This window comes from Chenopodium quinoa, unplaced genomic scaffold (assembly GCF_001683475.1).
Source record: "Chenopodium quinoa cultivar QQ74 unplaced genomic scaffold, ASM168347v1, whole genome shotgun sequence".
Taxonomy (NCBI): domain Eukaryota; kingdom Viridiplantae; phylum Streptophyta; class Magnoliopsida; order Caryophyllales; family Amaranthaceae; genus Chenopodium; species Chenopodium quinoa.
In genome coordinates, this window is record NW_018744100.1 from 1,488,469 (window position 1) to 1,557,531 (window position 69,063).

Here is a 69,063-nt window from a genome sequence, read left to right on the forward strand (position 1 = left end):
ATCAAGTAATATAATTGGTTTACCCTAATTCAAGACATAGCATACCAAGGGGCGGTTGCTATTTGTACATTACCATATGACATTGAAGATGATAGTTGGCCTGGCCTCGTTATTTAGAAGTAATCATACCCATTATTATAGTCCACCTACATGATTTTCTAATTGAGGTTTTTTTTTGTTCTTCGTAGATATGAAAGATACACAAAGCATGAACGACACTAATGTCGTCATAAGCACGTATTATGTACACAATTGAAGGTATAATTCATTTGTTTGAATAAATGTATAAGATATAATACTTTATGATATTGCTTGAATATGACAATAACAGCCACGTCTAAAGATTTGTTTGGTGGAGTACCTTATATGTTACAATATACAAAGTCTTTCTTTCATGTATAAGTCAACCAATAAAATTCCCCTTATAATGCAGAGGAAAGTCAAACTACCTAAGTACCTAACTAATTTCATAGCATTATATATCATGCTAGTTTCCGTTTGAATAAATGCATAATTTCTGCATGATTTATTGCATCGCAACACTCTGCTTTGGGAGAAAAATAAGCCAAATTCCTGATTTATGATCTTCGCAAGGCCTATGGTGTAGAAAAAAGCACAACCGATACTACATCGAACGTGCATTGCCTATGTCGTGTCACTAATCAGCGACATAGGTCATCAATGGTATACATACTTGGTAGTGCTGGTTAAAGGTTGGAGCAACAAAATCGAGCTAATATATTCCTACCTGAAGCTTTTTCAATTCGAAATCAATAATGTATGGAGTGCTGGTTAAAAGTTGCTAAAACATTATCGATCTAACATATTTCCACCAAACAACATCTTATTCGAGACCAATAATAATGTAGTGTTGGTTAAAGGTTGGAGAAACATTATTGAGCTAACATATTCTATTTTGGCGATTTTCTAATTGGAGATAAATAATTTACGCATTTGTATAATTGTCTATACTCAATTAGCAGATACATGTATGGGAAAAAATTAAGAAGAAAAAAAAAATATTGACTATAAATAAACCATATTTCATTGTAACATGTAAATATAATTAGATTTTTGTGTATAAGAATGAATGAATACAAAAGGAATTTTGAACCAACCATATGAATGAATAAAATAACAATCAAGCTACAAAGAATATGTATCTAAGCTACAAAGAACTATGCTCGGTCAGTCACTTGAAATTAAAAGAATACAAAACTTCTTATATGAACAAAAAAAACTTCATTTGATCCTTGTTCTCTGTACAAGTTTTGTTAATTAGATTACATATATAATTAATTAATCACCACCTGTGATCAATAAGAGAAAATATTTCCTCCATCAGCAACCCTCAATTCTTCCAAATCCGCCCATTTTGTAGACGAACAAAAACACAACCAAAGAATCAAAAAGAAAAATATTAATTTAAGCCTCACAACGAAAAATCATATGCTCAAACCAATAATTTACGACGTGGATCCGGAGTTTAATTATATTGGTTGTCACTGCGGATCGGAGGTGATGGGGAAGGAATTGTCGATCTTGTACGAGTTATGATAATCCTACAAGATTATGTCATGTTGATTATCGTCGTGACAAAGTTCCTTCCTTAGTTTTTGAGAGAATAGTCTACAAGCATCCATGCTAAGATCAATGGCAGCTGAAAGTGCTACAAATAGTGCAGCATCTGCCATGCATGTGACATGCTGCATGCCAACCTGGACCAATGGCTTGCTTACTTTACCTTCCCCTTGGACCGTGGACCCCATTACGAATCCTCGAACCGGTGACCTCATGACCCCCTCTCCTAAGTTGGAATCGCGCTTATCAATGCAAAATTGTCCCCCCTTCTTGATGCTCATTGTGGCCTCGGCAATAGGAATGCCAGTTTGAGTTGGTCCATTTTCAGTGACCAACTCAAACTTGTAGCCTAGCCCATCAACTGGGCCTCTCTCACGCCATACCTCAAGCCGGCCCCATGGCTTCCAGCTACTAACGTGGGAGCCGTGGGGTCGGAGGATGAGCCAGGCACCGGGGTTTGACCGAGAGACTCGGTCAGACCCTGGAGATGGGACGAAAGGAGTGATGACTGATGCTGCTGCAACCGGGGATCCAGAGAGGTCGTAGATCATAATCATCCACCCCTTTCGCTCCCTCACTGGCTTATCCTTCTCTCCGGACAAAGATCTCACCATCCATTTCTTATTGCTATTGTTATTGCTTATGGCAAAGTTTGCTGGAAGTGAGCTGCAAAATCATACACAAAAAAAGTCCCTTGGTCAGTTACATGGTTCGTTACAATGACAATTAATAAAGTAACTTAAATCAAATGTTAACAATGGCATACATATCCAAGTTATTTTATTATTAAGCTAATAGTCCAAATTTTACTTACGACCCAGTTAAAGATCAGATCTTAATTAACTAGTGATTAAAATCAGTTCACTGAATATTGGTTTGCTTTTTAATTAGAGACAATTTGCATGCTTATAATAAGAACATATTGTGCTTATTATACAGTAGAACAAAATCAGAACATAAGAGAATTATTGAATCAATTAAGCACAATATCTAAGCACATGGGAAAGTAGTTGTGTTAATTGCAGCATATCACACAGAAGGCTTTAATGATCCTTTATTTTGACCAGCCTGGTTCCTAATTAATCGTAGTCTCGGCTTAATTATTTTACTAATTAAGTACTAAACACGACGTTCAGGGAATCTAATCCTCGTCAGCAATGTGGTTAGTTGCCTGAAAACTTGATGCAAATCACCATTAAAGGGGTACGGGTATCTGAGTAATCTTTTGATTAGTGCAACATACTGTATATCACAACTTGCTAGTAAATTAATTCATACTCCTAGTTGCTAATTAACTTAATCATGTACGTAGTTAATACGAGCATTGCTGCATTAACTACGTCCAGATCATTGACACGTACGTTCTTAGTATGTATTTATGTTAAATTTAGCATCTAATTAATTAAGGAAGATGTAGTTCATCATCTGACAAACTTACAGGCTGAGCTAGCTGCAAGCTGCTTTTAGTGATATACAAGAAAACATAATCAAGCATCGACTTTAAGCATGGATTTGCAGATTTAGCACCCACTTCACATGTGATATTTACAAAGATTCTGATTGTTGAACTTGGCTTAGAAGGTTAAACTTTTAGTGCTAAATAAGAAACATAATCAAGCACTAATCTGTAATTTGTTAAATAATTATATTAGCGGCTGCTTGACATGTGATGCTACAAAGATTCATATCTGAAATATTTAGGTCGGTGGTCAGAATCTACTCTTAAATTCAATATCAAATGAAGATGAGTTTCGAACCTAAACTTCAGGAAAGCAATAAAAAGGAAGGTAATACAGTCGAGTTTAAAATTTCAATAGACACATGATATATACGGGTTTTGAACCTAATTTTAGGAAAAACCCCCTGAAAGCAAGACCTAACTAAGTACAGTAGTATATACACTTATTAGCTAGCTGGCCATTGATATATAATTTGACTTGAGAACTAATAAATTTGATAGCAAAAAAGCACTAAGCTAAGATAAGGGTCAAATAAAATGACATTGGACCAAGAATATGTAATCCACATATTTATTTTTGTTCAAAAGGACTAATATGAATTTACTAAATGGTATACTCAAACAATTTTGCCGGGAAGATAAGGTGGTACACAGCTGGATTTAGCAAATGGTACCACAATTATATGATGAGACTACCCACATCCACATGCCTATTGTTTTTCAAATCAAACATCTAACCCCACTTTAATCCAAACAACCAACCAAACTAATGTACACAAAAACAAATTATTATGGCCCACCCACCTTCCCTTTTCGACCCCACATTTTGTAACAACTCAATAATCTAATCTAATTTAAAATGCACACGTTAGCATGACGCCTTATCTTAGGCTAAACTACGCTGGTGTTACACTTCTGACTTGCTGAAATGACTTTATTTAACTCAAAAAAACTCTCACACAATTTTGTACGGAGTAAATAGAGTGATTCTACTAGAACGGAGGGAATATAAAGTGGTCCGACTCATCAAGTGAATTACGTAGGAGTATTATTGAAATAATACAATGAAGTGCATGTTAGCAAATGTCATAATGAGATGATAAAGTGCACCGTATGAGAAACAAAAAGGAATTAAAGTTTACCGAGAGCGGGAGTTTCGGTCTGCGCTAAATTTGCAGCTAAAAACCGGTTGGCTGATGTTTCCTTGGATCTGAAATACAACCGGGCTACACTCCGGTTCACCACCAAACTGGAAAACGAACCGAGGGTCCGGTTCAGACCGGACCATCAAATGTAGCTTAGCATGATCAACTCCTTTGTTTTTCTCAACCCTTTTCTCACTTCCAAGCCTCATCCAACCGGATTGGAAAACAATGGGTTTCGCCTCGGCCCCTTTAAGGTCAACACATAGGTTAACTCGACCTAAGAGCTTACCAGTGCTCATTCCGCAAGTCTGGCCCATTCGCCCCGAGTACACAGATACTCGAAGCGAAACAGGCCTACCTGACATACGCCTAAGAGCCGCAGGGTCTAAATGAAACCCTGAGGCGCTTGTGGCAGACTCCAACGGATTGGAGGAAAGAGGTAGAAGGGCAGTTTGCGAAGCAAACCCCTTCAATGTGATCTTACAAAAACATGGAGTCGTACTAGGATGGACTCCAGCTCCCGATGAGGATCTCGCCCCCATTGGGAGCTGGAGTGCTAACGACTCGATTATTAACCTTGCAAATGGACATGGATCCATTATAGCATGAACAAATTGTTTAGAAGTAGTATTGTTTTTGAATGAAAGAAGTTTAATTTGTTTATTTTATAAGATGAAGAAGTTGGGTATGTGGTTTAGTTGATAGAGTGTAGAATGAGAAGAAATGAAACGAGTGGAATAAAGAGTTGAGGGAGTACTAATAGTAGCACTAAAAATATTATTTTAATAATAAAATGGAACAAATCCGAGCTGGAATCGCCGTTGCTTAGGATGCGCTTACTGTGATTTATTTGTCTGCGTATGATACCCTTTTTACGTTTTTTAATCAAAAAGTCTTATCTACATGGCATTCAGCTTATGATTTTTTTTTTTTTTTTTTTTGGCAAAAAAAACTAAAAATAAAAATATTTACCAGGGCACTAATTAAATAAGGTGTGGATTTCACATGCCTACTTCATATCCGGGAATATCGTAGTCGAGAAATTTGATTAACGATACCATATTTTAATTCTTTGTCTTATTGTCTATCTTTCTCTAAATTGTTTGGGTATTTGATATACTACCTCCAATTCTGAAAGTTAGACTCACTTAGTATTTATATGGTCAAAATAAATAACTTTGACCAAATTTTAAGATTTATACAATCAAAATAAATTAACAAGTTTGGTGTTATTAAATTCCCCTACTAATAAATTTTTTAAATATCAACTTTTAAAAAAATTTACTTATACATAGCCGAAGTTATTGATGGTCAAAGATTTTATTGGAGACCGTATAAATGCAAAGTGAGTCGAACTTTTAGCAACAGAGGGAGTACTTCATTCATTCCTTAAAATTTTCTTTTCCATCTTTCTCTTAATTTTTTGCATATTTGATATTCTTGTGTTACCTATCTTTATAGTTGTCTATATTGTTTGTGATTTGTTTTTTTTTTTTTTTTTTTGACAACATATTCAGCAATTGTTTGTGTATTTGATATATTTATCTGTTCCTTAATTTTTTTTTTTTTTTTTTTTTTTACTTTTCATAACAAATTAAAGCTAGTTGTTAAAATAAAAAGGTAGGTATGAAATGCATCTTTATTGATTTTTTTGTGGGAAATATAATGTTGTCAATTAGTTATGAATCTTATGATAAAGTGAAGAGATTAAGGAAGGGAATGAATACATAGACTTGAGATATATGATCAATAGAAATGTTTCCAAATTGTTACTTAGAAGAATTTAAGCGGCATTTACCTATGCTCTCCCTTCAAATAATTCTTCAAAAAATTATGAATATAAGTTAAAAGTTATTTAAGTTCAATATAATAGGTTATGTTGAAAAATCGATAGTTTCAAAGAGCCATATATTTGTGAATCCGTAAGATAGGTATTAATTCATATATATTTCAAAAAAAAAAAAAATATTAATTCATATACACAAATTCTTATATGTGATTGGTCATACCAGGTGGCCAACCATTATTAAGGTTACGTGGTCAGTGTTACAGAGGTTACTTCGTTAGTGTTATAGGAGTTACTAGATCACTGTTTAAGAGATTATATTATTCTTTTATAAGCGGTCTTATGGTGTGGCCAGCCGCACACAAAACGAGCTGAATTATATATATATATTAAATTTAACAAATATAAGATAATGAAAAACGATAAGGCCTAAGACTCAAGATAAATGAGAAGTTATAGTTTACCGCAAATAGATTATCTCCTGAAAATGGTAAGGTTGGCTAAGACGAGAAATTAGGAGCCGATTCCATCGTCTGTGGGCGCAGCATAACGGGACCCACTCGCCCCCACCAAACAGCTGGGGTTTGTATTATAGCCGATTAACTGATTCAACTCATAATAACATACCGGAGTACTACTTCGTATCTCACTTTGTATCTCCTAAAGATATCACCTATTTAATTATGTTTTTCGAAGCATATAATAATTGACAAAATGTTAAATAAGTGCTTGTTTGATGGGTATAAAAAAAATTAAATAATAAATAGAAGTGTATAAAAAAAGGTATACTCCTACTTCTTAAGAAAATTTTCCTAGTTGCAATATTCTATTGTGTTACAAATACGGAATAATAAGTACAATTTGTTGGAAATGGTAATGCAATCGGATGAATTGCAAGCTATTACAATCCACACTCGTGCCTGGTCGGGCGAGCTGTGCCTGATCGAGCGGATTTAATCGTTTTTGTAGGTACTCTCGTGCCCAGTCGGGCGGGCATCATCACCCCGACCGGGCGAACTGACGGCCCAGAAATTCTTGTGTTCTCGCACCCGACCGGGCGGCGAAACGATGAGAGTTACGAGACCGGTGGGCGAGGTTCGGCCGGTGGCTTGCCCGAGATTTCGCGTCGAGTGGAAGGTTCTCACCCGACCGGGCGCGGTTGCTTGTGAGAGGGAGACTTCACTCGGGCCCGGCCGGGCGGCTGGATGCCCGACCGGGCACATCTTTTCCTGGGGAGGGTCTGTTTGTATATTGTTTTCTATTATTGGGACTCATATAAATACGAGTGGTATCTTCTTCTTTTAATTATTCATTCATTCATACAAAATCAAAACACAAACCTACCCTTTGAGATCTGAACAGTTATTCGGCAATTTTAACCTTCGAGTCCGGGTACACGGATTGCGGAGGTCGTTATGTAAAACTTGGGGGGCGTGCGTCACTGGGAGATCTGTACCGGTGGTGGCGTATTTCGCTTCTAAGGCAGTGGGTTCCAAACCACGGCACAACGGAAAGAGGACAGGTCTTTAATTCGAGTAGGTGATCGAATTTATTCCAGGGAAGTTCCTGATTTGGCTAATGTTTTTCCGACAGAGTTAATCATTTGCAAACCCAAGTCAAATTGTGAGGAGGGAAAAGGAAGTAACTCTCTACAACCAGCTAGTTTAAGACTCGAGTTGGGACCTTCAAGTGTAGCTCCGAACCTCTTGCCAACACTTGATCAAGCATTTCTTAGCTTGATTAATGAATTGACTTTTTATGTGGTTGTATAAATAATGTCCTTAGGCTAGAAAAAGTCACATATGGTAATGATATAGATGAGATTTGATCTAATTTTATGTCTTGAATATTACTCTCAGACTTTAACTAATAAAGCTAGTTGAAATATACTTGTGAAGGTGTGATAATGAGGCCCTTTAACTAATAATACTTACATTTTTATAATCAGTTTAATTCATAAATGAGTAAGATTTTCAATATAATTACTCGTACATAAGTAGAATAAGATAGAAAAAAAAAATATTAAAACTATATTTTTAAACAAAGTTGGATTACTTATAGAGTAGGCAACAATTGTAGAATAACATAATGATTTTTGAGATCATCAATTTATTTTTCCATATTAAAAAAAAAAAAAAATCAATTTTTTTTTTATCTAATATACTCAGCTTGCATGGCTGTAATTTGTCCGAAATGTGGAGTACAAGTGTGCACTTTGTTGTTGAGTAGTACGATGTCTAAGGAAGGACTAATCACACAAATAAAGAAATATAAGTAATAATGGAGTTCAACAAAAACAAAACACATAATCTTCTAAATCAAGTTAGAGACGCTTTACAAAAGTGACACCCATAATTGATTTATCGTATTATAAAATACTCTTTTTTTATTTCTTTTGTAATTAATTAGTACGTAGTACCTTGGATTATTTTAAGTTTAGTTTGGTAGGTTTGGTGGCTTATATTATAATTATCATAATTTAAAGATTTAACTTTTGTGCCAAATTCTGCTCTCATTGCATTTCTTCATATTATGCAATATAATTGGATTATCTGCATGGATTATTTATTGATAGTCAAGGCTGTCTTGGATCATACAACATGTTTGTTTTAATAGCGTCAATGTTGTAGAAATATCAAATTTATATGACAAATCAAATAACAAAGAGTTTGTTTGGTTGATTAATTTTGGTAGGTTGGAGACTTAAGATCAATTATTATTCTTGTCTAAATTCAGTTTGTAAAGTTGGATGAGAATTTCTCTGCCTTGGTTGTAATATTGCATATAAGTAATGATATATATATAATTATTGGTTTGTAAATTTTCTATTGGAATAAACGAAGTATAATCCTACGATAATCCTCCCAAAAAGTAATAATACAAATTTAAGTTCATACCACTAAGTAGTTTTGGACTTTTAATTTGTCACGGTGTTTACTTACTGTTATACTAATTCTAAAAATCACATATAAGTTCAATAGCGTTTCATTTTAAAACCAAAACATAGGTAACATGTGCAATTACCTATCATCTTAGTGAATCATCATGCATCCTCCATTCTTATTATAATATAATGTGGGATAGTTAGTCCTAACTCACATATGAATTAATTTTCCGACAAACACAAATTACTCACGTCAGCACTCAACACACATAAATCACGTCAGAAATACTCAACCGTATGTCTTCATTGGTATATAAGATGTGCACCAAGTCATGGGAGTTCATGACAAGCAATATGATAAGGTTATTCTATATAAAGCACCATATTTTTATGACAACTAACATATGTATTAATATGTATATGCCATAGTGATTCTCTCAATAAAACCATAATATTATGAACAATACTATTTGGAGCCACCAAAGAAGAGTAGATGACAAAGCTATGATGTTAACAAGTGCAACCACCCCATAAAAGTGCGGACCGGAGTATGGGGACCTTAATTTGCTTATGGTTAATGAGTATAAGAACCAAGCGTGCACCCTATCAATGCATGTTGTATGCTCTCTCTTTGTTTTAAGCCCTAAAATGAAAATTGATGTAGGAAACACATACATCAATTTTGGTTGCATTTTCACGCTACATACCTTTCGCTGGATTAGGCCTGTAGTGGCAGGATGTATGTAGGTGTATGAATGGTCTATCGATAGATACATACATTAAAGGGGAGAAAATCGTGAAAATTCCTTTATTATTCTTTTAAAAAATAGTAGATGGATCAATGGTTTAAATTTCAATTCCAATTGTAAATGAAAATCAATGTTGACACTAACTCCAACATTAAAGTTTTTTGAGTGACCCTGTCTTATCTCGGGATTTAATAAGAATAAAAATGTCACTACTTACGTACATAGCTACATCCCTCCAAACAACCCCACCTCGAGGGGTTGCTCAAACAATTCGAGTTATCCCCACACTTATTAACTGCAAGATAATACGTCGCGTAGTATATTTACGGAGTATTGTACATTGTCAAACAAACGAGTGATAGTACACAAGGATTAAATTTCAAACTTCTAACAATTTGCTTACAGATTATTTTTTATAAATTGTGTATACTGATTTGAAATAGTGAAAGAAGTAGTTGGTTGGATTTGGATAGCAAGAAGTAGTTGTTTCAATGTTAGTAAAGATGAAGAATATGATGGAAGCAATTTTTTTTTTTAAACATATCTTACAAAATTACAAATAATGCGGGGCCAAGACATGTCAGCGGGGATAGCTAATCTCTAAGTTAAGTGATACTGATAAGTTTTTTCTTGGTTAATCATGTGCGACATCCGCCATTTAACTTGTTGATATAAGGTATGATCATACATTAATGTCCCCTCGATTCGTATATACATGCATGCAAATATGCAACGTAGGGCCTATTTTTGGATTGTCTTCAGAGATTAGTATCACATTCACAATTTAATAGTGATAAATTGCTCTTAGCCTCTTACTCCCCTTGAAAGGAGGGATATAATGGATGAGATTTAAACCTTCGATTTTGTTATGCTGACTTTTTATACAATTTAGAATTGGTTTTAATTAGGTATGAGATAGATTTGTCATTATCAACACTTACTACTTATCAATATGAGTAAAGTTATCTACTTTTTTACCTATCTTGTAGAATTCTACAATATATTCAATGATATAATTCGTGTAAGTATATGATATACAGATAAGTATCTATATTGATTACATGGACAAAATTTAAATCCTATTTGTATAGCTAGTTACTTATCAATTCAATTATGAATTCAGCTACTTTTGTGAATCATAAAAATTGAGTTAGCTTAATTATGTGATTGAAAACGTTAAGATAAGAGATATAGTTAAGTCCTACAATCTTTGTAGCTGTCTAATTGCCTCCACCTCCATCACCATATACATAACCAATGCCACTTGAGACTTGACCACCTCAGCAAGGTTGTCGCATCATATAGCTGGATCATGGAATGTCAGCCTGGAGACTGAGACATTGGGCCTATTGGGCCCCATTTGTTTTCACCAAATTTTGTCCGGGCCCGGACTGTGGGCTCCATTTAGTTGGGCCCACCTTGGACCACCCAGAACAAAAAAAATAAAATAAAAAAAATAATTTCATGAAATTTAATCAAGCCTGGCACCGCTTTTTATGATAAAGCCAAACCAACAACTCAACAAGAGTGAATGAAGAAAACTACTGTAATTAAGCTAACCAAACCAACTTATTAACCTAATATTTTTTTTTTTTTTTTTTTTTTTTTTTTTGAAACAAACTTATTAACCTAATATTATATATCACAATTGTAACTTATGATTAACCTATTTACCACGCCTTTGTTATGATTGTCCTGATTTTTTCCTTTCTAAGTTTGTCAAATCAAATTAATTTGTTAGTATAATGGGATATAGTCTCATAAAATACTCTTTACAAAAGAAATATAATGTCTAACATCATTATTCTCTTCCTCGTATATTATTAACTATGATGAAATATTTTGTTGATTGTTATACATACCTTCGTGTAGTGTACTGATCAGTGATACTCAATTAGCAAATTTAAACCTACTTGTACATATTGTACATAATATGTAGTACAAAGTTATGGAATTACTCAAATTTAATTTATACAATAGTATCATGCTTTAATTGTGAAGATAATTCTGTTATTAACGAATAGGATACTTTTTCATATAGGGTTTCACATAATTGTAAAATTGTCAAAAGTTTATCATTTCAAAATTTCAATAATACTCTTGTATGCTTTCATAATTCTATCTTACAGTAATGATCTATAAATAATCTTTAAAAGGAAAATGATATTCACAACATTTAGACATGTGCATAAGGAAGCAAAAGTAAATGTACCAAGTAAAAGCAAATACTAAGTACTAATTATACTTCGTATTAATTAAAACATAATTTTAACATACATTTTAAAATTATTCCAGTTAAAATGTATTTACAAGATTTAGATTAAGGAACTCTATCTAATACAATTTGAATATTTATCATGATTGGATAAATTTTCAAAGTAATAATGCAAAAGTCTTGATGTTCCTCAAATCGAGGAAAGCATTACCACATACTTGTATATTGCTTTCTTCTTAGTCATCCAAGACTATGGGCTAATTATTTTGTGTTTGTGGGGGCATTTGACTTAAGGTGAACTATCATATATGATGTGTGGATGATATCATAGATGATGTAAAAACGTAGATCGAGTTGAAACCATGAAAATTATTTATGGAGAAACAATTGAAGTCAATGGTTGAGTAGATAGTAGACTACTCCACGAAAGTAAATTGTACGTCTTGACGTTCTGTATATTCATCATGCATGCCTTGGTCATCAACTCTTGTGAATATGCACTAGCTGCTACCAAAAATATAATACGGAGTATTTATTAAAAAAATAAGAGAGAGAAGAGTTGTATTTGTGACATGATATACTTAGATCTGTTTTTTAAGCTGTTCTGTCCTGTTCTGCTGAGCTCTGCTCTGCTGAAATCTGTTCTACTCTGCTTAAAAGTAATAATTAATAATAATAATAATAATGCGGTAATAATAATAGTAATAATAATAATCAGCATCCATCTTTTCTTTATCTCCTCGACAATCAGCATTATTATGGAAATCGCAGCAGGGAGATCATACCTCTTCTTGGCTTCGGACGGTCCCTATTTCGGGGTTGGGTCAGATGATGAACGCAAAGTCTTACCGATGTGTATTGTGTTACCGGCTGAGTGTTCCATTGTTCTCTGTCTTAACGCCTTGCTCTGCTTGTTCAAGGGTTTTTACAGGGTATATCTTCGATGATCATGCGGTGTCGTGTGCTGGGTATTGTGGGTATTAAACATCGACATAATGTTGTCGGGATACCCTTGTTGATGTTTGCTATCGATCTGGGATTTCAGCTAGAAAAGAAGTTGGCATTGGGTTGTCTGGAGGGAACGACAGAGCCCTCAGACCTGAAGATGTGTTACTTTATTTCTGGGATCGTGGTCGCGATGTTTGTGTTGACTTGATAAAGTCATCTCCTTTGACACAATCTGGGTTATCTGACTTTGTTGCTAGACGGGTTGTGGCTGATGCGGCTCATCGAAGGCGGGTCAAGTACGAATCTAGTTTTCGAGCAATTGGATATGGTTTCCTTCCTTTCTCTTTTTCTTCACTTGGGGAATTAGAGAAGGAGGTTGTTGCATTGCTCAAGCGGGTTCATAACTTCTCGGCGACTTTGAACATTGGGGCACGTGCTACTGCACATATCTTCACTAGAGTAGGCTTTGCTATAGCTAGAGGAGTGGAGGCCGAGATTGTATCTCGGCTTCCCACTAATTTTTTAAAGGTTGTATGACTTTGTCTGTTTTTGAGATAATAATAATAATAATAATAATAATAATAAACGTATCGTGTCGTGTTGACCCATTTAATTAATCGTGTCGAAAATCCTTAACACTAACCCACTTTTTCGTGTTCGGTTTGTGTCGTGTTGTCGTGTTAAATTGAAAAATATTGGTTTTGTTCAGTATACTTATCAAAAATTCCATAAATTATTGGGTTTTTATATTAGGCGGGTTGGATCGTGTTAATTTCGTGTTGAGAATCTCAACACTAACCCAACCTGTTTAATTAAATGTGTCGTGTCGTGTCAGTGTTTGTCAGCTCTACCATCGAGTCGAGGAGCAGTGGCTTCTTATTTTCTTAAGGAACCATTGTTACTTTGTTAGGCCCATTTGAAGCCCACAATATGAGGCTGTTAAACCTGAAAAGGCCCAATTTATTGACCCACAAAAATCGCAAATCCTGGCCCAATACAACGTGGTCAATACTCAATGCGTTAAGCCGTTAACAAACAAAATGCGTCAACAAAGTCTTTCTTTGCGAAGTTTCTGGGTTATGACATTAACGCAAACCCAAATTAAACCAAAATTTTGTATTTCCTGCATTCAATTTCTTCTTTGTTAAGCACAATTTCTTTCTGAACTTTCTTCAGATACAAATTAGAAGTTTTCCGAATCTGGGGTTTTGCTCAATTTGACAAATTTTCAACTCGTTTGGTGGGTCATCATCAATGTCTTCTCCTCAAGAGTACACCCTTTTTCTCTTTCTTCATTTTAATTCGTAATTTTATTTGGTATTGAATTGTGTTTTTGATTAATGGGGGTGTTTGTTGATTGATTTTGATTTCTGGGTTACCTTGATTTGGGCTAGAATGTTTGATTTGAGTAGAGTTTTGTGTTGAAATGTTGAATTTGGGGCATGAAATTGAATGCAAAGTTACATTTTAATGCGGTTGAATTGCAATTGATGTTATATTAAATGTGACTGAATCATGTTCTACTGAGAATTTTTAGGTACTTCTTTTGTTCGGGTTTAGTTGTCGCATTACTAGTTCATGGTTTGTTATTAACGATTTAATGTGACTATTAATTCCAAACAGGATATTTAATTATGATTCCGAGATATTGAAAGAAATTAGTTAAATCGGAAATAAGTTGGTGTTGAAGTGACTTCTATGAATGTGATCAGTTGTACCTTCTTTTCTTGATTAAATTCTTTGCGGAAGATTTCTGGAAATGCTTAAGTTATTGAGCTTTGAAAATCATACTGGCTTACTGGTGCTGCCAATATCGTAGTATGAGCATCAAGATTGCCTCAGAACGTTTTGTTGGTTTATACCCTTGAATAGAGGCTTTTGCACGATCTTAAATCATACAGGATGAAATAGTTAATTTCACGCGTACATTAGTTTGGATCGGAGAATTTTAGTCCATTCTAGTTACTCTAGACCACCATAAATAGAATCAACCTTTTATCAAAAACGTTCGTTTATGATTGTGCTCTCCATGATACCCTTACCACCAACTTAGTGTAAAGCTTTGATGATGGCTTATCGAATGCAAGTTGAAGATACTTATGAAAATTTATACACTTTTTGAGGTTCGACCTGCCGTATAAGTTTTCTTGAAGGTGTACAAAAAAGTCTTTAGAAAGTCTTGGATTTGATCAGCAATTAATTGGAGTGTTTGTCACTTATAGTTGCATTGCTGAGCCTAGTAGATGGAGCATTAGTCTGGTATTACTCTGGTTTTGTCTAAAATTAAAAACTAACCTCTAGGCTCTAGTAATGGATGTTTAAGAACTTTTATTCCAAGACACCCTTATCAATTCAATTATAAGCCCTCAAAATAATTTGGTTGTGGCGTTTTGTCTAAAATAAAAGACGATGGAAGCTGAAGCAAACACATAATTTTTTTTTATTATATACTCTGTAGTGGTTTGAGACAAAGTCAGAAAGCGGAATGTACTCTGTACACTGGTACTGCTTCTATTATATTTGATCCTTTAAGGTTTTCTGGCTAAAGTTTGAAGGGTCAAGTAGAAATTTGGGAGTATTTTATCCTTTATCTTCTTGAATTTTCTCTTGATGTGATTTTTGTTAGCTATATCATATTATCATGAGTTCATGACATAATTTGAGTACTTCACATCTGATAATTGTCAATTTGTCATACTTAAAGGTCAATCTATTGGGATTGGTCAAATAAGACTCCTAATGGCTTATTGGTTCATACAGTAAGTATTCATTTTAAAGAATCTTACTCTTAATACTTGGAAAAGTTTCAACTATTAATAACATGAACACCATCTACCATGAACATTGTAGGAAAGTTTTATTTGAATACTTGTCGCAGAGTCTTGGCAGTAACAGACTAAGAGTGGAGTGTGTTCAACAGTGGCAGTCACACTAAAAAGTAATGGTGGTGGTTGTGCTAGTCTTTATGTAAAACTGAAAGTAGTAGTCCCTGTCTTTTTTTTTCCCCCGTGTATGGTTCGTCCCCCTCCCCTCCCCCATAGTTAGTTTTGCACAACTTTTTCTTAAAGATTACAAGTATTTTGTTTAACACTTTTGAGCACAGTGATTTCTTTTAAGCTTAACTTTTCCTTAAAAAGTTGAAAATTAACCAGATTGACTAACTCTTGCTTCAGAAGCTTACTGAGCTTTTTGTTTGAACATAAGATTGCTTTGTGGTTATGTACAAATCTTTGCATGTATATATATTTGCAGAGCCTATCTTTTTTTTTTTTTTTTCTTCTTATAGTTGTAGACTTACTCCTAGCCAGCATTTTGTTTTGCCATCATTCTGCTGTTTGGCAAGTTTATAACCTGTTATAGTTATGTTTGTCCGCTAAACATAACTCTATGATGTTCATTTCAGGTGGTATAATTCACTCCCTCCAATAACCAAGGGCTACGGGACCCTCTGTCTTTTGTTTACCACTGCATATCAACTGGGTGTTCTCAATCATTACTATATTGCATTGCTGTATGGAAAGGTTTTCAAGAATTTTGAGGTAGATTTCACATTTCGTCAGTCGCCAGTATGGGTTAAGCACCCTTTGTTTTTTTGTAGCATGTGAATCTTTATTGATCACTAACATAGTACTCCCTCCGTTTCATATTGTTCTTCTCACTTAGAATCTTTTTGTGAGACAAAATTGGTCAAAGCGGTAAGAATAATATGAAGCGGAAGGTTTACCAGCTATTCAATTCTGCATCGTGTTTCACAAGTATTGAAAATTGCCTTGGCCACCCCCCCCCCAAACAAATTGTTGCTCCTGACTTATCATGTCTCTTTTAAATTTTAACCCCAACTTTAAAATTTTACAAACGTTCACAAGAAATTGGGGCACCTGTGGAAGGGGTTGAAGGTTTTGACTCTTTTGAGACTACATGTTGAATTACTGGGTTGATGTGGGGTTTCGTATCTAAATGGGGATGAGCGGGTCTTGGTAGGGTGGTCCTAGTTTCAGATGGCTGAAAGGGGGTTGTAGGTATGGACATTTTTAGATATTTTATAAGTGGGGCTTCAGCTACCATCAAGGCAGAGGAGCACATATGGAAAAAGGATATTGGAGATTGATGAAGCAGGTTGGGGGGAGGGGGGGGGTGTTGGAAATGGAGAATTTTATTAGATCTAAATTGTTGTTTGGGGAGTTTAAATACTACTTACTTCTGGTTAGCTTGTTACCAAGGCAAGTTTGATCTCTAGCATGTTGACATTATGTCAAGGTCAAAGTTAAAGCAGCTTTCCTCGAGTTCCTTTATTTTGTCATACAGATCCAGTGGTTTACTTCTCTTCTCTATTTTTCCTTAATTTATTATACTTATTCATAAGCATACTGGCTGTGATCAGCAGAAAATTTAATTTTTTTACAGTCATTGGCACCTTCATTCTTCATTTCTTGTTGGTCTTACCTGATTGTTAGCTATTGCTTTTTTAACGATCATACATTGTAACCAGGTGTGGCGGCTCTTTACAAACTTCTTTTTCCTTGGTGGGTTTTCTATCAACTTTGGAATTCGCTTGCTAATGATGTAAGTAGAATGGCTAGTTATTAATTGAAGCAGTGTTACTGTATTTTGCCCCCGTCTTTTTTTTCCCCCCATTTGGACCTTGTTTTGGGCTGGGGGTTTTTGTTAGTGATTAAATGTTACCACAAAGCATGGAAAAGGGAAACTCTGTTCAGTGCTAGTTTTGATTTTATATGCCATTTATCTGATCTGTTTTTTTTTTTTTTTTTTTTGTTTTTGTTTTTCTTTCATTAATTAAGATTTTTTTTCAATCATTGAGAGATTAATAGCAGAGGAAAAAATGTCCTGTAACTTATTGTCCTCTGCTATTAATTAAGACTTCATATTCACTTGTCTTTAACATTTAAAAAAGGCTTGGTTTTAATTTTTAAAAATTGTGTAACAGAGCAAGATATGGAGTTCAATTGGAGCAGGGACCATTTCAGAGGCGAACAGCAGACTTCTTGTGGATGATGATATTTGGAGCTTTAAGTTTGTTGGTAAAAGAGTACTTGCATGTTTCAATTTTCTGCTTTATTGGAATTTTCTTGTTTTCAAAAAGTTGGTGTACCAAGGGTTAATGATTTAATGTTGATAAATTACTCCCATATTTCATAGTGTTTCAGGAATTGCCCTTCTGAATCACAGAGAGGGCTTGTCCTTGTGAATTTTAGAGAACTATCTATCTAAAAAATAGAAAGTTGAGTTGCTGAAGTTGATGTATAATAAAATGAGCATAACACATCAATTAAAAAAAAAAAAAAAAAAAAAGGAATTAAGGTTTTTAGGCTAGTGCAATGGATAACCAACTATTAGATAGTACTCTGGAATCATGTGTTTGGGTTCTGGACTTCTGGTTCATGGAATTAACGACCTGAAGCCTCAAAATAAATATCATATACACTTAATAATCTAGTTTTTTGATTCTGCTATACTTTGTATACAAGGGGGAAAGCTTGAATTTGTTATTTTATGGCTGATGGATTTTTCATATAATTGATCGCGAATTGAGCTAGCTGATTTCTTTCTCTTCACCTCATAAGATGCGTTCCTTGCAACAATTGTCTTGAACTGTTGTTATGTTGATAACGGCAGATGTAACTGTTGTATAATTGATAAGAATTCGGTGTAACCATTTTTATACCCACATTAGATAGCTTTCTTGCAATTAATGTTGCTGGAGCTTGTTGATTCTGACCTTCCAGCTACTCTTGTCAGTACCCTTTCTCAATGCTATTACTTTTATAATTATGAGCTAAGAACTAATTTGACGATAAATGTTTGGCCTTTTTCGTCGTCTGTTTGTTTGGAGCAATTCATTATTTTACCTTCACTTTTAGTGTATTTTCATTCTGTTACGGTGTTACCTTAAAGTTTGAAGATCTCATTCTACCATTTGACATTTCCCACATCTGTTGTTCATCCATTAAGTCTAGTTGATTATCAGTCCATTTTAAATTTTTAACTGTTAATATAAGTATGAAGATGATTTTGTATTCTTTGGGGAGCCATTAATGCTGTTTTTGTCTTTGTGCTATTAGCAAGGCATAATTTGAACTAATAGTTAGCAGAACTTAATGCTTTTGTTGGGAGTGGATATTAAAGCTCAAAAATCAATGCGTTGGGATGACAAGTACTCTCTTTATAATAATATAATTTACGAACAAATCTAGCAACAAAATTCTTGTTTCTTGGTATTATTTTCCACCTGCTTGCTGGTTACTTTGTCTTTTTTGCTTATGTGTTGTTGTGGTTGCTAATTGTGTCCGTTTTTAGCTCTCATAGTTTCATTTCAGTCTTTCGTTTTTCACTGATTATCCCTTTGTTTCATCTCTATGATTCCCAGGCATTATATGCTATCCCCTTCTTTGAATTACACTTCGGTGGAATATCGCTTGTCTTCATGCTTCTTTATGTATGGAGTAGAGAATTTCCGACTGCCAATATCAACTTATACGGCCTTGTCACCCTAAAGGTAAGTAGAAAATTTACTGGTCTTGCGTCCTTATTCTCGTTTTCTTTATGCTCACTGCTTCACAGGTGTGCAAGTAAATTATTTGCATGTATTGATATTTGTTTTGCCCTGCAGGCATTTTACTTGCCTTGGGCGATGCTGGCATTAGATGTTATTTTTGGTTCTCCTATCTTGCCAGACCTTCTTGGAATTGTTGCTGGACATCTGTATTATTTCTTGACTGTACTTCATCCTCTTGCTGGTGGAAAGATGATTCTGAAGACGCCTGCTTGGGTGTATCCTTTCTCTATATTTTTTCTTGGTTATAGATAATATTTCATTTTGCATTCAGCTGAAATTTAGTGGCTAGCAAGCTATGAAGGAGCAACTAGTCACTCTTGATTTTTTCTTGCTTTGCATCCTGTTTGTGTAAATAGTTAGGTAGTTGATAACTTAGTGGTGTTAAGAGCAAATCCTTTGAGAATGTCCTTCCGCATAGATCTGTCTCCTTTGCTGATATTTGCACCTAGTTTCTCCAAGTTGACTTTCTAGCCACTTAAAATGTCTTATATACTAGTATACTTAGGAATAATTGATACCATACTGAGGCTTTTTAATGTTGCAGCCTATAAGCATGTTCTGTAACCATTACTCGTGCTTTTACACCAGTGTTTGCTTTGCTGGTTTTACCAGTTACATGCTTATTGTTTTATTCTTTTATGCTAGCACTTTTGTAAGACAGGCTCATCGTGTCTCTTAGCGGTACCTTTAGATTTAGAGATAGATAGGATCATCCGTCACTAAAATAGGCCACTTGTGTTTTGTGCAACTTTTAGGTTTTCTTGGCTACTATTTATAAATAGTTCAGGATTAACTCTTTTTTTTTAAATACATATTTTGGTTTATTTTATGCAGTTGTAGTGATGGATATAACATCTCTTGCATTATCATTGATTTCATGGTGAGATGGTCTCACAATATGATGGAAGACCTACTTTATCCACTTTATTCTTAAAGGAAATTTCCTTAACTGCCTTTTGTTACAGACGTAAGATAGTTGCAAGATGGAGAATTGGAGCTCCAGCACCCACCCGTCCAGTTGCAGGTGCTGGCAGTCGTGCTGCCCCAGCTCAGCCAGAGAGAGATACAGGTGTTTTCAGAGGGAGAGCTTATCGTCTCAGTGACTGAACACGGGCCTGCAGGTATAATACAATACAAAATGATCCCATTCGAAGCTTTTCCTTAGACGAGCAACAACGATTTCATTAGAAGTTTTTGGCGAATCTAAAGCAAAATGGTTAATGTATCACTTTTAACATTCCTCGGAGGGAAATGAACATCATACATCAACTGCCTTAATTTTTAGGAAATGAACATAATCTAGTTCAGTTGATCCAACCAGCTGTTGATGGATGTATTTCAAGTTTCGCTTGAAGTTGTAGTGGATGATGAAAATGTCAAAAGTTCCTGCTCTTTTTGTGGTTTTGATTTGTACTCCTATACTAATTATACAAGGTCGTGCTGATTCAAGCAAATCGATTATGTTTCAGGTGATTTGGGCGCTAGTTATTCTCTGAAAAAGTATTGAAACTCGGTCGATTTCAGGCTGAGATAATGATTGAAGCAGCAGTGACTTTGCATCTTAGTTGAAGATAGTAAGGTTATGTCGAGAGGTAACATGATAATAATAACTAATTAAATTTATATATAAATAAAACAGAATAAAGAAAAGTGGTAGAGACCAGCCGTGGTTGACCGGAACAGTACCAATCAGTACCTCCGAAGCCTCACACAGTGGGTTTTCAACAACAACAATTTAATAATTCAAGCTCAGAAAATTCAGATTAGCTATTTGTAATTAATTCGTAGTAGAATAATAAATGAGGATGACTGATTGTAATCAAAAGTAATAGCTTGAGGCTATCAATCTCACGAGTAGCTTGAGGCTACAACTATCCAATGTGTTTACACTCAAGTGTCTGGATGCCTCCTACAATTACCACCCTTACAATATATTACAATCTGATTTCCTCTAATGCTAAAATTAGATAACACAAAAGCTGGGGAAACATAAAACTGAAGTCATATTCCCAAAAGGTGAAAGTCCTGTGACTTTGTTTCTTTGCCGAAATTGGTTGTGCTTCAAAAGTACCCCTCCTTCCTATGCTTGGTCTGCTTTCGACTTCTCTGAACTCTCTTCTTCTTGCTGCTGCTGTCCGGATGCTTCTTGGAGCCTTGTGATTTGTTGTCTTGGTCTCCAGGTATATGCCTGAAACGGTTGACCCGTATTTGGGTCCATAACAAAAAGTATACGGTGATCCGGAACATATTAATTAGGACATTCAGGAGTATAGGATTACTTTGACTAGGTCATTAAAGATTAAACCCAATTACCTTGGGCAAAATTATTTTCATGACTTTAATATATCAAAATAAACTCCATTAAACGGCAAAAATATCGACCACTGTCTACTAAATAACAGCGTAAAATGTTAAAATATTTTTTTTTTGTTTTTTTTTTTTTTTTTTTTTTTTTTTTTTGTGAATTACCTTAGGCTTCCGGTTTGAGAATCGAAAACTTGATCCTGTCAAATTTGGGTTTTTTGTTTCTAAAGCTCCCTTCAGGACACAATTGTTATCAATAACGTTGGGCCTAAGATCTTGGTCGGTAGGGTTGACTTTACCCTCCAAATCCAAAGAATTGCCATCAACATTCTTTTCCATTTTGGTGTCGTCTTTCACTCTTTCATATCTATATACCTTCGAACATGACTATCACCACGACCATCTCCTTCCTTTCTTTTCCCTTTTTTTTTTCCTAACTTCCTACCATTATCTTCCTTCCCACAATGAACATAATCTCTAAACTTCTCATCCTCCCTTGTTACTGCAAGTGCCTCATCAACGAAATCCGGAGACCAACCCAATAAGGATATCAGCTTCTAGTTTTTGTTGGAACTCACTGTTGTTGGGATCTATTTTAAGGGCTTGTGCAAGATCCATGAAAGCTAAGGTAGTTTTATTGAGCTCTAACGCTGCAATCGCACTTTTGAAGTAAGCTTTCACATTAGTAGTATCAAAACATAAAACTGCTGAACATAATTGACCCACTCTATCATAGTCTTTCACCTTGATGAAACAAGCACCCAAGTTGAGATTAAGGGACACAGCTATGCCCGAAAACATCAATTTATCCTCATCACTACAAACTGAAGCAAATGACAACATCTTAAGAGCAAGAGAGTATTTTGCAATAGCAAACCCCATTTGATTCTGCTTGTAGAACATGTTTTCCTCATCTTTTAAACTCTAAACAAAATTGAGAATACCAAAAGGATTCTCCAACTGCCCAACTATAAACTCCAACCCATGAGAAGAGACATCATGCTCTTCAACATGTACTCCGCTTAGTTCCTCAACGCCAGCCATAAAAACTTTAAACAAATCAGATTAAAACACCAAAGACAAAGCTAAAACTAAACCACTAGGCTTTCCCTTAATTACACAAAAATGCTGACCATACCAAGAAGATGAGAAAGCCGGCAATGAAGGAAACCTGTACTCCGCTTCATCTTCACCGATGGGACAAAAGAGGTAACTGGTGGCTAAAAGAAGGCGCTGAACTAGTGCACCTTTGAACCTTGAAACAAGTCGCCTGAAGAGGCCGAAGAAGAATCCCCCAATTGAAACCCTAACCCTAACTATACTTCGAAAATTCGAAGCGTATGGATTAGTCTTAGGAGAAAACAGGGTCTAACCAAGCTTGGAACCTTCGAAGAATGCTCACCGGCGACCTTATAAGAGCAGCAAAAACATGGGGGTGGGGCTGTGGCTCTGTTTTGAAGAGAAAAGGCAGAGCTTTTTTTTTTTCTTCGTTAAGTCAGCAGAAGTTATGAATTGAAGTTGGATCATTGAAGAAATAACCGACTTTGAATTAGATTATCGGTGAATCATAGATGACTAATAATTTGGATTCTACCATACTTCAATCCCACTTTGTGTTATCACTTTGTTTTTGTTGATTAAATTTAACAGTACATATATTTATCATCATTCTAGCTTAGTCACCTTTAAAAGTATAGTATTAAATTCGCAGTACTATTTTTGTTTTAAATTATTTGTAACGATTTGACATAAAGTGTGAGTATAATATGTCTAATCGTTGCAAATAATTGAAATGAAGATAGTATAATAAATTGCACTTTTATTAGGGAGATGTTCATTAATGCAACATTAGAAGAATAATCAAGTTAAGCTGAAAGTGATAAAAAAAATTGCACTTTTACTAGGGAGATGTTGGATAGATGTACAAATCCTTTGACCATCACTCTTAGCTTTCCCCGCACCCTCAAAGTGACAAATCTATTAACACAATTATGTTGACTTGTGCAAGATTCTGACTTGTTATACAGTAATAATTCTCCTTAATTTTATTTTTATTTTTTATTTTTATTTTTACATATATAGAAAAGAAAGATAATCTAAGTAGTTTTAATCACATAATCATTTCTTAACGGAAAACAAAATGTTGAAATAATAATAAGTTTGGCAAACTTGACTTTTCAACTCATTCTTAGTTTCTTAGATATAGTAAGATAAATCTTGAATACTTATGTAAGAATAGTCAAAACCTTATCATATGGTCAACAATTCACACCATAATTTGAGTACAAGGACCACAAACATACACTTGCTATCACAAAGTTATAAATACTTCCTACTATTGATCTCAAAACATCATCAAGTATCAATGGCTTCACTTAAGAGTTTGATCATTTCCTACATTACCTTACTTTCTCTTTTCCATTTCGAGTTTTCGAATGCTGTTAAGGGTGGCTATTGGTCTCCTGATAATGGTCTTAAAGCCTCAGACATCGATTCCACTCTTTTCACCCATCTCTTTTGCGCCTTTGCCAATCTTAACTTACAAACATACCAACTCACAATTTCTCCGGGATGCCAAACCTTCCCTCGAACCATCCGACAAAAGAACTCGGGGGTCATGGCCCTCTTATCCATCGGTGGAGGGAGCGCAAAATCCTCTGATTACAACAACATGGCTAGCCAACCTAGTTCTCGAAAAGCCTTTATCGACTCCTCGATTAGCCTTGCTACGAGTAATGGTTACAACGGGCTAGACTTAGATTGGGAGCAACAGTCTAAGACGGAAGAGATGGACCACTTGGCAACCCTCCTAACCGAATGGAGGGCCGCAATAAAGGCTCAGGCTCCGAACTTGATCCTGACCGCGGCCCTTCATTTCAGACCTATGGCTAATTCAGTAGCTACATTCCCTGCCAAAGCCATTTCCGATAACCTAGACTGGGTGAATGTCATGGCTTACGACTTTTATGCACCCGGTTATGGTCCGCCGCCATATTTTACTCGACCTCATGCGGCCCTCAATGATCCAACCGGCGCCAAAGTGAGCGGAAGTGATGGGATTAATGCTTGGATCAAGGCGGGTGTGCCGGCTAATAAACTCGTGTTGGGTGTCCCCTTTTACGGTCACGCATGGACTCTGGCTAGCTCAAATAACAATGGTATAATGGCACCAGCAACTGGTAATCAAAACACTTATGTTCCGGAGGGTACACCTAGCTATACGCAAATCAAGAAGTTTATTAGTCAAAATGGTGCAAAGGTTGTGTATAATTCTTCTTATGTTGCTTATTATTGCTTCTCTGGGACGACTTGGATTGCTTACGATGATACACAGGCCATTGCTACTAAGGTTGCTTATGCCAAGAACACCGCCTCGTTGCTTGGATATTTCGCTTGGCAAATTAACCAAGACCTTAATTGGGCTCTTTCTACAAAAGGTTTGTTCAAAGTTTTTTTTTTTTTTTTTTTTTTTTTTTTTTTTTTTTTTTTAATTTTTTAAAAAATATGTTTATTTAAGTGTCTACTTAGGCTATATATATTGAGTCAATAACAATTGGAAGTTTAAATCAGTAAAATTCGGTAACCTTATTGGACAAGCATAACGTGATTAGTTAGTAAAACATAGTTTAATAATGGGAAATTCTCTTTGGTAGCAACTATTTTTTAATCTTTCTCTTTGGTAAAATGTTAAAAAAACTTATTATATATGGTAAGCTTGTATTATTAATTACCAAAGATAATAATTATTTTAACTAAAATATTTAACCATGGTTAGTTTAATTTATTTTTTTAACAATAAATTTTTTTAAAAAAAATCACCCCTTCCACCACCAGCAAGCCACCCCCTGCCAGAACCCAGCCATCGACGGCCCAGCCCCCCTCCCCTAGACAACCCCCTTCCTTTCCTCCCCTCCTTATTTCCCTCACCCATTCCCTTTCCTCTACCCAGAACCCACTCCCTGTTTCCCCCACTCCGAAACGACCACCCCTCTCCCACCCACCGCGAAACGCACCCCCAAACTCTAAACCCCCACTTGATTAATCCTATTATTTCTTATTTAATTGTGTAGATTAGGGTTCCGATTGCCTTAAAATTTGCAAAATGGTTCGAATTATATTGTTCGTATTTTTTTATGGTGGTGAGGTGAGACAAAGGAGAGAAGGGATGGAGGGGAAAGGTCGTTGGTGGGGGGGGGGGAAGCTCAGTGTCTGGCGGGGGGGGGTTAGCGCCGGTGAGGTACGGGGCTGGTTTGCTGGCGGGAGGAGGGTGGCTGGTGGGGTGGGGCTATAATTAATGGTTTAATATAAAAAATTATCATTAATGTTATAAGTAACTAAGCGTTAATAATTCATGATTTTTAAAGATGATATATATATATATATATATATATATATATATATATATATATATATATATATATATATATATATATATATATATATATATATATAGACGGGTACCCGTACCGTTAATACTATCGGTTCGGGTACCCGATAACCAATAACACTAAAAATGATATTCATTACCCGAACCAATAAGTTCGGGTACCCGAACTTCGGGTACCCGGATTTTCGGTTCGGTTATCGGGTACCCAATATGATATCCAATAATAAAAATTTAGACTGTATAATATAGTTATTATGATATCATTCAACACTAATTAGCAATAACACCACATGATCATGACCAAATTACTAATAATTACTAATCATTTAAATTATGAAGTGATTACGAAGTAAAATAATCGTTTAGATTTTGAATAAATAGATTTAAGTACGAAAAAAATAAAATTGCTTATCGGAACGGATCGGGTAACCGTTAATTTTAAAATGATACCCGATAACCGTACCCGATAACAAATTATCGGATCGGGTACCCGAACCGTTATGGTTATCGGAACGGGTACCCTAATTTTCGGTTCGGTTACGGTTCGGATTTTCGGGTTTTCGGATAATTTTGCTCACCCCTAATATATATATATATATATATATATATATATATATATATATATATATATATATATATATATATATATATATATATATATACATACATATATATATATATACATACATATATATATATATACATATATATATTTCAATTCACCAAAGATAAAAATAAAAAGTTAGGCGTTACATCAAAGAGAATTTCCCTTTGATAATTCGATTTATCTAAAGCAAATTAAGTTGAAGATAACATAATTTTACTTGACTCATATATACTTGTACATGTGCAACAAATTAAGTTGAAGAGAACATGATTTTACTTGACTCATATATACTTGTACATGTGCAACTGTGTAAGAGTTATGCTTATGCATAAATAAACATTGTATACATTTCGAAACCCACTACAAATTAACACCTCAAATAATGTAGTTGATGCTTATTATTGATTAGAATTAAGAAGGGCTAACTTCAAGTAAATTTATTTGAATGTTGCAGCTTCACAGACATGGGGATCATAGACGACGAGTGTCATAGCTAAAAGAGAACAAGTATGCATGGAAAGAAGTTTAAATAAAGTGTGCTGAACATTATATGTTATTTTTATTTTTATAATAATATAAACTAATTAAAAGTTTTACGTTTACTTGAGTTGTATGTATATCCACTATACTTTAGTAACTTTACTCTTTCTGTTGTACGGAGTATTTTCTTCTTCCTATTTTATTTTTTTTATTTTTTATTTTTTTTTTCTCTATCACACAAAAAGATTAAAGATCTCAAGAAAAATAAAAAAGGGCGGAGCTAGTCGTTAACTCAGTTAAGTATTGATGTTTACTATTTGAGGGCTATTTTTGTATTTTTATTATTAATAAATATGTAGTAGTTGTCATAAAAAATAATTTGGTCACACGTAGAAAGGTTAAAACTTCTAAAAAGTAACTACATCATACGGAGTAAGACCCTGTTCAATTCATTTTAAAAAAATAATTTTCAATAAAAATAATTTCAGTTCAGTAAAAATCAGTAACTATAAAGAAGAAATATGACTGAAAATCAGTAAAAATAATTTCAGTTCAGTAAAATTAATTTTATTTTAACAAAAATAATTTCATTTCAACAAAAATAATTTCAATTCAGTAAAAATAATTTCAATTCAGCAAAAATAAGGTGAAGTCAACAAATCCTAAGTCCAGAAGAAAAATTATTTTGACTTTCATTATTTTATTTAATCACATATAATTCTTCGTATTTATGGTTAAAAATATATATTGGATATCGTAACAATCAAAATGTAACAAATAAAAAGAAATAGGTATAGATAATACAATATTCTGGAAGATTGTATAATATGGTAATTAGGATTCTTTTGACTTGATCATTAAACCCAAGTTACCTTTGACTTGGGCCTTTTTCATGACTTTAATATCAAACAAAACTCAATAACATCCACCAAAATGTAATAAAGTCAGAATAAAAAGTTATGAAGATGGATTTGGATCAGTGAAGAAACAACCAACTTTGAATTAGATTATCAGTGACTAATAATAATTTGGATATACCACTTCAATCCAATCATTTATTTTTTTATTAATTAAATTTAACACTATGATCTATATATCATCATTCTAGCTTAGTCACCTTTAAAAGTATATTAGTATATACTCCCTCCGTATTTATTACTTGCTTCATTTTTCCATGCGCGAAATTTTAAAAGAAATAGTACAAAGTAATAAAATGCAGTATGATGGAAATAGGGTTAGTTGAAAAATAAAATTTAAAAGTGAGTAAAAGTGGAGAGGATAGAGAATATTAAAAAAATTAAAATATGATGTAAGGGAACCACTTAAAAGTTTCCAAAAAAGAAAATGAAGCAAATAATAAAATACGGCTGTAAAAGAAAAGTAGAGCAAGTAATATAAAACGGAGAGAGTACAAGCTTAATCACATAAAAGAGGGTTCTTTGGGTATGAAAAATCTTTAACGCATCTGTTTGGGGTAAAATTACCCTATGCCACGTGGCCCAATTGCAAGTTGACATGTGTCAGCCCCAGAGAGGCCCAATGGGATCCAATCAGATGCTGACACGTGGCACTGTAACCCTAATAGGGGAACAAATCCTCTTCTACTATAAATAGAGGAAAACTCCTCATTTATGATTCATTCAAAAAAAAACATTCATAAATACTAACACGAAAACCGAGCAATATTAATTGCAGAATTTTCTCTGAAGCAGAGAGAAAATCCATTTACTTTCCGCACTTTTATACATCCAGAAACGTTCTAACTTGATCGTCGGAGGCGGAACTCCATCCAACCGGAATATCGTGGTTTTGCAGGTACAGACGGTCGGCACGCATTCTCGGAATTGTAACTCTCCCCGAGGGACTCCAAAAACCCCGAAACAGCATCTGTGTTTGGTTGATTAGTATATTTCTAATGGTTGAATTTAATTTAGATGCATGGTCTAAAAAGGAAAGAAAGAAAAAATGGTGTCATATTCAATTTTGGGGGAAAATATTTTCATGAGAAACTAATACGTGTACAAAGATGACATAAACAATTCTTCACTTTAATTATATTTATAGATTCTTTTATATTTTACCATATATAGAAATGAAAGGTAATCTAATTACTCTTACTATTTGGTTTGATTTAAGTAAATGAGTAGTTTTGTGAAATTCAACATTCAAATTATCAAGATGAACATTCTCAAATTCTGTTTCTATCAGAATTTGATTCCAGGAAAAGATAAAATGAAGTATGGAGGCGTAAGATGGTTTCTTCAGGTTCATCGCCCTACATACTATACCTTGCATACTATATATACACTAACTCCTATCAACCTAACTGAACAAAAGTCAAAAGAAACAGTTGGAACAGTGCCAAAATTAAATGAACTAGTTAAACTACTCAACCATACATCTACTCCTATTAAAACAGAAACTTAAATACTTATCTCTAATTCTACAAGTTTATATCACACAATCATTTCTCAACGGAAAACAAAAATGTTGAAATAATAAAGTTTGGCAAACTTGACTTTTCAGATCAAATCATTCTTAGTTGATTTCTTAGATCTAGTTTGATAAATGTTGAATACTTATGTAAGAATTGTCAAAGCCTTATCATATGGTCAAGAATTCACACCATAACTTCAGTACAAAGGCCACAAACACTTGCTATTACAAAGTTATAAATACTTCTTACTATTGATCTCAAAACATTATCAAATATCAGTGGCTTCTCTTAAGAGTTTGGTCATTTCCCACATAACCTTACTTTCTCTTTTCCATTTCGAGTTCTCGAATGCTAATGTTAAGGGTGGCTATTGATCTCCAGACACGGAGTTTCTTAGATAGCAGAGGAAGATACGTAGTTTCTTAGATAACTACACTGTAAACTGAAATTACTAATGACATCATCATTCTTGTCACCTTTAAAGTGCATTTATATAAATTAATCATAAAAATAATTATTATACATATGATATACAACATTAAAATAATAAGTAAGCTAAGCTTGATTTAATCTAGCTACAAGGATTGTACTTTTGAATTTTGTGATTGATAAGATAGTTTATTAATCTCCACAAAGCACAATTTTAGAAGATACAAATCCATTTAACCTTTACGCCTAGCTTTTCTTTCATCCTTAAAGTGTGTAACCGTGACACGAGTCATATTTACCCTTTTAGAATCCCGGTTTGATAGAGTTGTACTCCCTAAATAACTTCAAACATTGTCATTTTGCATCAAAAAACAAAAATGTTGAAATAAATTTGGCACACCATACTTTTCAATTCATTGACACCGTAATTTCTGATATAGCTTTATAAAATCTTGAATACTTGTGTAAGAATTGTCAAAGCCGCCAAATCATGTGGTTGAAAATTCACACAAATTATAATTTGAGCACAAAAACATGCTGTTACAAAATTATAAATACCTCTTACTATTGATAGATTATTTTACTCCCAATTAAACCATTTGTTTGATCTCAAAACATTATCAAATATCAATGGCTTCTCTTAAGAGTTTGATCATTTCCTACATTACCTTACTTTCTCTTTTCCATTTCGAGTTCTCGAATGCTGTTAAGGGTGGCTATTGGTCTCCTGATGATGGTCTCGAAGCCTCAGACATCGATTCCACTCTTTTCACCCATCTCTTTTGCGCCTTTGCCAAACTTAACTTACAAACATACCAACTCACAATTCCTCCGGGATGCCAAACCTTCCCTCGAACCATCCGACAAAAGAACTCGGGGGTCATGGCCCTCTTATCCATCGGTGGAGGGAGCGCAAAATCCTCTGATTACAACAACATGGCTAGCCAACCTAGTTCTCGAAAAGCCTTTATCGACTCCTCGATTAGCCTTGCTACGAGTAATGGTTAAAACGGGCTAGACTTAGATTGGGAGCAACAGTCTACGAAGGAAGAGATGGACAACATGGCAACCCTCCTAACCGAATGGAGGGCCGCAATAAAGGCTCAGGCTCCGAACTTGATCTTGACCGCGGCCCTTCATTTCAGACCTATGGCTAATTCAGTAGCTACATTCCCTGCCAAAGCCATTTCCGATAACCTAGACTGGGTGAATGTCATGGCTTACGACTTTTATGCATCCAGTTGGGTTCGGCCTCCTTATGTTACTCGTCCTCATGCCGCCCTCAATGATCCAACCGGTGCCAAAGTGAGTGGAAGTAGTGGGATTGCTGCTTGGATCAATGCGGGTGTACCAGCTAATAAACTCGTGTTGGGTGTACCCTTTTATGGGCGCGCTTGGCAACTGGTTGACCCAAATAACCATGGTATATTGGCACCAGCAACTAATTTTAATGATACTTTGGTTAAGGGAGGTACACCTAGTTATAAGCAAATCAAGGATTTTATCAGTCAAAATGATGCAACAGTTGTGTACAATTCTAGTTACGTTACTAACTATTGTTGTTCCGGGACGACTTGGGTTGCTTATGATGATACACAGACCATTGCTACTAAGGTTGCTTATGCTAAGAGTAACGCCTTGAACGGGTATTTCGCTTGGAAAATTAACCAAGACCTTAATTGGGCTCTTTCTACAAAAGGTATGTTCGATGTTTCTAGTTTTTATTAGTATGTTTAAGTGTCTAGTTAGTCTATGTTAATATGTTATGTTGAATCAATAACAATCTGGAATTTTGAATCAGTAGAATCCGTAACATTATTAAACATACTATAGCATGATTAGTTAGTAAAACTACGTTTGTTTGGCATCACTATGGGTTTTTTTTTTCTTTTTTTTTTCAAAATCATATGATATATGTCATATAATGAATAAAAAATAAGTCAAACTTATGAAAATCATAATAATTTTGAAACTGACAACTGAAAAATGAAAACACTTTTTTCTTGTTTCCTATTTTTGATTTTTTTTTTAAAAAAAAAACTAAAAACTGAAAAAAAAAAAAAAAAAAAAAAAAAAAGAGGCCAAACAAGCCCTTAATTTAATAATTCGATTTATCTAAAAAAAAATTAAGTCGAAAAGAACATGATCATACTTGACTACATATATACGAGTAACTGTGTAAGAGTACATGCATAAATATTGTATACATTTCGAAATCCATAACAAATTAACACCTCAAACAATGTTTTTTTTTTTTTTTTTGGACAAACAACCAACAATGTTATATATTGATGCTTATATATTTATTAGAATTAAGGTCTAACTTCAAGTAAATTTATTTGAATATTGCAGCTTCACAGACATGGGGATCATAGACGTACGAGTGCCATAGCTAAAAGAGAACAAGCATGCATGGTAAAGAATTTTAATTAAAATGTGCTAAATATTATGTTTTTATTTTTATTATAATAAGTGTGGTATAATAATTTCAATAAAATAAAAGTTGATCTATCGAAATTTGTATTACGTTGTGATCTATGAGAAAATTATGTGACACATCATTAGCAAAACAATCTGCTGGATGGAGCATTTCAATTATGATGATCTTAACTATTATTACAATATTAATAAAGATAAGCTGCTATCTTATTAATGAATGGGTTAATTCAATAATAAAATAAGGAAACGTTTTGCGTAACAGATTTTTCCTTACCACAGTCATACCAACACCTGACAGCAATATTTTCTTACCTCCTAGGCAGAGGAAACCACCTTCCTGGATGTCTAACTATGTCTGTCATGCTGCAGTAACAGATTTTTCTAGTCACTGGTGTAATTTTGTAAGCTTTAACAAGACTACAAAATCTCACAAGGTTTTTGTTGCTAAGTGCAATGCTATGACTGAACCTAAGAGTTACAGTGAAGCTAAATCAGATCCAAACTGGGTTAATGCCATGAAAAAGGAGCTAGAGGCATTAATGGTTAATAATACTTGGGAAATTGTTGACTTACCTCCTGGAAAGAAGGAAATTAGGTGCAAATGGGTCTTTAAAATCAAGTAAAGGGCTGATGGCACCATTGAAAGGTTTAAGGCTAGGTTGGTGGCTAAAGAATATACTCAAAAATATGGGGTGGATTATGAAGAAACATTCTCTCCAGTTGTTAAAATGGCAACTACTAGAGCTGTGATTGCATTGCCTGCTTGTAAGAAATGGGATTTGTTTCAACTAGATGTGAACAATGCATTTTTGCATGATGATCTTCGTGAAGATGTATATATGAAGGTACCAGAAGGTTTTGAGGCTGGTATTGGCAAAGTGTGTAAGCTCACTAAGTCATAAAATGGCTTGAAGCAAGCTTCTAGGCAATGGTTTGCCAAGCTTCACAGTGAACTCAAGAATCAAGGCTTTGTACAATGCAAGAGTGATGCTTCTCTGTTCATAAAGAAAATCAACAACAACATCACTATTGCTGCTATATATGTAGATGATATCATTCTTACTGGGAATGATATTGATACTATCAAGAGCCTGAAGCACCATCTTCATGAAACTTTTAGTATAAAAGGCCTAGGGAAGCTGAATTACTTCCTTGGAATTGAAGTGGGTTATCAAGACAATGGAATAGTTCTCACACAGAAGAAGTTTACAAAGGAGCTGTTGTCTGAATGTGGTATTTCTTCCTTCAAACCTATTGTTACTCCCATGCCTTTAAATATGAAGCTGTAGGATAATGATGGTCACTTACTTCCTGATCCTTCTCAGTATAGAAGTCTGGTTAGCAAATTGAATTTTTTTACCAACACCAGACCTGATCTGGCTTATACAGTGAGGACTTTAAGCCAATTTATGCAGCATCCCAGAACTTCTCATTTGGCTGCTCTGCAACATACATTGCACTATGTTTCAGCAACTGCAGGATAAGGTATATTGATGAAAGCTGGGGACAAACCCTAGAAAGTGTATAAAATTCAATTAAATACACAACATCAAATACTTATAGTATTATCACAAACCAAGCACTAAATTAACAATATAATTCAGAAATTACAACAAAAATAACACTAATGTGAATGGTTCTTTACTTGCCTCTCTCCAAGCCGATATCCACCAAGAATCATGAGGAAAACAATGACCACGTGAGTCTTCTATACCGGATACTTGACTAAGGCGTGTATACACTTTCCTAAAGTGATAATTTCCCCCATGACGGTGCTTGGGTTGAAACTGGAAACTCACTTTGAGATACAATAGTCAACACCACACTCTAAGCACAAAGATGTGTGATAAGATGGATAAATTCTCAATCAATAAACTTAATGATGGAGAAATTAAAGAAGAGTTTGCAAGATTCTTCAATAAAATTGTCCAGAGAAGAGAGAGTTTTTCAGAGAGGAATATTATGTTCTGTATCTCAAAAACAAAACATCGAAAACGATATAAAGGAAATAACCGCAAAAACCGAAGACGAGCGAGCCACCACAGCAGCGTGGGCGCGCCACTTGCTCGCGCGGGCGCTCCTCCTCGTTCTTCCAAAATTCCAACTTTTCCAGAAACCTGACGCGATTTTGTCGCGGTTTAGGCGCGGGTCGCGCCAAACCATGGCGCGGGCGCGCCTCCTAAACTTTACAGATTTTCCAGAAACTCAGCGCGATTTTGTCGCGCTTTTGGAGCGGTCCACGCTTGTCTTTCACAAGCGCGCTAACAAGTGGAGCGATCTCTCCACTACAACACTCTAAATTATCCAACAATCCTCCCCCATTTAGAGTGTTCCTTTAAATCCTTTCTCTACTTCCATCAAATAAGCTTCATCTCATGCATCAATGTCAATGTCCCTACGGATTGAATTGACACTCAGTATAACACACTTAACGATGATCATATCCCACGATTTCCATATGGATTGAATCACACGGATATCTCTAATCATTCGAAGATGAAATACACACAAGATAACTCGAATTTAACATCACTTGACACTTTTTATACAGCCATGTGTCCGTATCTTTCATAAGTTCATCAAAGTCTATATGTCCAACTAGACTTCTTGAAGCGGCTAAACTTCGAACTTATATAGGTAGGTTCTCATATAAGTAAACATGTCCTTGTGACAAAACACTTTCATTTAGAGCTTCTCAACTCTAAATCTTTGAGAACTTTGAATTGACGCTACCTTACCGTCACAAGTAACATAGCAATATGGGTCATCATTATTGCTAACAAACAACAAAGTTATAATTCAACCACATTGAATCTATAACTTGATGTTTCTTCAAGCGTTAGATTGGGATTCACAACTTTGTGCTATAGGACATAAACCCATTCCAGTCAAAGCAAATATGATGGAATGTCTTGGCATTGCTTTAGTAAAACAATCCGCCAAATTCATTTTCGTAGGAACATAGTCAAGACTTATGACCCCATCATTGATAAGCTCTTTCACTAGGCTATGCCTTAGTGAAATATGCCGAGACTTACCATCATACACTTGACTATAAGCCTTTATTAAAGCTGAATTCGAATCACAATGAATAGCCACCAGTGAGATTGGCTTAGGCAATAAAGGCAGCTCTAACATGAGATTTCTCAACCACTCAGCTTCCTTACTAGCTGAGGCAAGAGCAATAAACTCTGCTGCCATAGTGGAATCGGCAATGCAAGTTTGTTTCTTGGAAGACCATGAAATGGCACCTCCCCCGAACAAAAACACCCAACCACTTACAAAAGAGTCATCCTCTTTGTAAGTGATCCAACTTGCATCCGAATATCCTTCTAAAATCGAAGGAAATCCACTATAAGACAAACCATAGTCCAATGTACCTTTAAGGTACCTCAAGACCCTCCGAACTGCAAACCAATGCTGTGCACCCGGGTTACTAGTAAATCTACTCAGTTTTCCCACAGCCAATGCAATATCTGGTCTTGTACTTGTCATGGCATACATCAAGGATCCAATTATCCTTGAATACTCCAATTGGGAAACCGTTTTCCCCGAATTCTTAACCAATTCTATATTAGGTTCCATGGGGGTATTCACGGGACACTTATCAAACATATTGAACCGTTTGATCATTTTCTCAATGTAATGAGATTGACTTAACATAAGCCTTCCATTGTCCCTAATTATCTTGATGCCTAAAATGACATCCGCCTCCCCCAAATCCTTCATCTGAAAAGACGAGGATAAGAATTCCTTGGTCAATTCTACTTGTTGTAGACTTGTACCAAAAATAAGCATATCATCAACATATAGAAAATTGATGACACCATGACCTTTGTCACCAAATTTGCTATATATACACTTATCAGCTTGATTCACTTTGAATCCAAAAGACAAAATTGTGTCATCAAACTTCCGATGCCACTGCTTTGGTGCTTGTTTAAGTCCATACAATGACTTAACCAATTTACACACCTTCTTTTCTTGTCCTTCCAAAACAAACCCTTCGGGTTGTTTCATATACACTTCTTCCTCTAGATCTCCATAAAGGAATGCCGTTTTGACATCCATTTGATGAATCACTAGATTATATACCGAAGCCATTGCAATTAATAACCTTATGGAGGTTATTCTTGCAACCGGTGCATATGTGTCAAAATAATCGACACCATGCTTTTGCCTAAAGCCTTGGATTACCAATCTGGCTTTAAATTTCACTATGGAGCCATCAGGCCTCCTTTTCCTAGTGAAAATCCACTTGCAACCAAGTGGCTTGCAACCGAGAGGTAAATCCTCTATGACCCAAGTGTCATTTCCCATGATGGAATCCATCTCATCGTTTATAGCTTCTTTCCAAAATGCACTATCTTGGGAAGATATGGCCTCGCTATAACTTTTTGGGTCACTATCCACATTAAAGCAATATGGAATAGTGGAACTAAGGACATCCCTAGATCCTTCAACCAAATAAATTATGATGTCATCTAGAGGATTCCTAATTTTCCTTTGTCTTTTACTTCTTCTAACATGAGGAGTCTCATCCTCATTATTAGATGAACCTTCATGAGAAACATGTTGATCATCATAATCAACAATTTCCTTTCCTTTGGTACTAACTTGTAGATCCTTTGGTCTACTCATTGATGAAAACCGATTCTCATCAAAAATTGCATCATGTGACTCAATAATCGAATGTTTCGAAATATAGTCACTTTGTTCTATCACATAGAACCTATAGGTTTTGCTATGCTCAGCATAACCTATAAAAATGCATTCCAAGCCCCTTTCACCAAGCTTTCTTTTCTTGTTGCCGGGCACTCTTACGACTGCCCTACAACCCCAAACCTTGAGATACTTCAAGTTTGGTTTCCTTTTGTACCAAAGTTCATAAGAAGTGGAATTCTTTCCCTTAGTGGGAACACGGTTAAGTATGTGATAAGCCGTCAACATAGCTTCACCCCAAAATCCCTCACTCAAACCTGAGTAAGATAGCATGGAATTAACCATTTCTTGAAGAGTTCTGTTCTTCCTTTCAACTACACCATTTGATTGTGTTGCATAACCAGCTGTAGTCTCATGAATAATACCCAAAGATTGGAAATAAGCAGGATCATAGTACTCTCCTCCCTTATCCGTTCTCAATTTCTTAATAAAAGACTCTACTTGCACTTCAACCTCTTTCTTATAAATATCAAATTTAACCAAGGCTTCATCTTTGGAATATAAAAGATACACATAGCAAAATCTTGAAAAATCATCAATAAACGTAACTATGTATCTTTTATTTTCCAAAGAGGGTGTACTATAAAAGTCACACAAATCACTATGAATCAATTCTAAGATCTTATAACATCTTTCAACTTTCTTGAAAGGAATTCTAGTGATCTTATTAAGCATGCAAGTAGTACATTTATCAAGAGCAATATCACAAGGAGGAATAAGATCTAATTTAGACATAAAAGACAACTTATTGTAGTTCACATGACCTAATCTAGAATGCCATAAAGAAAACAAATTCATACTATTGTCATTACCAACATTAAAACAAACATCATCCAACATTACAGACCTCTCTCTTAAAGAGAGTTTAAACAAACCATGAGACAAATAACAACGTCCAACAAAAGTGCTACCCTTAGTTATAATACATCTATCTGCTTCAAAAACTAGTCTAAATCCAAGTCTATTCAGGGTTGGGCCTGATACAAGATTTCTAGAAATACTAGGAGCATATAATACATCCCTAAGGATGATACTATTGCCCGAACTAAACATCAGCTCAACTTGTCCTCTTCCTTGGACCATGATGGTAGAGTTGTTTCCCATAAAGAGCTCTTCTCCATCACCAACCTTGTGAAAGGTTTTGAACCGATGCTTCACCTTGCATACATGCCTTGAAGCCCCCGAATCCATCCACCAAGAGTCATCATCCTGCACCATAAAAATGTTAGGATCTGTTGCATTTAAATCCATACCGGAATTAAATTCAACCTCATGTAATAAATTACCTTTGGTGGGTTGGTCATTGCTCTTAGAAGCTTGACCATCCTTGGATTTCTCCATTTTCTTCTTGAAAATGTAGCAGTCCTTCTTGCGGTGTCCAGTCTTACCGCATTCTCAACAAGAATTCTTGTTGTTGTCCTTTTGTTTCTTGGACTTGCCCTTAGAGGAATTAAACTTCTTCCTCTTACCACTAGTTGAAGCACTAGATTTGCCTTTCTCCACCACATTAATGGTGGAAGAGCTAGGATTTCCATCCTTATCCTTCTCCATGGCTCTTATCCCTTCTTCAATTTGAAGATGGGTAGCCAAATTGGACAAAGATATGTCCTCCTTTTTGTGTTTTAAGTCATGCTTAACATCTTTCCAACTATTGGGCAGCTTATCAATAATACTCGAAACAACAAACAATTCATCAACATTGATACCATGTTGTTTCAAGTTACTATAAATACATTGTATCTCATGAAACTGGTCCATAATCGATCTACCTTCAACAAACTTAAAGTCATTAAAATTACTTACTAGGAATTTCTTGTTAAAAGCATCCTCCGCCATATACTTGCTTTCTAATGATTCCCATAGCTCCTTAGCAGACTCAACATATTGATACACATCGAACAAATCATCCTCCATCCCATTGAGAATATGTCCCCGACATATAAAGTCATCATTATCCCACTTAGATTTCTCACGCACATCCTCCATTGTTTCATTCTCATGTTCAATCGGTCTAGGAGTGCTAATCACATAGGCAACCTTCAACGATGTAAGAAGAATACATCTTCTTCTTCCATCGTCGAAATTCCACACCGCCAAACTTCTTGAGTTTGACAAAGTTTGTGTTAAGTTCTTTCACACTAGACATGTTGTTCAAACAATTATCACTTTAGATTGTTAGGGTTTACTACTTCGATTCTACACAACTAGAATCAAAAACAATGGTGGACAAACCCTAGAAAGTGTATAAAATTCAATTAAATACACAACATCAAATACTTATAGTATTATCACAAACCAAGCACTAAATTAACAATATAATTCAGAAATTACAACAAAAATAACACTAATGTGAATGGTTCTTTACTTGCCTCTCTCCAAGCCGATATCCACCAAGAATCATGAGAAAAACAATGACCACGTGAGTCTTCTATACCGGATACTTGACTAAGGCGTGTATACACTTTCCTAAAGGGATAATTTCCCCCACGACGGTGCTTGGGTTGAAACCGGAAACTCACTTTGAGATACAATAGTCAACACCACACTCTAAGCACAAAGATGTGTGATAAGATGGATAAATTCTCAATCAATAAACTTAATGATGGAGAAATTAAAGAAGAGTTTGCAAGATTCTTCAATAAAATTGTCCAGAGAAGAGAGAGTTTTTCAGAGAGGAATATTATGTTCTGTATCTCAAAAACAAAACATCGAAAACGATATAAAGGAAATAACCGCAAAAACCGAAGACGAGCGAGGAGACGCGGGCGCGCCACCACAACAGCGCGGGCGCGCCACCCCTGCGCGCGGGCGCGCCACTTGCTCGCGCGGGCGCTCCTCCTCGTTCTTCCAAAATTCCAACTTTTCCAGAAACCTGACGCGATTTTGTCGCGGTTTAGGCGCGGGTCGCGCCAAACCATGGCGCGGGCGCGCCTCCTAAACTTTACAGATTTTCCAGAAACTCAGCGCGATTTTGTCGCGCTTTTGGAGCGGTCCGCGCTTGTCTTTCACAAGCGCGCTAACAAGTGGAGCGATCTCTCCACTACAACACTCTAAATTATCCAACACAACCAACTATCTCAAAATCCTTATTTGAATCTAAGTATAGAGCAATGGCAAGTGCTTCAGCTGAAGAAACTTGGATGGTTAGGCTACTTGCTGAACTTGGTGTGACTAATTTGCTTCCTGTCACTTTACATTGTGACAGTCAATTTGCAATACACATAGCCAAAAACCCTGTATTACATGAAAGGACCAAGCATATTGACATTGACTGTCATTTCACTAGAGAGAAGGTATTGGAAGGTCTTATTCAACTCACTTATCTGCCAACTTCTTCCCAGCTAGCTGATGTTCTCACAAAGATTTTGCCTTCCTCTCAGTTCAATGACTTACTGTCCGAACTTGGCATGATCAAGCCCCTGCCAAGTTTGAGGGGGGGGGGGGGGGGTGTGTTGAGAATACCCTCAGCACAAGTCAAGATTGACTTTGCCACGTCACCAAAAGTTTGTTACAGCATTAAGAAGTTTGTTACACTTCTTATGTTACAGCTCAACATTATTGTAATAAAGGCTAGCTGATATAAATAGTTATGCAACTTGTATTTTTCATTAATTAGTTTTTCTGCTTTCAGTTTATCTTTCTCTCTCTAGAAATTGTAAGAACTCATTTTCTTCTTTCCTCCATTAATGCAATTTAGTTTTAGGTCCTGAGCTGAACTTCTATGGATGCTACTGTGATGGCAAAAAAAATACTTGCTTGATTTCCTGCTGTTCGAGTTATTCTGGAATTCTTAATTGAGGAATTTAACCAGATCGGACCGTAAGTACTATATATTTGACATTAATAATCTAATATCTGATATGAGATATCTAATGTCTGACATTAATAATCTAGTAATATCTAACAATAATAATCTAATATCTGACAATAGTTATCTAATATATGACATAAATAATCTAATATCTGACATAAATAATTTAATATCTTACATTAATAATCTAATTTCTAACATGAGTATCAACAACGAGAGATTCATCGAAGATTCCTCAACGGCGGTCACCAGAAGAAGATGATGACGTCATCGCCGCCGTACCACCGCCGTCTTGCCGCTTTCACAATCGGAGGCAGAGGAGGAATCATTGTCGTAATCGATGGTGATGAAAATCTTAGGGAATTCAAGGTCTTGGACATTGTAATAAGCTTCCATTACTATCACAGAAAATTTGCAGAAAATCAAAGAGTTTTGATTTGAGAATTTATGATGAGATTAAATTCCAAAGTTCATCTGAATTTGAAATTTGCAAAGCTAATTTATTGATATTATTGTGATTATTTCAGAAAATTAGTTTCATGAAAGAAATATGAAATGGTCAGACATAATAAAAGAATGAAATAGTGGGGTTGTATTTATATAAGGAGGAGACTAGGAGAGAGAAAGGGAAAGAATTTACGTAACAGATGAACCGACTTGATGATAGGTAACTGCTTTCCAATCCGGTTGTATTTGTATTTCTAGTGGACTCATGATGAGTCCGTTCTAACTAAATTTTTACCATAAAAAAATAAGCTCGCGTGTATTGATAGAATATTGTTCTACCTTCTTGTGTATTTTTTTTTTCTTAAAAAAATTATTGAAGACCTACTTCATTCATTTTTCCTTTAACGAAATTTCCATAATTACCTTTTGTAACAGACGTAAGATAGTGGCAATGTGACATAATGGAAATTCGGAGCTCCAACACCCTCCCGTTTTAGCCGTTTAGTTGCAGGTGATTAGGCATTAACTTTTATAAATTACATTTATTTTCTACACTCTCCCGTTTTGGAGCTCCGAATTTCTGAAATTTTTTCTATCTTCAACTAATTTGATAGAAAGTATAGTTAGTGGGGTGTAGAAAATAAATGTAATTTTGAGCTTAATACTTTCTTATTTTTACAATTAATTTGGAGCTCCAACACTCTTCCGTTTAGTTGAAGATAGAAAGTACGTATAGTTAAAACTTAAAAGTAACTAAATCGAGAGGAATAAATTATTTTGATTTTTATAATCGAATTTAATTATTGTACTCACATACAATTGTATAGATTTATGGTCAAAAATATGTATGGAAAACCGTAACAATCAAAATATAACCAATAAAAAAAACAGAGTATAGATAAATTTAAAATAAGTATACAATGTTCTGGAAGCTCTTATAATCTTGTAATAAGGATTCTTTTGACTTGGTCATCAAACCCAAATTATCTTTGACTTGGACCATTTTCATGACATTTATATCAAAAGAAAACTCAAAAATATCTACCAAAAAATGTACAGAAGTCAGCATAAGAAAATATGAAGCTGGATCATTGAATGATAAGGATTGATCGTGATCTCCTACTAATTAGCTCTTTTATTCTATCCATGATTATTACGGTATAATCTCTATACACTACTATAAAATTGGCCAAAAGAATCACTAAAACGAAACCCCTTTTATCAAATAAGGGGTTTCTTAATAAAAGAAACTTGTTTTCTCAAATAAGGGGTCTCTTATACAAGTAAATAAGAAACCCCTTCTAAAGAAAAATGGTTCCTTTCTATAAGTTTACTTCTATTTAAGGAATCACTTTTACAAAAAGGGGTTTCTTAGATTAAGTTTTTTGTTTCTTACGAAGTAGTAAATTAGCTTTAATACTCCTCCTTTAGTAATAAAAAAAAATCCGAAAAAATTGGAAAAAAAAAAGAAAAACCCAAACCCTAAAAAAAACGGAACTACCCCTCCCCTTTCATTTCTCTTTTCTCTCTCCGCCTCTCTTCTCTTTATCTCTCCTCTCCTCTTACCTCTTCTCTTTCTCTCTGAACTCCTCTGCTCCCTCCTTCTCTCTCCTCCGCCCTTTCTTTCTCTCTCTTCTCCTTCTCCTTCCTTCATTTCTCTTCTCCTTCTCTTTCTCACACCAACAACAAAACCCACCGCCGCTGTGCAACCAACGACAACCACCACCACCACCACCAGATTCAACCAACAAAACCCATGGAGGTGCTGTCAGTCTTCCTTCTCGTCGGCGTCGCATGCGGTGTTCTCCAAAATGTAATGGTTACTCAGGTCAAATTCGACCATGAAACCTCTAGATCTAGAGGTTTCATGGTCGAATTTGACCATATTAAACCAAATTTGAGGTGACATTCAAAGCAAAATTCGATTATAAAGGTATGTTTTCTTTTTTTTTTTTTAATTTTTTTTACACATTGTTTCGTTGATTTGGTTGTGGTTGTGGGTGGTTTTTGGTGGGTCTGGTGGGTGGGTTCGGGTTAGGGGTTAGGGTTAAGTGGGTTAAGGTGGTGGGTGGATTAGGGTTAGGTTGTGTAAGGTGGTGGCACTACTACATTTTTAATCTAATACAACGGTACAAAATTAGCTAATACAACGGCTAATTTCATACCGTTGTATTAGATTAGGCTAATACAACAGTTTATACTAAAACAGGTCTAATACATCGATTTATACTAACCGTTGTATTAGATATAAGAATCCGTTGTATTAGAAAAAAATAAAAAAAAAATTAAGTCATATAAACAGGTCTAATACAACGGTTTATAGTAACCGTTGTATTAGACTATCAAAAAAAAAAAAATAAAAAATCGGGAGGGCTTATTATAATATGGGCCTAATCCCTCTCAACACTCATTATTGTCTCTTCTCACTCCTTCTCTCTCCTCACTCTCATCCTCTCCGTCTCTCTCCTCACAGCCTCACTCCCTCAATGCTCTCTCTCTCCTCACTTTCATTCTCTGCCTCTCTTCAAGCATCTTCACCGTTCATTCTTGGTATTTTCGTTTTCAGATCTTATTTTTTTTTCGTTTTTCAAATCTTGTTTTTCGTTTTCTTGGTTTTTTTCGTTTTTCTGGGTTGTTTTTCGTTTTTCTGGGTTTTTTTTTTTCGTTTTTGGGTTTTTCGGTTTTGGGTTTTTCGTTTCTGGGTTTTTCATTTCTGGGTTTTTCGAATTCTTGATTTTTTTGGTTTTTTTTTTCGTATTTCTGGTTTTTTTTTGCGTTTTTCTGGGTTTTTTAAAATATGGGTTTCATTCGTTTTATTGTTTTCGTTTTTTCGAATTTTTGATCTGGTATTTTCGTTTTCGTTTTTTGATTTCCAGATCTGCGTTTTTCGTTTTCGTTTTCAGATCTTTGCTTTTTCAATTTTGCAGATCTTCGTTGTTTTTTTTTATCTTCGTTTGATCTGGTATTATTTTTTAATCTTTGTTTTTTTTTGTGTCGTTTTCAAATCTTCGTTTGATCTGGTATTATCTTCATTTTTTAGATCTACCTTTTTTTTTCAAATTTTCAGATCTTTTATCAATTTTTCGATCGTTTTTCGTTTATCGATTTTTCAGATCTTTTTTCAGATTTTCTTATCTTAGAACATGTGATAGAAATATTGATCAGTTCTGAACTTGGACACTTTTGGACAATCTAGACATAATAATAATAATAATAATAATATTAATAATAATAATAATAATAAAAATAAAAATAAAAAGAAAAAAAAAACCTAATACAACGGATTGGGGAGTGATCCGTTGTATTACGTTCCTTTATTCCAAAAAAAAAAGAAAACAACCTAATACAACGGATTGAGCAATCCGTTGGATTAGGTAGATACATAATCCAACGTGTTGCTTAATCCGCTGTATTAGGTCCTTTTTACCGTTGTATTAGACCTAATCCAACCCTAGTAAATGGGACAGTTGCAAGTCGTTGTATTAGGTCTAATACAACGGTTTTTAACACCTAATACTGTTAGGTTTACAAGTAATTCTAGAACAAGAACTACTTTAACAATTGTGGGAACAAAACCTAACTATGTATAATTGATAATGAATTATGCAAAAAATCCAAATACAATTCAATGTATTACAACCAAACACCAAATTACTAAAGAATTACTGAAAATACAATGAAAAAACACTAGTTGTGAAAGATAATGTACTTGCCTCTACTTCAAGCTTTAACAATCAACATGAACATGAGAAATCGGTGACCACTTGAGTCTCAATCCTTGATACACTGACTTAGGCGTATGAATACATTCCTAAAGAGTTTAATTTCCCCCACAATGGTGCTTGGATTTGATCCGGAAATACTCTTTGAGATACAAAAGTCAGCCCAACGTTTTTTGCACTAAGAATCGATGAAAGATGATCAAAACACTAAGAAGGATTAATAGGAAGAGATTTCTCACAAAAGTTTGCAAGAAGTTTGTGAGGAATTGTGAAGAATACTTAGGGAGAGAAGAAGAATAATTCTGTTCATATCTCGAATCCAAAAAAAAAAACAAGCCTTTTATTAAAGACTTAACCGTCAGAATTTCGCGAAAAACTGGCAGGCGCGGGCACGCCACCAGGAGGCGCGGGCGCGCCTCAGAGTGGAGCGGGCGCTCCTAATTAGGAGCAGGCGCTCCTCTCCTGTACTTCCGAAATTCACTAAGGGAGGCTGAAGGGGGCTCGGTTTAGGCGCGACCCAAGCGCGGGCGCGCCAACTTTCTCCTTCCAAACCTTCAGATTCCAGTGAGGTCCGCAGTTTAGGCGCGACCTCAGCACGGGCGCTTCTCATGGTTCGCGAGCGCACAACCATCAACACTCTAAATCTTCCAACAATCCTCCCCCAGTTAGAGTGTTACTTAAAACATTCTCCACTTCTTATAATTAAACCACATCTCATGCATCAATGTCAATGTCCCTTCGAATTGAATTGACACCTAGTACAACACACTTAACGATGATCATATCCCATGATTTCCATACGGATTGAATCACACGGATATATCCAACCATTCGAAGTTGAAGTGCACACAAGACAAATCGAATTAATCATCACTTGACACCTTTAAACAACCATGTGTCCGTATCTTTCATAAGTTCATCAAAGTCTATATGTCCAACTAGACTTCTTGAAGCGGCTAAACTTCGAACTTATATAGGTAGGTTCTCATATACGTAAATGTGTCCTTGTGACAAGACACTTACATTTAGAGCTTCTCAACTCTAAACCTTTGAGAACTTTAAATGACGCTACCTTACACATCACAAGTACCATAGCAATATGGGTCATCAAATATTACTAACAAACAAAAAAAAAATGCAATTCAACCACATTGAATCTAAGACTTGATGTTTCTTCAAGCGTTAGATTGGGTTTCACAGATTTGTGTTTTTGGACATAACCCCATTCCATTCATAGCAAATATGATGGAATGTCTTGGCATTGCCTTTGTAAAGTAATCCGCCAAATTCAACTTTGTTGGAACATAGTCAAGACTTATGACCCCATCATGGATAAGCTCTTTCACTAGGCTATGCCTTAGTGAAATATGCCGAGACTTACCATTGTACATTTGACTATAAGCCTTTATCAACGTCGAATTGGAATCACAATGGATTGCCACAGGTGGCATTGGCTTTGACAATAAAGGCAACTCTATCATGAGATTCCTCAACCACTCAGCTTCTTTACTAGCTGATGCAAGAGCTATAAACTCTGCTGCCATAGTGGAATCAGCGATGCAAGTTTGTTTCTTGGAAGACCATGAAATGGCACCTCCTCCAAACATGAATACCCAACCACTTACAGAAGAGTCATCTTCTTTGTAAGTGATCCAACTAGCATCCGAAAATCCTTCTTAAACCGAAGGAAATCCATTATACGATAGACCATAGTCTAATGTACCTTTAAGGTACCTCAAGACCCTCCTTATTGCAAACCAATGTTGTGTACCCGGGTTACTAGTAAATCTACTTAGTTTTCCCACAGCCAATGCAATATCCGGTCTTGTACTAGTCATGGCATACATCAAGGATCCAATTATCCTTGAATATTCCAATTGGGAAATTGTTTTCCCCGAATTCTTAACCAATTTGACATTTGGTTCCATGGGGGTGTTCACAGGACACTTATCAAACATATTGAACCGTTTGATCATTTTCTCAACATAGTGAGATTGACTTAGAATAAGTCTTCTATTGTCCCGAATTATCTTGATGCCCAATATGACATCCGCCTCCCCCAAATCCTTCATTTGAAAAGATGAGGATAAGAATTCTTTGGTCAATTCTACTTGTTGTAGACTTGTACCAAAGATAAGCATATCATCAACATATAGACAAATAATGACACCATGACCTTTGTCATCAAATTTGCTATATATACACTTATCACCTTGATTCACCTTGAATCCAAAAGACAAAATTGTGTCATCAAATTTTCGATGCCACTGTTTTGGTGCTTGTTTAAGTCCATACAATGACTTAACCAATTTACACACCTTATCTTCTTGTCCTTCCAAAACAAACCCTTCGGGTTGTTTCATATACACTTCTTCCTCTAGGTCTCCATAAAGGAATGCCGTCTTGACATCCATTTGATGGATTACTAGATTATATACCGAAGCCATTGCAATTAACAACCTTATCGAGGTTATTCTTGCAACCGGTGCATAGGTGTCAAAATAATCAACACCTTGCTTTTGCCTAAAGCCTTGGATAACCAATCTGGCTTTAAATTTCACTATGGAGCCATCCAGCCTCCTTTTCCTAGTGAAAATCCACTTGCAACCAAGTGGTTTGCAACTGGAAGGTAAATCCTCTAAGACCCAAGTGTAATTTCCCATGATGGAATCCATCTCATCATTTATAGCCTCTTTCCAAAATGAACTATCTTGGGAAGATATTGCTTCACTATATGTCTTTGGGTCACTATCCACATTGAAACAATATGGAGTAGTAGAACTAAGGACATCCCTAGATCCTTCAACCAAATAAATTATGAAGTTATCTAGAGGATTCCTAATTTTCCTTTCTCTAGTACTTCTCCTCAATTGAGGAGTTTCAACATTCTCATTATCGAATGTACTTTCATGAGTTTCAAGTTGATCATTCAACTCTACTATCTCCCTATCATTGGCACTAATTTGTAGATCTTTCGGTCTACTTATTGATGAAAATCGGTTTTCATAAAAAATTGCATCTCTTGACTCTATAACTGAATGAACAGATATATAGTCATTTTGTTCTATTACATAGAACCTATAGGTTTTGCTATGCTCAGCATACCCTATAAATATGCAATCCAAGCCCCTTTCACCGAGCTTTCTCTTCTTGTTGCCGGGCCCTCTTACGACTTCCCTACAACCCCAAACCTTGAGATACTTCAAGTTTGGATTTATTTTGTACCAAAGTTCATAAGGAGTAGATTCTTTTCCCTTTGTGGGAACCCGGTTAAGAATGTGACATGCTGTCAACATAGCTTCACCCCAGAACCCTTCACTCAAACCTGAGTAAGACAACATGGAATTAACCATTTCTTCAAGAGTTCTGTTTTTCCTTTCTGCTACACCATTTGATTGTGGTGCATAACCAGCTGTAGTCTCATGAATTATACCCAAAGATTTGAAATAACTTGGATCATAGTATTTCCCTCTCTTATCAGTTCTAATTCTCTTATTAAATGATTCTACTTGCAGTTCTACCTCTTTTTTATAAACATCAAACTTGGTTAAAGCTTCATCTTTGGAATGCAAAAGATACACGTAACAAAACCTAGAATAATCATCTATAAAAGTTACCATGTATCTTTTGTTCCCCAAAGAAGGCGTACTATGAAAATCACACAAGTCACTATGGATTAGTTCTAAAATGTTAGAACTTCTCTCAACTCTCTTAAATGGAGTTCTAGTGATCTTGTTCAACATGCAAGTAGAACACTTATTAGGAGAAATATCACAACATGGAATCAATTCTTGTTTGGACATAAAAAGCATTTTATTATAATTAACATGTCCTAATCTAGAATGCCACAAATCAAACAAATTTAAATCAACATGATTAACATAAAAACTTCTTACTTGATGCATCTTCAGCCATATATTTGCCTTCTAAGGACTCCCAAAGCTCCTTAGCCGACTCCACATTTTGATACACATAAAAAAGATCATCTTCTATACCGTTCAAAATATGACCACGACAAATAAAGTCATCGTTGTCCCATTTTGACATTTCCCGAACATTTTCCAAGGATTCTTTCTCATGTTCACTAGGCCTTGGAGTACTAATAACATAGGCTAATTTCAAAGATGTAAGAAGAAAGTACATCTTCTTCTTCCATCTCCGAAACTCCACACCGTCAAACTTCTTGAGTTTGACAAAGTTTGTGGTCAATTCTTTCACACTAGACATGCTTGATTACTTCTAAAAAATTAAACTCTTTAGATTGTTAGGTTTTTACAAGTAATTCTAGAACAAGAACTACTTTAACAATTGTGGGAACAAAACCTAACTATGTATAATTGATAATGAATTATACAAAAATCCAAATACAATTCAATGTATTACAACCAAACACCAAATTACTAAAGAATTACTGAAAATACAATGAAAAAACACTAGTTGTGAAAGATAATGTACTTGCCTCTACTTCAAGCTTTAACAATCAACATGAACATGAGAAATCGGTGACCACTTGAGTCTCAATCCTTGATACACTGACTTAGGCGTATGAATACATTCCTAAAGAGTTTAATTTCCCCCACAATGGTGCTTGGGTTTGATCCGGAAATACTCTTTGAGATACAAAAGTCAGCCCAACGTTCTTTGCACTAAGAATCGATGAAAGATGATCAAAACACTAAGAAGGATTAATAGGAAGAGATTTCTCACAAAAGTTTGCAAGAAGTTTGTGAGGAATTGTGAAGAATACTTAGGGAGAGAAGAAGAATAATTCTGTTCATATCTCGAATCCAAAAAAAACAAGCCTTTTATTAAAGACTTAACCGTCAGAATTTCGCGAAAAACTGGCAGGCGCGGGCACGCCACCAGGAGGCGCGGGCGCGCCTCAGAGTGGAGCGGGCGCTCCTCTCCTGTACTTCCGAAATTCACTAAGGGAGGCAGAAGGGGGCGCGGTTTAGGCGCGACCCAAGCGCAGGCGCGCCACTTGGACGCGCGGGCGCGCCAAAGGACGCGCGGGCGCGCCAAAGGACGCGCGGGCGCGCCAAAGGACGCGCGGGCGCGCCAAAGGACGCGCGGGCGCGCCAAAGGACGCGCGGGCGCGCCAAAGGACGCGCGGGCGCGCCAACTTTCTCCTTCCAAACCTTCAGATTCCAGTGAGGTCCGCGGTTTAGGCGCGACCTCAGCGCGGCCGCGCTTACCCAGCGCGGGCGCTTCACATGGTTCGCGAGCGCGCAACCATCAACACTCTAAATCCTCCAACAAATACAACGAAAATAACCGTTGTATTAGGTCTAAAATGTAGTAGTGTGGGTGGGTTCGGTCAGGGTTAGGAGGATCTAGGCTAGGTGGGGTTAGGATTTGGGTGAATCTGGGCTAGGTGATACATGGGTCTGGGTTAGGAGGATCTAGGCTAGGTGATACGTGGGTCTGGGTTAGGAGGATCTGAGCTAGGTGGGTTAGGGTTTGGTGGTGGTCGTGGTGGGTTAGGGGGTGGGTTAAGGGTGTGGGGTGGGGTTACGGGGGTGGGGTGGGGTTACGGTTTTTTCTTAACTGTTTAACTAGTTTGCTTATGTCACTACTAGAAAAGAGGCCATTTCCGACGGCAAAATTTCGTCGGAAACACCCTAAATTCTGTCGGAAAACACTGTTCCGACGGAAATTCCGTCGGAACTGGTTGTCAGAACACCCTCTGTAGGTAAAATGGCCAATTCCGTCGGAACCAACTTTTCTGACGGAAATTCCGTCGGAACAGTTTTTTCTGACGGAATTTCCGACGGAATTTTTTTCGCCGGAAAAGGAATTCCGGTCACCGGAAAGTCCGTCGGAAATTTCCGACAGAATACAAATCCGCCGGAAACTTCCGACTGAAATTCCGTCGGAAACCGCATTAAAAAAAAAAAAAAAAAAAACCCGGCACCACCCCAACTACCCTACCCAGCCACCACCTCACTAGGCCAGCCACACCTGCACCCACACCACACCACTCACCAAACCAGCCCACAACACCCACACCACACCACCCACCAAACCAGCCCACACCACACCACACCACACAGTAAAACACCCACCAAACCAGCCCACAAAACCCACACCACACCACCCACCAAACCAGCCCACACCACAACCCACCACCCACCAAACCAGCCCACAGCAACCCACACCCACGCTCCTAACCCACGCCCACGCCCCTAATCCACTGCCGGCCCACCCCAACCACCACCCAGAACCCCCCCCCCCCCACCAATACCACCACCCAGAACCCACCCTCATCCTAACCCGAAAAACATAAAATCAACCCAAATTTGTAAAAAAAATCAACAAAATTCAACTCAAATTTGAAAAAAAAAATCAACAAAATAATCAACCAAAATTCGAACAAAAAAAAAATCAAACTAAATTTGTACAACACATCAACAACAAAACCAAACCAAATTCGTACATAAAATCAAACAAAAAAGTATTAATAACACAAAAACATACCTTAAAATCCAAATTGAATTCGAATTTGGTTTATTAAGGCAAAATTTAACCATGAAAAAGTCTAGATCTAGACTTTTTCATGGTCAAATTTGACCAAAAAACCCATTCATACCTTCGCCAAGACCACTCACCATCACACCATCCACCGGAAAACGCCGGAAAAGCCATAGGCGTATAGAGGAAGGAGAAAGAGAATAAAGGAGAAGAGAGAGAAAGGGGCGAGGAAGGAGAATGGCCGAGGAAGGAAAAAGAAAAGAGAAGGAAGGAGAGGAGAAAGAAAGGGGCGAGGAAGGAGAAAGAGAAGGAAGGAGAGGAGAAAGAAAGGGGTGAGGAAGGAGAAAGAGAAGGAAGGAGAAAGAGAAGGAAAAAGAGGCGTGGAGGAGAGGAGAGAGAAAACCAAAATGTTAGGGGGGAGGGGAAACCGGGTTTTGTAGGGTTTTTTAGGTTTGTTTTTTTAATTATTATTTAATTGAATTCCGACGGAAACATAATGTTAGGGGGAACGTAATTTTCCGACGGAATTTAATTCCGTAGGAAACATAATGTTCCGACGGATTTTATTTCCGTCGCAAGATTAAGTTTCCGATGGAAATTTCGTCAGAATACCCGTAAATTCCAACGGATTTGTATTCCGTAGAAATTTCGTCGGAAATTTCCGACAGATTTTAATTCCGTCGGAAATTTCCGACGGATTTCATGTCCGTCGTAAATTGACCTATTTCTAGTAGTGTGTGTACATTTTGATATTGATATTCCATGTCAATTTTTTTTGAGATTATTCTTTTTCAATTACTTTTAAATTCGTCTATTTAATTCATTTTGCCTTTGTAACCTTTGAGTTATCATTAATTCAGTAAATTTTTTGTGTTTTATAGGTGAAATTAAAATCCAACAAAGGAATTAGAAGAATCTAATGCTTTTTTTGTTTCGAGTAAACTGTAGTCTCTGTATTGGTTTTAAATAACTAGTTTTTGTTTATGTACTAATATTTTGTATAGTAAATTAATTCTATTAAGTACTCGTATCAGATTTTTTTTTTTCTAATTTAGCCTGTATTATTATTTATGTATTGGAGTTATTAAATATACAAGTATATTGTGGTATAACTATTAGCATATATGAAAGATGTATTTGATAGTTATATTGCAATATATATGAGTATTTTTTGTTTTAATTTACGAACAAATCATAGAGACCCCCTCTTAGAAAAGTGGTCCCTTAAGTACAATATAAGAAACCCCTTTTCTGAAAAAAGGGGTTCTTTTAATATTATGATTTAATAATTTCAAGAGCATTTAAGAAACCCCTTTTCTAAAAAAAAGGTGGTTATTTAATTGGATCAAACAAACCCCTTAAAAAAAGTGGTTTCTTAACGTAAGAGACCATTGAGCTTGAGACCCCCTCTAAAGTGGTTTCTTATGCCAATTTTAGGGGGTTTCTTTTCATGTTTTTGTAGTAGTGATATTATTCTCTCTTAATTTCTTCCCTAATCCTAACCTTTTAATATTTTGTTACCTTTCTTAATTATTAGTTGCTAATTACTAGTTTTGTAACAGTGTATATATTGGTCATATATGTCAATTAAAAAAAAAAAACAACTATCCCTTCTTCTCTATTCTTAATAATGAAGAAAAAATCGACTTTAAATTAGATTATCAGTGATTCATAAATGACTAATAATTTAGATTCTACTTCTATGTATTTAATCCCACTTTTTGTTTACATTTAATTTTTATAAATTACATTTATTTTCTATCATCATTCTAACTTAAGTATATACGAAGTATTAAGTTCGTAGCATAAAAAGAATACACATGTATTAGGGTTGGTGAGAGCATAGCGAAAGCAAAATTAAAAATGTAAAGATTGAGAATTGTGACTAAAAGAATAATAAAGGCAAGATAAGTAGTAAGGAAATGGACACACAATATTTAACGTGGGAAAAGTACAAGAATCCTTGAAGGGTGAGTAGTACAAGCAAACTCTCAATATAGGAACTCACGAAAGAGTATTAGTATAAAAAGGGAATAGTGGATTTGTTGAGAGAACGTGTTTTGTATACAAGGAGGGTAGAAAGGCTTATGGTATAAGTATGGCTTCTTATGTGTATGTTCCTTAATTGAATGCCTATGACCTATATTTATAGTTGAAGATGTAGTTTGAAAGAAATGGTCGGAAGATTCCAGAAATTTCTCCATCATTCTTGTAGTCATAATACTTTAGCACGTTCGCGAACCATGTATTTTCTTAGAGTGTTCAATTATATAATTCCATAGAAAATATGAGTAAGAACTAACCTTGCTTGATTTTTCCAAAAACTTTTAAAATGTGCACAAATATTCCATCAAAATAATGGGCTTATAAGTCTTTAAAAAAAAAAATTTAAAAAAAAAAAAAAAAAAAACTCTATAAAATTTAGACCACACCCAACAACATGATACGTGCCAAGTGAGAAGATAAGATTTTCATTTATGAAGTGATATAAAAAAAAAATTTAAAAATTTAAAAAAAAAAAAATCAAATCTAAGTAGGTTTAATTTTATCACATGATATCCAACTTTTTTTTTAAATTACATATAAAGAAAAGAAAGGTAATCTAATTAGTTTTTGTTAAGATTATTTTGTGTGTTTTGTTCTTTTTCTTTACTAGGGACTTAGTCCCTCTTTCGCACCCCAAAAAAAAAAAAAAAAAAAAAAAAAAAAAAAGAAGAAGAAGAAGAAGAAGAAGAAGGGTAATCTAATTAGTTTTTACACATAATCATTTGTCAACGGAAAATAAAATTGTTGAAATAATACTCCGTAATAAGTTTGTCAAACTTGACTTTTCAACTCATTCTTATTAGTTTCTTATATAGTTAGATAGATCTTGAATACTGTACTTAAGAACTGTCAAAGCCTTATCATATGGTCAACAATTCACACCATAATTTGAGTACAAGGACCACATACATACACTTGCTATCACAAAGTTATAAATACTTCCTACTATTGATCTCAAAACATTATCAAATATCAATGGCTTCTCTTAAGAGTTTGATCATTTCCTACATTACTTTACTTTCTCTTTTCCATTTCGAGTTCTCGAATGCTGATGTTAAGGGTGGCTATTGGTCTCCAGACAATGGTCTCGATGCCTCAGACATCGACTCAACTCTTTTCACCCATCTCTTTTGCGCATTTGCAAACCTTAACTTAGATACCTACCAGCTCACAATTCCTTCATCAGAATGCGAAACCTTCCCTCAAACCATCCGACAAAAGAACTCGGCGGTAATGGCCATCCTATCCATTGGTGGAGGAGACGCAAAGTCTTCCGATTTCAACAACATGGCTAGCCAGCCAAGCTCTCGAAAAGCCTTTATTGACTCCTCGATAAGCCTTGCTAAGGATAATGGTTACGACGGGCTTGACTTAGACTGGGAGCAACAGACTAATATTGATGAGATGAACAACATGGCAACCCTTCTAAATGAGTGGAGGGCCGCAATAAAGGCACAAGCTCCGAACTTGATCCTGACCGCAGCCCTTCGTTTCACACCTAATATTAGTGAAGGAGTTTCATTCCCTGCGGATGCTATATCCGCTAACCTAGACTGGGTGAACGTCATGGCTTACGACTTTTATGCACCTGGTTGGGTTCAGCCCCCGTATGTTACTGAACCTCATGCCGCGCTCTTTGATCCAACTGGCAACGATGTGAGCGGAAGTAGTGGGATTGCTGCTTGGATCAAGGCCGGTGTACCGGCTAATAAACTCGTGTTGGGTGTACCATTTTATGGTCACGCTTGGCAACTGGTTGACCCTAATAACAATGGTATTTTGGCACCAGCAACTAATTTTAATGATACTTTGGTTAAGGATGGTACACCTAGTTATACAGAAATCAAGGATTTTATTAGTCAAAATGATGCAACGGTTGAGTATGATTCGAGTTATGTTACTAATTATTGTTACTCCGGGACGACTTGGGTTGCTTTTGATGATACACAAGCCATTGCTACTAAGGTTGCTTATGCCAAGAGTAACGCGTTGAACGGGTATTTCGCTTGGCAAATTAACCAAGACCTTGATTGGGCTCTTTCTAAACAAGGTATGTTCAAATTAAACTTTCTAGTTTTATATTTAGTGTGTTTAATTGTCTAGTTAGGCTATGTTAAACCAATAACGACCGGAAGTTTATCTAATGGTAAAATTCAACATTACATGACTACTTAGTACAGCTAGCAATATTTAATGGATCTTGCTAACGAACATCCTCAAGGCGTTAGATAAGCATTTAAAACACTTTCCAAAATGGTATTAATTTGGGAGTGCATGCCAAAATCACGCGTTTATCGGTGTAATTAATATTCATTTAATTTGATAATTCTACTTTTAGTTATCTTATTCAATGCCCCAGTACATTTGTTAGCTTTTGTCATATCTAATTTTTATTAATAAAAAAAGACGAATAGATTGTGAGTTTGACTAGTTGACTGACTATAAGAGTTACTGATGTATAAAAATTATTGTTTACATTTCAGAATCCGTGACAAATTAACATATTTTCTTTGACAGGACAAATTAACACTTTAAACATTGTTATTGATGCTTAATTATGTTTTGATGCTTATATATTGATCAGATCAGAAGAGCTAATTAAAGTAATTAAATTTATTTGAATATTGCAGCTTCACAAACATGGGGATCTTAGTGCCATAGGCCCATAGCTAAAGGGGAACTAGCATGCATTGGAATGAAGTTCAAATAAAATGTGCTGAATATTATATTTTTATTTTTATTTTGATGGAATTATATTTTTATTTTTAAATTCAAATAAAATGTGATAATTTAAATAAAATAAAAGTTTTACGTTCACTTGTGTCCGCTGAATTCTTTTCATTCCGTTACACTTCTTCTTCCTACTTTGATTTTTTATTTATTTATTTTTTTTATATTTTTATTTTGTTTTTATGTTTATCTCACAAAAAGATTTCTAGATCGAAGAACAAAAAAAGGACAAGGGGGGAAAGTAATTTTGTGTAGTGTTTAATTTAATACTCAGATCCCTCTGTCTTTGTATAATACACGCTTGTATGATGGATTAAAAAAATTATGGTGGATTTAAATTGATTTAAGAAGGACAACAAAAAAGATAAAAATAGGTTGACTAAAGGTCAACTTGAAAAAAATATACTCCCTCCGTTTTATAATGTTAGTCCCATGTACTATTTTGAGCGTTTAAAAAAAATCTATCCATATTGAATGTGTTCAATTTTTAACTTAAATTTTTTTGGAATTAATTGGTTGTGGATTTATGACATGGCTATAATTAAGAAAATCTCTAACTTGAATTATGCATTATGACTTATGCTTTCCCAAAAAAAAGAAAAATTCAAAAACTTAAATAAGGTAAACTAATTATGTATTATTTTGTACTTTAATGTAGATTCCAAATATTCTTCTTTTCTTATTTTATGTGATTGATTCCATATGAGACTAACATTATGAAACGAAGGGAGTAATATTGTATCAAGAGGGGTACGGTTTAATGAATCCTTTACAAAATTTACAACAGTCTCCTAATAACATTGACAAAAGATGATTTTATTTGTTTATTATTTTGTGTGTTTAAAGATCCACAAGAGTGAAGATGAGAATCGATCTTATTCAGTTTCTCTGAAATTGAAAGAGAAGTTCTAACCAACTGAGGTATCTCTCAATCTCATAAAACATGGCCTTATAAATCATAAACATAACCAATTTTTTGCAAATTTTATTGAAGTAGTGAATGAAACAACGCATAAAAAGTATCACCAATTCCCTAATCCATATTAATACTTCAACGCTTTGCATTACAACTCCAACACCAAGAAATACAATCCAAAAGAATTTTAATTTGATCGGGTTCATAATATAGGATACAAGACGTGTCGGATCATCCACTTAACGTACGGGCTGGATTTAGTTTGAAACAAATCGTTAACGTGTCATAAAAACATAGCCTCAATCAGCCCACTCCTTAATAAATTAAAGGGTTGAACATCATAAATTGCTATGCGTGTTATGTAGTGTGCTACATTTTTGGACAATGAACATAAATTCCTTATCATACTCAAATACCAAGTCAAAATTTTAAGTTGATGGGTTATCTCTTGAGATCAATTTTTTCCCTCCACTTACATGTAACAAGACTATGCTCCCAGCTTCCTTACTCAATCTTCTAATCTACTTGGGATTATTTTTTACGCACGTCTTTCATCTTAGTTTTTTTTTGATCCAAGGGAGGAGTAAATCCAAAATAAAGAGAAAAAAAAAGACAAGGAAAACAAGGAAATACAGAAGGAAAAAAGAAGCAAGAAACCTAAAAGAACCTCATCAGGAGATGCAAGTCTGTGGCCTAGTTAGGCGAGGCCTAGCTACTCCTCTTGCATCCTCATCTAAGATTCTCCCTAACTCTAACGGAATGAAATTAACAATACAAAAGCTAGAGTCTTGCAAAACTCCACTGTTGGCCTACCAATCCGCAACCCTGTTTCCTTCTCTATAGATGTGAGCCACCTTAACCCAATTATCCTTTCGAAGCATGTGTATACATTCCTTAATCTCCTGTATGTTTTCTCCCCCACTAGCTTCGCCCTTCTGCAAAATTTGAACACAAGCCAAGTTGTCTAATTGCACTTCCAATTTTGCGATTTGTAAGCTCTGTGCAAGTTGTAAGCCTTTGACAAGTGCTAGAACCTCAGCACGCATAGATATACATCTACCAAAGTTTGCTGTGAAACCCGATACAAACCGACCCTCATGGTTGCGAATTACACCACCTCCACCTGCTAGCCCAGGATTTCCTTTGGCTGCCCCATCGCAGTTAAGCACATATTCATCCAAGGCAGGGGATGCCAAGAGATGTTTGATGTCACCTGACGTCTTTCATCTTAGTCATTGTTAGCCTTCCTCGACTTTAATTGAAATTCAACAAACTTTTCACTTTCCTTACCATCTTAGTCATTGTTAGCCTTCCTCGACTTTAATTGAAATTCAACAAACTTTTCACTTTCCTTACCAATACGTCTACTAGCTCTTTTTATTTTAACAATAATAATATTTATAAATCCGAATTTCTTCAAAGTATCTTTGTTTCGAAATATATACTTATAAGAGTTCATCCAAACGGCATACATCATATAAGAGTTCTAATAATATCTACAATTCTCATGCATTATCCTCTATTCCCCAAAAGAAAAAATGTTAAGTTAAGCAATGAGTTTCGCATAAAACAAATGGCATACATCATATTTCAAGTCATACATAGTTAGTTGCTTATATGAACTCATATACGCAAGTGGAAATGTCAAAGTCTTATCTCATGGTGTAGAATTTAACATAACAAAATTAAAAGAACGAGGACTAACTATTGTGAATTTGTGATTGTGACCCCTTGACGTTGTGCACATGCTTGCTATTAATAGGTAGGACTAATAATTAATGGTAATACTAATTTTGTTTCGAATAATACTCACAATAATTTAACTTTTGCACTATTCATATATATTAATTTTAACTAAGCTTCTTATTTTATAAACATATAAAATATACATTGTATAATATGTAAAATTAGTCTTAGTATATGAATTCAAAATTAAATTTTTATTAATATAATATTAAATATTTTTGTCATCATCTTGTACATTGATACATACGTCAGTCAAATTGTTGTAAGTTTTCGAAAACAGATGGATTATATGCTTAACAACTACTCTGATAGCTAGTGTTTGATTGCATATATATATATATATATATATATATATATATATATATATATATATATATATATATATATATATATATATATATATATATATATATATATATATATATATACTTCCTCCGGTTTTAGTTATTTGCAACAAAGGGGTATTATTTGTGAGACATAAAATACCCCTTTGTTGCAAATAACTAAAACCGGAGGAAGTATATATATATATCTTATCATCCCAATTCAACCCAACAAACCTTTTCTTACATTACAATGGCTTTCATAAACAACCATTCCTCTCTTAAGATTATAGTTTCCTTCATTGTTCTCCTTTCACTTCTCCATTTCCCATTTTCGAGTGCGGTTAAGGGTGGCTATTGGTTTCCCGATAGCGGCCTACCCGCCTCAAATATCGACTCCACACTATTCACCCATCTCTTTTGCGCCTTTGCCAACCTTAATACTCAAACCAACCAACTCTCAGTCCCACCAGAATGTTCCTCATCCTTCCCTCGAACCGTTCGACAAAGGAACCCGAACGTTAAAGTCCTCCTATCCATCGGTGGAGGGAGCTTACCATCATCAAATTTCAACAACATGGCTAGACAAGCAAGCTCCCGAAAGACCTTTATCGACTCCTCGATAAACCTAGCCTTATCCAATGGTTACGACGGCCTCGACTTGGACTGGGAGCACCAGTCCACAGTCGAAGAAATGAACAACTTAGGTACCCTCCTGAATGAATGGAGGGCCACGGTAAGAGCCAAGGCTCCGAATTTAATCCTAACCGCGGCCCTCCATTATTCGCCTAGACCTAACCCAGTAGCTACTTTCCCTACACAAGCCATAAACAACAACCTAGACTTTCTCAATGTCATGGCTTACGACTTCTATGCACCCGCTTGGTCCCCTCGGCCTTACCTCACTCGACCACATGCCTCGCTCCGTGACCCTACGAGCACTGTGAGCGGAAGCAGTGGGATTTCTGCTTGGATGCAAGCGGGCGTGCCCGCTAATAAACTAGTGCTTGGCGTACCCTTCTACGGGTACGCCTGGCAACTATCGAACCCTAACCAAAATGGTATTTTAGCACCATCTAATGGTGGAGATACCAGTGTTGGTCAGGGTACGCCTAGCTATAGGCAAATTAGGGACTTCATTTCGCAACGAGGTGCAACGGTTGTGTATAACTCTACGTACGTTACTAATTATTGTTACTCCGGGACGACTTGGATTGGTTATGATGATACACAAGCCATATCTACTAAGGTTACTTATGCTAGGAATACCGGCTTGCTCGGGTATTTCGCTTGGAGTCTCGGTCAAGACCAAAATTGGGCTCTTTCTAGACAAGGTATTTCAATTCAAGTTTTGACTTGTTACAATGGTTATTATAAGCATTAAATATATTTTTAATTTTTAATTTATCGATCAGTGTTATTAATGGTTGTTTAACGAATATTGTTGCAGCTTCACAAACATGGGGATCGGGAGCACGGGTAACGGACCCAGAACTAGAATGGAACGTACTGCATCCCTTCAGTATTTAATTTCCGCATCAATATTATTGTCTAAGAAAACAATACTCATCTTTTTTATGTATGATAGTATGCCTATTACGTACGGGTATGTATGTCTAATAAGTGTCGTCATAATTAAAAAGGTGTGTGAGAGATACTCACATGAGACACAAAATAAATGTAGCGTATCTACGTGTTTGAGTACTATGACGTGTTTTTATTGTACGATTTGCTGAAATAATGTGAGTAGTAATTAATTTACTAAAGGTGTTATGCAACTGTGTTTACTGACTCATTAAGAGTATGTTGGGTCCGCTATAAATTGAACTATATACTATCACCTCTTGTATCAAAGAGAGTGAGAGATAGGTCAAGTAATTAGAGCTTCTCCCTTCCGGTTTCAGGAAATCTTGAGATTGATTCTCACCTTCGTTCTTTGTGGCTCTCTGAACACCAAAAAAACCTCTCATTTCAAAAAAAATGTTTACACTTTTTTTTTTTTTCACAGAATGCAAAGCTTGGTTTTACGGCTTACAATGCTAGCCTAATGTGTTACAGAGTAATATTTTTAGGTTTATATGATTGGTGACAATCTTCGGCCAAAAAAGTTTAAAATAGACCTCAAAATATAAGTTTAATCATTTTTGCGTACACCGAACTCGATATTAGAAATTTAGAAGACTAGGGGCCAGGAAAAGCAAGAGTTGGGCTGATCAAACCTCTTATGAATTATGATACTATTCTTGTTTATACAGCTTGGATATGCTACAAAAATATTCTTGTAGTCCAAATCTGAGAGTGGAGACCCAGTTGAAGAATAAACACATAATTAATCTGTAGTCCTATTTCTATAAGTTTGAGTATATAATATATATGTTCAACCCACTAATTTATTTGCTAATATATAAGCCCATCCATAACTACCACACTCACAAGAATATGGCTACATGAAGATTATATTCACATATTCATCTAAGCTGGCTGCATCATTCATCAAATACCCCTTTTTATAAACCAAACACACATATATATTATGTATTATTGGAGTGTTGGTATATATTACTTCATCTTCTTCCTTTTTTATTTCTTTCCTTATTTCTTAATTTTTATATAAATTTTTCTCTTTTTTTCCAAATTCTTCACTTAATTCTTAATTTTGGTTGAAATTTTCTCTCTTCACTGTGTTTGGCATTATCTTCTTCTTTTAAGATTTTCTCTCTCCTCCATTTTTGTATTTTCGTTAATTCGTGATGGATTTAATTGGAATCTTGAAGAGATTATTGATATAAGTTAGTTTATGTTATTGATTTGTAATTTGGTTTAATTGGTTATATTTTCTAAATTTGTGATTGATATTGCATATATAATTTTTGGGTAATTTGCCAATTTGTAATAGGTGATGAACACAAATTGATTGTAGTACTTTTCTTTTCACTTTTCTTTCCTATAATAATTTTAATCAAAATTTTCATCAAAATGTCGATCATAATTTTCATCAAAATTTTATTCCCCTCTGTTTTTCCTCTTTCGTTCTTCATTTATTCTCTCCTCAGTTTTCTTTATTTTTCTCTTTTGTTTCACTTTTTCGATTGATTTTGTTGCTTACTATGGAATTAGTTGTTATTCCTTAAGAGATCGTCAATGCAAGTTAGTGTTTTGTTTTGTTGATTGTAATTAGGTTTTTTTTTAGGTTATATTCAATTGTAATTGTATTTTGTTTAATTTCTATCAATTTGATCTATGTATGAATTTCGATTTTTTTGTGGTGATTTTGTAATGAATTTTGATCAATTTGATTAGGTTTGTGAACATGCAATTCATATGAATTGAATTTACGGCCTTAATTATGAACATAAGAAAAATGAAGAAATAAAAAAAAATGATTATGAAACATACGCATTATAAGTATTAAAAATATAAACACATGCACTAAAAATATGAATATATGCATTTTAGAAAATGAACATACGCATTCAAAATATGAACATATGCATTGGTTCATTTTTTGAATGCTTATGAACATATTAAGCATTTTAGAAGGTGAACATATACATAAAACATATGAACATATGGATTTCAAAAAGTGAACATATGCATTTCAGAAAGTTTACATGAGCGTTTCAGAAAGTTTACAAAAGGATTCAAAATATGAATATAAGCATTTAAGAATGAAAGTGAACATATGCATAAAAAATATGAACATATGCATTTTAGAAAGTGAACATAAGCATTCAAAATATGAACATAAGCATAAACAGACAAAATGAGAACATTTTATGAACATTAAGAATATTTATCATATGAACAACAGTTAATAATTTTATGAACATTTCAAAACATTTTATGAACATAAGGTATCCATTTGATTTCACTAAATTTTTTTAACAATTTCAATAAAAATTTCGAACAACAGAGTATCGAACAATATTATATTCAAACAAAATTAAGTGATATTCATATAAATTCAAACAAAATTAAGTGAAATTTACATAAAATTACCTTTTTTGGGAGAATCCATTTGATTTTCATCTTATCTCAAATATCCATGGTTGTTTTGGATGAGAGAGAGTGAATTATATTGTGTTTGATTGTAAGAGAGAGAAAATCAAAGAGAGGAGTAATAAATTTCAGAAATTTAAGTTTGAGAGTGACGATTTTTTTTAATTATATTTTAAAAAAAATAGTTGTTGAAAGTGACGATTTTGTATAAATGACAATTGGGTGGGCTGCATTTTAAAGATATGTTCAGTTTTTTGGGTGGGCTCATTTTGGTTTGGGGCTTTTTTTAATGGGACGCGTTTGAAATTAGGCTTGTGGGCTGGTGTTGCAGCTAAAATAGCTACACAAGGATGCAGCTTAGACCAATTGGATTATATTAAGTATGATTAGGGTCATACAAAGCAGCAAGAGGGTGGGTTGAATGGGCCATGACAGATAACAATTTGTAGCAAACCAATACTCGTATGACTCTTTAAATTATTAGGGTGACTAACGCGCGCGCTGCGCGTCATAGCTAGCCATTTTCAGGAACTCTTCCATTGGTTGGAAACATAATGAGGGAAAATATGTAAACACATATTTTTAGAGGTATAGATGTATGTACACTATTCTTAAAGTTTTTTTAAAAAGTCAATTAACGTTAGTGAATTAACGTTAATGAGGACAAATAAGGATATAATTGTCTCACACTATTCATAAGTGTTTTCTCATACTTTTTAAAAGGTAGGGATGTCGAATACGGACCCACTTGCTTTTACCTTAATTTCGTGTAGTTTAATTCAAATAGGTTCAAATATATAAAAACTAATGTCTTCAAAATAACTTTTACTAGTACTCCATATAACATTTGAATCAATAAGGTTATCAAGTTCAATTTTAAACTAATATAAGTTCTAGTAAAGGATAGTACTCTGTAATAAGTTCATTTAAGTTCAAATAATTAAGTTTAGTTCTATAAAAATTTAGGTGAGTAAAGATGCACCTTGAAGTAATTATCAAACCCTTATCTCTCCTAAAGATGGCAAAGATACGACACAAACCAAACTCGAAAATATAGGTTTAGTGTCAAAGGGTTTTGGACAAATTTAATTAAACAGGTCAACACGACACGTATACTTAAACATATCGGATTAGTGTTGTCAACACGAAATTAATACGACTCAACCTGCATATGGAAAAAAATAAAAAATAAATAAAATTAAAAAAAACTAATAAATTATGGAAATGTTGATAAAAATATTGAATGAGGTTAATACTTTTCATACAACACAACACGAACTAGACACGGGTTATACTATCTGTTTTTTTTTTCTTTGGTGTTTAGAGAGCCACAAGGGCAGGTGATGAGAATCAATCTCAAGATCTCTTGGGACCGGGAGGTAAGCTCTAACCACTTGAGCTATCCCTCATTCTCTCGGGTTATACTATCTGTGGTAGTTATAATTCAGGTAAATAAGAAATGAAAATTTTTGGTTATATAAAGTTTAAAAAATTTGAACCCATTTTGAAATTTCTAAATCCGCCACTGATTTTCTTATATGGGTTTATTAGATTAGATTAACATTGTATTTATCAAGTGGATGGCTGGCCTGGTCACAAATTAACATTTCAAGTACTTCATTATTGGAGAGGCATTTAAGAATTTTAAGTACGTGATTGGTTCGGTTTTTTTTTTTTATATATATATAGAGTACATTTTTGTGTGCATAATTAACTATTCAATTATGCTAAGCTTGAAGCAATTCAATATACTTATAACCAACATGTCCTCTTTAATTGCAGTATATAATTGAAGAACATAAGTGATTAGGGGATTTTGCTCCCACCAATCGGAATGCGCCACGTGGGCCAATCAGGTCCTGCCAAGTGTCCCCCAATTGGAACTGTCAGGGCTTGCCACGTGGCACGTGCTTATTCGTCCACCTTGGACCTATTATGTCATGACACGTGGCATACTCCATGCCTAATGGAGAAACCGGCCACCCAGGCCCAACTTCCGAGGGAAGCCCAATCAGCCCTAGGTTAACCTAAACCTAGGATTGGCACGTTTCCCAAGGTTATAAATACCTCCCTTAATCCTCATTAAGGGGGGATTACGGAGATTACATTGATTACAGAGATTAATTACAGAGAGAATAGGCTGATCACGCTAACAAAGCAGATTACGCTAAAAGCTCACATTAAACACTCTCACCTAGAGAGACCCAATCACTTTAATTTCCGCATTAATTACTCCTTAATCAAGTACTAACTTAACCGTTGGAGGCGGAGCTCCCACCACCAGGAGTCTCCGTTGTTTTGCAGGTACAGGCGTCCGGTTCCAGTCTCGGAATTGTAACTCTCCCACAGGACATCAGAAAACCCCGAAACATTTGGCGCCGTCTGTGGGGAGAGTACTTCTGATATGGCATCCAAGTCTGTACCGACTCCTGAAGAGAGGCGTCCCCTAGACGACCCTCAAGTTCAGTCGGATCACGATACTGAGAGTGAATTTGAAGTTGAAGCTCACACAGCTTCAGACGGGACCCTAAGGGCCCGACGTACCCGTCATACCGAAAGGAGGGAACGGGAACATCTTCAAACTGGAAGTGAGCCAGCAGGCGCACCGCCTGTTCGGCAGCAGCCGACTGATGGTTCTGCTCCCATCACAAGGAACGAACTCATGACCTTCATGAGGAACTTCAAGGGATAAATCCAAGAGTTGATCAACAAGAAGCCGCCTGCTCTGGACAAGGAGTAGTCGGCTAAGAAACCTTCCACTTCACTGAAGAGGAAACCAGTTCAAGGGCGAGAGGCGACTCCTCATCCTAAATCTAGGAAGCGGGAGCCGACTGCCCTTGATTTCACAAAATACCGTTTTCCTACTCCAGGAAATAGGAAACCTGTTCGTCATATTCAGGCGGACGGGTCGAGGAAATCATACACAGACGCTCGGCTACTGCTAGAGCAGAAGAAGAGTGACCGATTGTCAGATTCGGCCTCTACTTCAAACTTCCAAGACAGTCTGCGAAATACCTCAATGAGGAAAACGCAGTCGCATCATGAGAGTCAGTCAGGCGGCACCTCCCGTCAGTCTGGCTTTCATAGCGACCAGGCGGTACCCAACTTACCGTTTGTGCCGCAACAACAGTATTTTTTGCAGCCACCTCCGTTTGGTGGACATGCAGCAAAAAACGTCCAACCTATGGACTGGCAGCTACGGTTTCTTAGACTTGGTGAACAGCCGTCGGCTTTCTCCAAGGAAATTACTGAAGCCGCTCAGCCGGCCAAAGTGAAAAATGTATTAGTAGGCGCCTATGACGGCACTACTAACCCAGAAGACCATCTTATGGCCTTCACCAACCTGATGTACCTTCAAGGGTTGGATGATCCCACCTGGTGCAAGTGTTTCCCAGCGACTCTCAAAGGAATCGCACAACAATGGTTCGGCAACCTGCCGACTGGTTGTGTAAATAGCTTCAGGACGCTTGCTTACTTATTCACCTCCAACTTCGCCATGAACATCCCTGCAAAGAAGACGACCCTTGATTTAGGAACAATTCAGCAGGGCGAGAAGGAGGGGCTTCGTTCTTACATCAGGCGTTTTAACCTGATGAGAATACAGATTCAAGGGTTACCGGATGAGGTAGCCTATACTGACTTTTTCAGAGGTCTCAAGGACGGGTCGACCTTCAAATTTGACTTGGTCCGAAAGAGGGTGGCGACTCTTCAAGAGGCCTTGATTGAAGCGGAAGCCTATATACAGGCGACTGATCTTTGTAGTACGGGAAGACAGTCGGACGGAAAAAGGTCCGACAAAAAAGAAGGACGACAGAAGCAGTCGTCCAACAAAGACGAGAAAAGAAAAGAGGTCTGGGCGGCTGATTCCTCTAAACAGCCGGCCCAGAAAAAAATGAAAAAAGAATTCATACCATACTCCCCAAAGTATGCGTTTAACAAGGATAACCAGTTTATCCTAAAATAAATCAAGGGACGAATCTCAATTGAGAAGCCGGTCCCCATGAAGGGTTCTGCAAACAACCAGAACCAAGAAAAATTATGTGCTTATCATGATGATGTTGGTCATCACACCAATGACTGCATCAGTCTCATGCGGTATCTGGACCGCCTGGCTGAGCAAGGTGATCTTGACACTTATGTCAAGAAATCTACGGGGAACACTTCCTCAAAAAAGCAGTCGGCCAAAAAGAATCAACAAGCCAACAACTCCGATACAGATGATGCAGTCGTCTACACCATTGCAGGCGGCTTCTCAGGAGGCGGCCCCACTATTAGGGGCAACAAAGACAATATCAGGCGGTTAGATGTAAATTCCGTTCACCAAGAACGACCGTCCAAATATTCATTTCCTGAGATTGTCATCACTGAAGAAGATCTAGGAGGGGTAAGAGGGCCGCATGACGACCCTATCGTTATTGAATGTAAAGTGGCCAACCAGAGAGTTGGCCGAATCCTCATAGATACCGGAAGCTCCTCAGATCTCATCAGTAGCAAATGTCTGTCAAAACTAAAATATCAGACTGATTGCATACATCCGGCCTCCCACCCTTTAGTAGGGTTTGGAGGAGGAGTCGTCCACCCAGTGGGACGAGTGGATTTACCCATCCGTCTGGGCGAAAAAGGGGAAGGACGACACATGGTAGTCCGGTTCCTGGTAGTAGAAGAACTCTCGGCCTACAACATGATTCTGGGACGACCAACCCTGAATAATTCCAAGGCTGTTATAATCCCATCTCTTATGTTGCTCAAGTTTGAGAGGGATAATGGAACAGTCGGGTCCCTAAGGGGAGATCAGAGGATGGCCCGAGAGTGTTATCTCTCGGATGTCAAGCCCACTGTTATGGCCACTGGGTCGACTGGTGGAAAAACAGACCTTGACAAAGTCAAGGAGAGTGCGCATGTTCAAAGAGCAGGCGGCAAGAAGAGAAAGGCATCCCAGACAGGGGCCGCAAGAAAAGACAAAAAATAGCAATCATTGGCAGAGGAGCGGTCGGATGAATTCCGCCCTCAACCGGCTGGTGAGCATACGGACTTGATCTTAGACGACTCACGTCCTGAGCGAACAGTCAAAGTTGGGACGACTGCTCTGAGAGACCTTGGTGACGACTTTCACAAACTGTTGAAAGAATACAAGGACATCTTTGCATTCGAAGTCCATGAAATGCCAGGCATTAGTCCTGATCTGGCGGTACATAAACTAGCCGTGGATCCGAAAAAGAAGCCGGTACGGCAGAAGAAGCGGAACCATGGCGAAGAAAGAAGTCAGGCGGCAGCCGCCGAAGTTAAAAAATTACTTGATGCAGGGTTCATTCGGCAATGTTACTTCCCAGACTGGGTTGCAAATGTGGTGCTTGTTAAAAAGCCGAATGGCACCTGGCGAATGTGTGTAGACTACACAGATTTAAACAAGGCGTGCCCCAAAGACAGTTACCCTCTGCCTAAAATTGATAACCTGGTCGACTCAACAGCCGGCCATGCTTTGATGAGCTTTATGGACGCCTACTCTGGTTTCCATCAAATTCCTTTATGGAAGAAAGATCAGAAGAAGACGGCCTTCGTCACTGATCAGGGGTTATACTGTTACACGGTCATGCCGTTTGGTCTTAAGAATGCCCCGGCTACCTTCCAGCGAATGATAAACACTGTGTTCTTTGATCAGATTGGGAGAAACGTCGAGGAGTACATTAATGATATGATTGTCAAGAC

General features: G+C 35.9%; 5 protein-coding genes, 1 long non-coding RNA gene and 1 pseudogene across 7 annotated transcripts; 5 read left to right on the forward strand and 2 right to left on the reverse strand.

Annotated features, from left to right (window-relative positions):
• Positions 1-1,106: 1,106 nt before the first annotated feature.
• LOC110692335 lies at positions 1,107-5,035 on the reverse strand. Its single transcript, XM_021869346.1, has 2 exons — positions 4,183-5,035; positions 1,107-2,247 (listed from the first exon to the last, which is right to left on the reverse strand). The coding sequence occupies exons 1-2, from the start codon at positions 4,782-4,784 to the stop codon at positions 1,563-1,565; spliced, it is 1,287 nt and encodes a 428-aa protein (XP_021725038.1). The 5' UTR covers positions 4,785-5,035; the 3' UTR covers positions 1,107-1,562.
• Positions 5,036-13,822: 8,787 nt separating this feature from the next.
• Positions 13,823-21,235, forward strand: LOC110692336 (derlin-1-like). 2 transcript variants are annotated; one of them, XM_021869348.1, is made up of 8 exons: positions 13,823-14,038; positions 16,171-16,306; positions 17,257-17,330; positions 17,713-17,806; positions 19,153-19,281; positions 19,396-19,556; positions 20,307-20,462; positions 20,811-21,235. In XM_021869348.1, exons 1-7 carry the CDS (start codon positions 14,022-14,024, stop codon positions 20,446-20,448), a joined length of 753 nt encoding a protein of 250 aa, XP_021725040.1. In that variant the 5' UTR covers positions 13,823-14,021; the 3' UTR covers positions 20,449-20,462; positions 20,811-21,235. The 2 variants fall into 2 exon arrangements, with proteins under 2 accessions (XP_021725040.1, XP_021725039.1); XM_021869347.1 differs by lacking the exon at positions 20,811-21,235 and having other exon boundaries at positions 20,307-20,748.
• Positions 21,130-23,312, reverse strand: LOC110692337. Its single transcript, XR_002505446.1, has 2 exons — positions 21,811-23,312; positions 21,130-21,529 (listed from the first exon to the last, which is right to left on the reverse strand). It is a non-coding gene; the product is annotated as an uncharacterized LOC110692337 (long non-coding RNA).
• A 658-nt stretch (positions 23,313-23,970) lies between these two features.
• On the forward strand, positions 23,971-27,295 carry LOC110692339 (acidic mammalian chitinase-like). Its single transcript, XM_021869349.1, has 2 exons — positions 23,971-25,082; positions 27,094-27,295. The coding sequence occupies exons 1-2, from the start codon at positions 24,011-24,013 to the stop codon at positions 27,114-27,116; spliced, it is 1,095 nt and encodes a 364-aa protein (XP_021725041.1). The 5' UTR covers positions 23,971-24,010; the 3' UTR covers positions 27,117-27,295.
• A 3,293-nt stretch (positions 27,296-30,588) lies between these two features.
• On the forward strand, positions 30,589-32,442 carry LOC110692340 (annotated as a pseudogene).
• Positions 32,443-54,477: 22,035 nt separating this feature from the next.
• Positions 54,478-56,475, forward strand: LOC110692341 (acidic mammalian chitinase-like). The gene is made up of 2 exons (XM_021869350.1): positions 54,478-55,693; positions 56,274-56,475. The coding sequence occupies exons 1-2, from the start codon at positions 54,508-54,510 to the stop codon at positions 56,294-56,296; spliced, it is 1,209 nt and encodes a 402-aa protein (XP_021725042.1). The 5' UTR covers positions 54,478-54,507; the 3' UTR covers positions 56,297-56,475.
• A 3,058-nt stretch (positions 56,476-59,533) lies between these two features.
• On the forward strand, positions 59,534-61,119 carry LOC110692342 (chitinase-3-like protein 1). Its single transcript, XM_021869351.1, has 2 exons — positions 59,534-60,692; positions 60,809-61,119. Exons 1-2 carry the CDS (start codon positions 59,612-59,614, stop codon positions 60,886-60,888), a joined length of 1,161 nt encoding a protein of 386 aa, XP_021725043.1. The 5' UTR covers positions 59,534-59,611; the 3' UTR covers positions 60,889-61,119.
• The last annotated feature ends 7,944 nt before the right edge of the window (positions 61,120-69,063 follow it).

Excerpts from the sequence above, each read along its gene's own strand:
- LOC110692341 (XM_021869350.1), top strand. The coding sequence starts at position 54,508 with ATGGTCAACAATTCACACCATAATTTGAGTACAAGGACCACATACATA. Across the intron at positions 55,694-56,273 it reads TTGGGCTCTTTCTAAACAAG|CTTCACAAACATGGGGATCT; the intron begins GTATGTTCAAAT and ends TGAATATTGCAG.
- LOC110692336 (XM_021869348.1), top strand. Across the intron at positions 17,807-19,152 it reads TTGGAGCTTTAAGTTTGTTG|GCATTATATGCTATCCCCTT; the intron begins GTAAAAGAGTAC and ends TATGATTCCCAG. Across the intron at positions 19,557-20,306 it reads CTGAAGACGCCTGCTTGGGT|ACGTAAGATAGTTGCAAGAT; the intron begins GTATCCTTTCTC and ends CTTTTGTTACAG.
- LOC110692335 (XM_021869346.1), bottom strand. The coding sequence starts at position 4,784 with ATGGATCCATGTCCATTTGCAAGGTTAATAATCGAGTCGTTAGCACTC. Across the intron at positions 2,248-4,182 it reads GACCGAAACTCCCGCTCTCG|CTCACTTCCAGCAAACTTTG; the intron begins GTAAACTTTAAT and ends ATGATTTTGCAG.
- LOC110692342 (XM_021869351.1), top strand. The coding sequence starts at position 59,612 with ATGGCTTTCATAAACAACCATTCCTCTCTTAAGATTATAGTTTCCTTC. Across the intron at positions 60,693-60,808 it reads TTGGGCTCTTTCTAGACAAG|CTTCACAAACATGGGGATCG; the intron begins GTATTTCAATTC and ends ATATTGTTGCAG.
- LOC110692339 (XM_021869349.1), top strand. The coding sequence starts at position 24,011 with ATGGCTTCACTTAAGAGTTTGATCATTTCCTACATTACCTTACTTTCT. Across the intron at positions 25,083-27,093 it reads TTGGGCTCTTTCTACAAAAG|CTTCACAGACATGGGGATCA; the intron begins GTTTGTTCAAAG and ends TGAATGTTGCAG.